Raw genomic sequence first — 67,018 nt, forward strand, 5'->3', positions numbered from 1 at the left:
TGGAGAATTCTAAAGACCCCACATGTACTTGTACACGAGAGGTTTATCACACACATTAACAGGAAAGACTAGCTATCAACAGCTAGTGAATCCAGCTATCAATATGCAAAACCCTGGCCAGATCTGTCAACATCTGGGACCAGATGCATCTCTTAACTGCTGTTTTAAAATTGTATCACAATAACAAATGTAGTGATAATGAAATGCAGAGTCTGGTACCATCCAAAATTCAGCAGCTGTGGTATTTGCCATGGCGCTGATCTCCCAAGTTTAAGCAGCTTGTGCCAGAAAGTGGTTCTTGTAGCTTAGCAAAGAAATTCAGTGCAGAGAAAAAAGGAGATTATCCTTCTGTGCATGACCCTGGCTAAAACTTGTTAACCACCCCTAATTGTATCTCTTCCTCCTGTGCCATCTTGACATCTGTAATACCTTTCACTTGTTTGTTCTGTCCCATAGGTTAAGCCAAGTTGGTGGCTCCCATGGAAGATGGGGACATTGCTGGGGTACAGCCACCTCCTCCTCCAGTCAGTGCAGACCCACCAGTGCTGGTCTTCGTGCTGGTTTTTGCAGTACTCTGGAATGCCAAACTCATTTTCAAACCATGGGTGACCATCTCCCCCAATGGCCCTTCACCACAGAGCTAGGAGAGTACTCTTCTCAAAGACCTGATGTCATCCATTGTTTAATCATCTGAGCTTTCCTCGTCTCTCATCTCATATTGTCTGCAGTTAATTCAATGTAACTTCAGCTGTCCACTGAGGAATTGGGAAGACCTTGACCAAACAACCCTTTGTTTCCTCCCTGCCCACCAGTCTGCATTTTCCTTGCCTCAGGCCAAAGTCAAGTAAAGTGAAAACTTTTCCTTTCACTCACTTTCCTTTCACAATAAAACTCACATCCAGATCACTGCTTAATAAACCACAACTTCCACCAGGGCCAGCCCTGCCTCAGTCTACTTTGCCAGGCCCCATTTGTATATCCAGAGAGGAACCTGCTCCTGACCTGGCTGGGTTCTTGCTTCCTAGTCAGTGGTGACAGCACACACCAGCTGCATCCTGCCAGGGCTCATCTTCTGGAATTCTGGGATTGTGGTGAAAGGAAGATGAAAGAGAAATGCAAGCCCCTTAAGCTGCACAGAGAAGTTTGCTACCTAAAGTCATCTGACTGCCTCAGAAAAAGAGGTAAGTTTAAGGAACCAACAGCCAAGGTGTTATTTTGCTGAGTTTGTAATCTCACTTTTATGCTTATCTCATGCAAAACTGGAAATAACACTGGTCACACTTACAACCTTCTAAGAGGAAAAATAGCAACAGCCAGTGCAAATGAAGGGAAGTTTTCTGCACAAAAAATTCTTCCTCAGAAAGCACCCTTCAGAGAAACAGATAAACACACATACTTGCAGAGCAAAGCCAAACCCCTGCAATCTCCATGAAGGTTTGTGCAGCAACACATCTACAGTTTCCCACCACTTCTTTCCTGTCCCTGGAGAGGGTAATTCCTGTAGGTCACTTGGTGTGAGCTTTCCCTAATCTGTGCCAGGGAAAGCTTCACCAACAGCTGTGAGTCTTCAGTGACAGGTGAAGCTGGACAGGCAGCAGCTTGCTATTTCTCTATAGAGGTTCATACAGCTTTACATATATTATCACTACTTTGAATCCTCCCTGTGATCCTAAAGCAAAGAATTGTGAGGAATAAAGAATATTTTTCTAATATTTGGTATAAAGATCTGAGCATGGCCCCATCTCTGAGGTGACCATATGGAAGAAAAACCCAGAGACCCCATTACTCTATGGAATCAAGTCCGAAATCTTTGATCCAGTCTTGAGTCCATTTGAAAGTGATGCAAGGCCTCCAAGGATGGAGTTGTGGCTCTAAAACTTGAGAAGTGCAATGCTGAATGTGCTATTTTCCCCCCTTCTCCAGCTACAGAAGGGGCAGCTCTTTGCTACAGCTCTTTGCTACAGCCCCAGCCCGCTCCTGGCTGTTTGTGAGCATGCCAGTGGAAATCCCTCCAAACTGCTGCTGCATTCCAAATAAATGGGTCCAATTTGGCAAAGCTACAACAGCAGCTGAAGCAGTGGGGAAGGATCATACCAGCAACTAAGGAAGCAGATCAGAGAAGGAAAAAGCTTCCAATAGGTGATGATGAGCAGGTGGGAAGTAACCAGTTCATCTCTGAGAGAATTGTGAACAGAGCCTTACAGTCCCCCGAGCAACTCCTGGGAGAGGCTGCTCCTGCAGCCCCCAGCCTCATGTTAGCACTTTATTTACACCATTGCCTTCCTGTTCATAATCTTCCCAACTGTAAATTGCAATTTTTCCTTCCCCCAGCATTATGGTGACAGTTTGGAACACGGAGATTTTTGGAAAGGGACAATTCGGCATCAGGAGTCTAAAAAGCAGATACAGATGACATCCTAAATGTATCTTCTATGAGTTTGGAACAATTCCTTTAAATTAAGCTCAGAGTCTGTGACAGCTTCTGGTAGTGTCACCAATAAGGAAATAAAACAAAATAAAACAAAAAATCCCCCCCAAAAAACCCAAAACAAAACTAACAAAAAACCAAAGAAACCAAACAAACCAAAACAAAATCCAGAGTTCTCAAGCAGATGTAGTCTTAGAGACCTGGATACCTTGCTTTCACTCATGCAACTTTGAACTGCTTACCAAGTGCTTCGCAAGGAAAGTGCTTCAATAATTTTCATTTGTCTCTTCGCCACATATGCCCTCGAACCCCAACATACTTCCAAATTCAAGGCTTATAAAAAATTAAATGCTCCAATAATTCTAAATTGTGTTTGTTCAGTGTTACTGGAGCCTGGCCATTCCTTCAGTTTGGGGATTTTTGTTTTGTTTGCAGTGGGTGGAGGAAGAAATGCTTTCTATTAGTGCTTCAAGTTGGAAGCTGGTCAAACAGCATCAGAGCAGAGTGATTCAGCAGCCTCTGAGCTGATTCACAGTGTGTCATAAAAGGGGATTAGGAAAACAACAATGCTTGGAGGAGAAGGAACCTACACAAAGAATCACAGCAGGAGAACAATACCACAAAGAACAGAGGGGAATAATTCTCACTTGGCTTCTGAGAAGCAGGTTGGATGACCTAATAGGTGGCTTTCAATGCCCTTCATTCCCCGTGGAGTTGCAGGGTTCAGCTGCCTGGATCCAGCCACCACAGCTTAATAAATGTCTCTGCATGGACTGAACCACCCCAAGTGTTCCTGTGTGCACATCTGCAGCCTCTTCTCATTTATCTGATGAGACCATGGTCCCCCTCTGGCACAACCCCAGATGCTACTTCACAGCAGGCGGGAGCTTATGCAGAACTAGTGGTGAAAGTCCATGCCCATTTAGGACAGGAAGCAGAGAGAGAAATCTTATGCTGAGTTAGAAACCCAAAAGCTGTGCTTTCTTAGTGTTACTCAAGAAAATACACACACTGGGAGCACATCGAAGGAGCTGAAGTGTCAAACTGAGTGTATTTCCTAGCACTGTCCTGAATAGGAATCAAATTAAACATGTATTTTGTGATCTCCTGCATCCAAGTATCTTCAACCACCTATGGCCAATGCCAAGATGGAAGAGGAAAGCATAATTTAAAATCTATTCTCTGTGTACCTGAAGATCCTATTAACAGCCTTTTTTTAAATTAGGCCATACCTGTTATAACTGTGGCCTTGAAGTGACAGAGGAAGGCAGGGTCTGTCTCAGGAGTTTTACTAGATCAGCAGTAGTTGAATTACTCCTATGCAGAACATGAAATCACAGCTTCACGCAATTGAGAAAAATCAGGCAATTATATCACAATTCCAATAAAATTGCTATATCCAAAGTTTGGTAGAGACAGAAAAACAAGGAGGAAAAGAAAAATCTCATATGCCATGGTCTCCTCTTGTAGACTGAAAAAATGATAAAGTATATCCTTGTAAATAACTCACTGCAGGAGTCCTGGAATTTTATAGAAACTACTGCAACTTGTCTCCCAGTAGGGAATAACTGAGGCATGAGATAAGAAATCAGCCATATCCTAACTTGCAGTGACAGGTGCTGTAAAAGGAAATGCCCAATAAAGGCTTAATGTATAGGAAGATGGCAAATAACTGTCTGGAATTCTGAAATAAGAACGCATAAACCAATTCTCTAATCATGTCTAATCAAAGAAAACCATCAGTTGCTAAAAACTTCTAGGGAAAAAGTGGGTATTGGAGAGGTGGTAGCACGCCTGTCTTCGTCAGCAGTGTTTTGGGAATATTTTAGCCTGCAGAATTTAATTCCGTGTTATTACTTCTGAGCCTGAAGGTGAAAATCATAAATCAGAACCATTCATAACATGCAATAATGGGATGAAATACTCATAAGGAGAGTTACATGATGAAAGCCTTTGGGACTGTGTGTAACCCTTACAGTCCTTGATGATAGCATTAAAATCCCTTCTGTCACTAACAGCTATTCTTCCCTAATTCCTATACCAGTTTTTCCTCTTTCTTCTCTTGTAACATCTCCAGATTTTTGTGTCATATGGCATTCCTTCCACCCTTCCTCCCTGCTGCCCTAAATATATGTTTAAGGCAAAATCATAGGAAATCATTCCATGCTTAAAAAGATGGGCAGGTTGTAAATTACACTGTAATTACTAATAAGGGCTTTTAATACCTGAGGAGCTTTCCCAGGGAGTTTTGCTCTGATTTCAGGACCCCCAATGTTTTTATAGAGGGCTATTTGGTCCCATTTATAAGGTGGCTACATTTTGAGTAACAAAGACTGTAACACTCTAAAATAAAATAGCACTGACCCCACCCTTCTTTTACTTTCTCATAACTGAGTTTAAAAAAAAAAAAAACCAACCCATGATGTGTTAGAGCTTTGTTTTCTGAGTAACAAGACCAATCATGTTTCCTCTGCTTGAGGTCTCTCTCTTCTCTTCCTTTTCTTCTAGGTCCTCTGGATCCACACTGACATAGAAATATCCCATGATGGAGAAAATAATGCACACAGCAAAGAGGAGAACAGTGAACAAGACAAATTCGGCCCACTAGGAAAGAAAAAAGAACAGCATGTCAGGAGACCCCAGACTCACAGTCCAGAGGATATCTCTGCACTTTCAATTGCTTTTTAAAGAGCTGGGTGAAAATTATTTTTTAGTTTCCAAAATGAAAAGATAGAAAATTTCTCATCCTGTTTTCTGGTCAATGCTTGTACACATAATGTAATTACAAATATGTGATACCTCTTGAAACAAAACAGATTGAGTTGGTTCCATTATATCTTTTCTTACAAATCTGACTGGAACATATCTACCTGCGCTTTTTGCCTACAAGATTCTCTTGGGAGAGGCAGATTCATGCTGGCTAGAAATAAGCTCCAGCTCACACCTTCATGGCATCATCCCAGAAGTTTCACAGCCTGAATTAAACTACCTCTGCACCATGACCTCCCCCTGTAAGCCTGGCATCTCAGGGATGCTGAGGCAGCTGGCCTGGCAGGACTCCCCAGACAAGACCCTTGAGGAAGAGCTGAGCAGCCACCAGTCTCATTTCTGGTGAGCAACTCAACGTGTGGCTGCCACTGTCCAGGCTCCAGGTCCAGACACAGCCAGCTTGCCTAGAGCTGAGCTCCAGCAGCGTTACCAGTGCAGGTAAGTTACTTCCTGCCACTGGGAGGGTCAGTGAGGGAGCTCCACTGAGGGCCCCACGGAGCAGGGGCTGGGGGACAGCTCAGAGCAGGCTGCTGTCACCCAGGTGCAAGAGCCTGGGGCTGGCAGAGAAGCTGTGCACCAGGAGCACCAGAAGCCTGTTGTAAAGCTGACCTCTGTTTTAAGAACCAAACCATACCTGTGCCATTGGTGCAGCCTCGGCAACAATGAGCACAAAGGTATTCCCCACAGCCACTGTGAGCAGCCAGCCTGCCTGCAGCACCGACTTCATGCTGGCTGGAGACTGAAAAGAGGAGAAGGGCCTGATCAGTGGGAATCATGATGTGCCCTTCGGCCCTGCTTCACCCTCTAGAGTCCTGGCCAGTGGAGGTGTCACTGGGCTCAGCCTAGGAGGAGATGGTGGAATTTCCTCTGTGTGGAGTGGTTAACCTGTGGTTAATCTCAACAGCTGCATACAAGGAGCTTTCAAAACATGGTCAGGAGAACACACAAAGAAGCGGGAGATGCTGTTGTTGCAGAGCTTGAATCCAGGTCATCCCCAAACCTGCATCATCTGAAATGGTACCTACGACTTCAGGACGTCCAAGGAGCCACACAAACCCTGCAGCTTGGAGTCTGGTGCCATGTGGCTGTACACTTTTGGAAAAGAGACTGGATCTTGATGTTAAATTTCCTGCTGAGGACAAATTTTTCACATTCCATTACAGATCATCCCACTGTATTAATCATGCTCATTAATAAACATCTGCACCTTACTCCAGGGATACATTTGAGTAGCTTCAGTAGCTGTTTGACCATGTAATGTCTCCGTTTTCTCTTCTCATCAACCTCCCCAGATAACAATCAAATCATCCCTTGCACGTTCATTACCCCTTGCTCCCTTGTTACAACCCTGCATGTTTAGACCCCTTCAGTCTCTCAGTTTAAAGCAGGTGCCAAGCCCTCATGCCACCCTGTAGCCCTTGAGAATATCTTTGCCTTTTTATCACTGAAAAATACATAGCAAAAAATACTTCACTAGGAGAAAACCCTGATATTAAAATATTCAGAGTTTTCCTGTTAACTATCCAGTTCTGCTCTGTGTTCTCAGGTTTACCAGAAAAGGGTATTTCCAAGTATCGCGGAGAAATGGTACCTTCAGAATATGAATTAATTTAGCTTAAGGGCACCCAGCAATCTGTGTTACAATCCCACTTTCAGCTGAAGGATAGATAACATTGTTAGTGTCATATCAAAGGAGGTATAACCAATCAATGACAGATGCAGAAATAAATCTTGAAGTCTAATTGTAAGGCCCTTATCTTTAAGTGGAGTACCTGAGAATAAGAGAAGGCCAGACCCGTAATGGAGAACATCACCTCCCCAGCAGATATCAGTAAATATTGTGGTAACTGCCAGGCCATATGGACATTGTTGGCTTTGATGTCTTCTGATTTCCACATCTCAACAGCACCCCCAGAAATCTAGCAGGAAAATAAAGGCACAATGATTAGTTGCTGAAAGGTCAGATCTTTCTTAGCCGGACAACAGCAGCAAATTTACCAAAACAAAGTTTTAAGCAAAGGTGGGAAAAAAGCTCTGCCTTTGGAGCAAACTATGGCTCTCAAGCCTGCCATTTCCAAGCCTGCTGGGAATAGGGTGACTCTGCTGCACAGGGCAGAGAGAGGAGGATGGAAGAATTCCACTCATTCAGGTCCCACAAGAATTTCCTGAATTATTGCAAACCAACAAGTTGTCTTCTGTAGTTGGGCAGGGAAAAGTGAGGTTCCAGTGCAGAGCCTGTGGCCTGCTGCTGTTCCCAAGGTCAAAAAAGAATGAGAGGGTAAGTGCTCATTGCATTCATGTTGTCACTGCTCCCATTTTATCAACACTGTACAACTTCCCTCTGATATCATTGACACCCAAACAAATTCATCTCAGGAATGCCAAGAGTAGCAAAGACTGCTCCATATTAGATCTATTCAGATAGTTATGGTAGCTGTATTCCTAATTATTTTTGGTTTTTTTCCCAGGTGTAATTAATACTGCCTGTGATGCACAGAGGCTCAGAGGCTGAGAGAGATTTGACTAGAAGCCAGGAAAACACAAGATTGAAATGACTTCAGGCAGAAAGGCCTGTGTTTAAGGAGAGTGCTTGGGAAAATACAAGGGATGTTTATGAGATGTTCTTAATCACCAATCATTGCCAGGGAGGCAAATCGAGAGACTGTATTTCAGCAGGCTAAAAGGGGTGAGAGGAGAGCTGTGCATTGCTCCTTAGCCCATAAAGAAATGTCACAATCACCATGCTGTAACTGCACACTAAGGAAGGCTGGGTAGAAGGCAGCATCCCCATGATTTAAGTTTCACAGTTCAGCTACATTAGCAGACTAATATATTGTATTCTTGGTTCTTCTATATAGCACTCTTGGCAGAGGAGCAGGGCTCAGTACAAATCACTGCAATAATTAAAAGTGATCTTGGCCTCAAGCAAACTAACTCTCTACAGAAGGCAGAAACCACAGAGACAGAGATGGAAAAACAGAGGGTGAAAAATAATAAAGTACTAGCATAGGGTTCAGAAGGGCTGAGGCACAGAGCCACCCTGAGCAGCCAGGGCTATAGCAGGGACTTATGCAGATGAGTCCACAACCTGGAATCCTTGGCACAGTGATGTAGGACACATCTACCTCAGCTGTCCCTGTTACCAGAGGCTCTGGGGGCAATTTTCTTAGTGTTGTATTTTTAATGCAACGTCTCTATCTGGTTTCTCATCTGGTGAAAGAGGCTTGCAGCCATGGAAGAGGGGTCTGGCCAACATCACTTCAAGTGTGTGTGTTTTATGTACATAAATCTCTGCACTCACAGATGGCAGCATCTGCTTGTTCCCTCCAGGGCTGTACATCCCACTCCAGCTACTGGAATTGGAAAAAAAAAAAAATGCCAGGTGCTTCACGGCTATATTTTCCCCCTGACATATTTGGACTCTGCAGACATGAACAGCTCCCATTAATTGCCCAACAGGGAGATGCTACTGCCAGGGAGTAGCTGACAACACTTTGCTCTGCTCATCACAACATAGCAGCCAAAGTCTCAGAGGGCAGCTTAGCAGTGTGTCCTGTCAGACCCAGTTTGTCTGTGTGCCGTTGTGGTGGAAAGGTTAAAATGGGAACTAAGCTGATCACGTTCATCTCCATGGCTCCAGCCAGCTGGACCAGCATTGAAGCAGTGTGTCTGAGAGGTTGGCAGTCAGGGAAAGGAATTCACCCTCTCAGCAGCGCTCAGACCCCATCAGGGCTAGGCTGTTCAGAAAACCATGCCTTGACGTTACACTAGGCTCCAAATTATCTGTACAGACAGTGAGAGGAGGAAACAGATGTACAACCTCACCAACCTCCTCCCTCAAGACTTTGTCCCTCTTCCCCCTATGCATAATCTACAAAATCTTGGAAGATCAGCCTTCAGTTCCGTAAGCTAAATGTGAAGATAGAGCAGACTGTTTCTGCAGTTTTGGGTGTGAGGCACCACCAGGTACAGTATTTTCAAGACCACAAGCAGACTCAGCTCTTGGCAGATGGTAATAACTCTTTGCAGTGCTCTGGGTCGATATTAACTGCTCAAGGATGGCATGAGACCAGCACAAACCACAGATATCAAATTATTTTCTATGGAGGATTTCTACCAAGGAAAATATTATACTTCTTTTTAACCCTTGCAATCTGACATGTTCACAGTGCAAGATGGAACAAATACACTCCTGCCTTGCTTATGTAGGTACCAAAACTTCTTACTATCCCTTTCATAATGGATTGCCTTCAGGTGGCTACTGCCCAGGGATCAGAGTGGACAAAGCAAGTAAGAGTCATCAACACAGGAACAAAAACACTACCAGAGAGTAGAACAGGAGTGTGTTACCATCACAGGAACACTTACATTAGTTATCACAACAGTGTATGAGGCACCAAAATCCAGCAGCCCCAGCTCCAGGGGGAACTCTCCTGTTTCAGTTATGCATTTTCCATTATTATATCTAGATAAAAGAATGAAGAACAGTATTTCCCAGTTAGTTCCACAAAGATCACAGAGCAGAGCTATCAAACATGCCCCTGAAATGGAGCAGGGAGGATGCAAGACGTAAAGATGCAGTAACATTTACATCAGACAGTCACTGGAGTTCTTGCTATATTTTCCTTCTAGAAGCATTTCGACACTGACTGGAATTCACCTAATGACCCAGGCCATTGCTAACATTTTTAATGGTTTCTGCCTCTTCTTAGTGCTGATGTAATTTTTCCCCCCCTTAGGTTTATTTTTCTACCTCATTTGGCTGCATTTCTTCAGGCAATGTAGGCCATACGAGCAGTCAACAGGATCTCAGAGATGTGGACACAGAAGCAACTTTGTTTCCTTTCAATAGAGCAAATTAGCCTTCATATTTGTTCTTCTGATTTTGGATGTGTGAGATGGCACAGAGGCTCAGCAGCATTGCCACAATGGCTGCTGCGTCCTACTAAATTGCAGCAATAAATATTTTGGATGGAGCTGATGCAGAGAAAAGCCATGAAGCTTGTTTTGAAACACTGGAAATGCTAGAAATACCCTACAAGAGCCAACTCCAGTGCTGCCAAAGCAAGGCCATATGGAGCCCCTGTCTAACAAGCCCAGCCTGCAAAGCCATGTAGTGCAACTTGATGTTACCAACCCACATACTAACACTCTGTAGCATGGAATATGAACTGGCCTTTCCCTGAGAGCACCCTAAAACCAGGAGCTTGGGCCTGAGAGAATAACAAATTAAGCAGGCACTAAATGGCAGAGGAGACTTTACCATGCCCCACCTTACTCCACTGACAGATGCACAGGAATGGCCAGTCTCTTCTCTCCAGGCCCCACATAATGTGAATAAAAACTTCTGCACACAGACGAGTGGCCTGGAGCACCTGCTCTGCACTGAGCTGATAATTCTGCTTTTTACAAACACCTGCCCGCACAACCCCATGCCAAGACAATAGCAATGCAGGTTTTGCAAGTGGGCTGAGAAAAGCCTCTTTGTACCCAAGGAAATGCTTCAGCAAGGACCTTCAGCTCAGGAAGGGAACTTACATGTCCCTCTCCAGCAGTGAGTACTCAGAAGCACTGTAGTTTTTCTGAACAGCAATGAACCTTTTGCTATCGATGGTGAGGTTGACATCTTGGCTCAAACCATTAATGAATCTGCAAAGAAACCATATTTCATTGACCTGTCAGACAGGGCAGGAGAAGCATAATAACAGACACCTTAGAAGTCTGCATACTCTCCCAAAGCATTCTGTAATTCCATGAGGTTATGAGAATCTCTTCTGCAAGTTACCAAAATATTTGTCTAATTCATTGCCTAGTGTTTCAATACAAGATTAGCTTCCCTGATGCATAATTTTACCCTCTTACTCTCTTTTCTATGAAAAGTAACCCTCACTTTTTGTGGTCTAGAACCTCCAGGCAATCCAATCTCAGAGACCAACAAAGATTGCAGCAAATTCTGAGGAGGCCACGAAGATGATCAGAGGGCTGGGGCACCTCTCCTGTGAAGACAGGGTGAGAGAGCTGGAGCTGTTCAGCCTAGAGAGGAGAAAGCTCCAGGGAGACCTTGGAGCACTTCCCAATACCTGAAGAGGTCCTATAAGACAGCTGGAGAGGGACTTCTTACAAGGATATGGAGTTATAGGACAAGGGGAAATAGCTTTAAACTGAAAGAGGGTAGGGTTAGATTATGTTAAATTTTAGGCAGAATCTCTTCATTATGAAGGTGGTGAGACACTGAAACAGGTTGCCCGGAAAAGCTGTGGATGCCTCATCCCTGGAAATGTTCAAGACCAGGCTGGATCAGGCTTTGAGCAACCTGGTCTCGGGGGAGGTGTCCCTGTCCATGGCAGGGGTGTTGGTACCAGGTGACCTCAGGTCCCTTCCAACCCAGACCATTCTATGACACTGTGGTCCATGGCTGTGTGAGAGGACAGAGTCTCAGCCTACCACAGGAAACTCTGAAGCTGTGTGTCCTGATGAGCAGGCACACCATGCTGGCTTTTTCATATTTTGCTTTTTGTCTGGTCGGGTTTTTGTTTTGGTTTTTTTTTGGTAGGGTTTTTTTGCGTTTTGGTTTTTTTTTTTGTTTTTTTGGTTTTTTTTTTGTTTGGTTTTTTTTTGTTTTGGCAAATTTGCATCTTCTGCCCTTCATCAGACAGCAGAAACCAGCACAGGAGTGTTCATGGACTAAATGGAGTAGCTCAAATTAGGAAGAGTGGACTAAGCATAGCCCAATGACCAAATGAATTGTTTATGAGGATGTAAAATTGTTGCTGTATCCAAATTAGTAGACACTTGTGCATGAGTTTGGGTGAACGCCATGGGTTGGCCAATTTGCAAAGGACACAGCAGCAGCTCCTATCCAGATTGCTGCTTCCCTTTCATCATTGAGATGAACTTGCCACTTTTCCAAGGAAGGAGCTCTTTTATGTTGCCATCTCAGCCCAGACTGTCCTATACAGTGCGCAGCAATAGCTCTCAGCTCTGCATGGCATGTGTGGGAGGTGACACTCTGTCAAGCCTCCACAGCTGACACCCAAGTCTTGCATGAGAAGCGTGGACTAGGTTCCAGCCCGAGAACATCTGGGCTATGTTACATAGAAATGCATTAGACAAAAGCACTTTCCCCCACCCAACCACCACCAAATCCTCAAAAAAAGCCATTCCTACCTAACAGCTGCCAAACCGTTTTCTGGCTTTGCTTCCAAGTCTGTAATCTAAAGAGGGGAAGAAAAAAAACATCAAACACATTTATTAATACTGCCTTACAACGTGTGGCAGACAATTGTGGTGTCTGTAGAGTCACACATGTGCTGCAAAGCCTGTGAAAATCGACTGGACTGTCACATAAGCTTCACATCAGGCCACAGCTGGGGAACCCTGGTACAATGAAGCCAATGGCAAAAGTTCATCTCCACCAAGGGCTTAAGATGAGATCATACATTTTCTCCTCATCTCTTCTGTAACAAAGGCTACCAAGTTTCAGCCAGTCACCCTTCTACTGAGGCATGTACTACCCTCCAAAAAAAGTATTTTTCTTGATCTTGAGATAGTAATAGAGCATTATCCACATTAGCATCTTTCAGTGACTAGTTACAATCAAACTTGAGTGCCTTACTTCTACAAAATCTGCAAATGCCTAACTTTCAGACCCTGATTCTTTTCATATTTATAGACTTCACAGGAGTTTAAAGCTGAGAGGAACTGCTAGGTTACTGTACTGATCATCATGTATCACTCAAGCTTTCCCTGATCCTTGATACTCAAGAGATTAAACTGTTGTAATGTGAAGGCAGAGAGCAGGAGAAATGAAGATGCACTGAGCTTGTTTGTGCTCACAAACAGATCCCTGCAGACACATCCCTGAAATGGCCATCTGGATGGGCACACTGGGGAGTGAGACTCTCTCTCCTGGAGACCACAGCTAGAGCTGCAGCTCGATAGTTAATCAATGTTCATTTGGAGAAATCTATTTTGTGTGCAACACTGAAAAAACACAGCTAAGACAGAGCCCTGCCTTGGAGGTTGCATGCAACAAAAAAAGAATACAAAGCAAAGCTCTTAGCGGGTAGAAATCCAGAACTGTGCCGTGTCCACTGAAGATGGCAGGGAAATTTCAAGTTGCACTGCCCACAGATAGAACCCAGGCAGGCCAAAAGGGACTTTCAGAAACTGGTGCTCTCAAAATTTTCTGGCCCTTTCTCCATACTTTTTTTTCCTGATACAAAACCCTGATTTTCTGAGACCAAGGATCCAGAATTTCAGTATATCTATAAAATGTCTATTGTACTTCAGAGTAATATGCTATCCACAAATAACATATGCCCTAAATAATAAATAGCCACAGTGAATAATAAATGTCAGAGCAATAAATAATAAACGACAACATCTTTTTTTTTTTCCATGGGAGACATGTGGGAATGAATACTCTAGTTTGTTGCAGACAGACCAGCCAAATTATTACTCGTTTTCACTGATGATCCCCAGAGCTTTCAAATTCATTTCCTGCCTACTCAACAGCCCACAAAGGAGAAGAAACCAATTTCAGGTAGTATCCTTCCAGGAAAGCACTCCCACCTGAGTGAGTGGGCCAAACCTAGCAGTGAGGGAGGTTACTCGAGGGTAAGCCCTGCAACACAGCAGTGATGCTGGCATTGCTTTCCTTCCAGCAATGCTGGAAAAGTATCATTTACCACGCTGTCTTTCACATCTCCCTTATCTACAGCTGTGAATGACAGGTCAATAGCATCACCCAACAGAACAGCTGTTTCCCAGCACATGAGAGTCTGCCTGTGCCAGGGTGGGCATTAATTTAAGCACAGTCTAGACAGCTGGGGCAGCATAGATGTACTGGAACTCTGAGACTGCTAAGCTCCAAGCCTGTTGCAGGCTTTTGTTTCTTAAGGACTGTATGAAAATCATGACTATCCATTTCTTTAGGAAATAGCACACAGCTTTCAGGGTGTGTGCTTAACTTAACTTTGTGTGATACTGAGCCACAGACTCCAAACCATAATGTTTGATCATCAGCAAAAAAACCTTGATGCTATGATAAAATAAATTCTTTAAATTAATTTCAAAAAACAGTTGCATGATTTCTGCTATATAATATTGAATGCTTAGTGTGGCTACCCTGCAAGGTAGAAGGCTCAGGAACTGCAAAGAGAATGGATATTTTAGCATAAGGACAGATTCTGATGGCATTTACACACCTGCCACAACGTGCAATAACACCACGAATTTCAAGAGAGCTTCTTAGAATACAGCTACACATTCCATGTGCCCCTCTCTGATTGTTGCAGAAATACACAAAAGTCCAAATACAGTCAGCTCTGCTGCACAGCCTGAAATGAGCTTAATCATTTATTCTGTTCAGTAAAACAAATGGGCCTTCTGTGCTTTTTCACTAAACACTTGCAATAACTAATCCCAGAATCATTCCTCTGATGCTTTTATTCCATGGCCAGCCCTAGAGCCTCTTTAACATCTTTACTTTATAGAACAATCTTTGGGGGAAAATCTCTGGCTCCTTCCCCAGCTTTCTCCAGCTCTGCTGCCTAGCAGGCATGACTCTGCTCTCCCACTGCAGCATTCAGTGGATTAAAGTGTGCCCAGAAACTCTCAGATGCCACAACGCCTCTATTAATCAACCAGCAGAAATGTGCACAGATCCAGTGCCTCTAGCTAAGAAGTGAGGTTTAGAGCATCTGAGAGCAATCAGACAGACATTGCAACTGAGCAAATGAATTAATGAGCCTATTACCCCATTGTAGCATCACAGCCATTGAATTAATACTGTATTTACACTTCACTCCCACACTCACTAAGCGGCTTGATAGGCTTCCTTCTGCCTCAAAAACAATTAAGCTGTATACTGATTTTTCCTTCACGGTGTAGTTAAAAGCAAGAGTCAATCCTTGATGTTGCAGGGTGAAGTGAAGGCTCTGTTGCTCTCCATTCAATATTAATTTTGAGTACTCAGCTGGGTTCTGTGGAAGAAAATAAACTTGGTTACACTTTCTTCAAATAAGAAAGAATCTGTCTTTTCCTACCAAGTGTAACACTATCTCCTCTTTAAGGGAGACTATAATCCTGTTACCCTTTATTCCTAATTACAGGTGAATGTAAGGTGTATCCTTTGCTGGGGAAATTTTTCTCCAAATGTTCAATTTCTGTTTCATATGAGAGAGATATTATGCTTCATTTGTAAAGCTATTCCCATGCACTTCTAAGGCGATGGAGCAGAACAAGCTTTTGCATCTGTGGGCTTTATTAGAAATGCCTGATAAAAAGCCCATCCTTTCTTCAATGACATGCAAGTCAGGCCTTTCAGTCCCAAATATATGCTTACCTGAAAAGACTCCACAGGCTGCTGAAATAGATCCTTGTCTTGGATTGTCACTTGAACAGGGTTCTTTGCCAAATTCAGGACCCGAATTAAACTTTCTTTTGGGACAAGTCGAGGCATATCTGTTTCCTAATTAAAGTAAAAGGCTTTAAGTGCCATCTGTATGCTTTATTAGCACTTTAATATCTCTTCATTTTTAGCCATAATAGTCTTCCTCTCTGTAATGACACTTTTCCATCCCTTCCTCAACAGAAGTTGCACTCAGAGAAAACTGAACATAAATCTTTTTTAGGGAGGTTTCCTCATAGTAGCTCAAAGGCCAACCCGTCATTCCTCCCAAAAATTGCTCTTCACACTACTAAGTGTACAGACTTCACACCTACTGAGGAGGTAGAACAATGTCACAGCTTTCATTATACAGCTCCCTTGTGCCTGGATTTAACCAACTGCCACATCAGAATGGAAAAAATTGTGCTTAGCTTTCAAAAGCAGTGACCAGAATAATTATTTCCCATTGCAGACAGTGACTGGGAAAAGAATCAGACCAGAAGTTAAGTAGTTTTGAAAATCCCAGTTCAGCTTCGTGTCTGTAATCAGTGCTTTTGCATTACTGCACACCTTGCTATCTATACAGCCAACTATATAGATATTATTCCTTGTTTTCTGAGAGAGGTAAGCTGATGCCTCCAGCACTGAGGTATCTCCTTCTGTCAGGAACCATTTCCTAGAAAGAGTACATCAATCAGTGTCAGCCTTGTACTACCTGCAGAGCTAATTTTTTTTTAAACTTCTCCTTTTTCTCGTTTTATTTTCAAGTAGCTGCCAGCAATACTGCAGAGCTATTTATTTTTCTTCTATCTTATCTGATAATTTGGGTAGTGCAAGTAGGGTAATTTGAACCTAACTTGGTGGGGAGACACACTGCCACAGAAGACAGAATGAGCTGATTTCCCTGTATCTATGTGCTGCTCTGGACCAACAGGCCTGCTAATATTATCCAGCAAATTCCATTACTGTAGCTTTTCACTTCTGCTACCCACAGTCAAGAGAAGATGGACCATCTTATCTTCCTCTTTGGTACATCTTAAAATGACCTTTAGGGTAAAATTTTCATGCACAGGCAAGGAGGAACCTCTAACTCACCTTGCCTCTGCCCAGAGAAGTCACCCACAGCCAGAGCAAACTTTGGTGCTTGGCCAGAGATTCTAGTGGTAGCAATGAGAGCATTTCTTTGCTCACATAAAAAGATTGGAAAAAAGACCTGAACCCACACAGTCTTATTTCAGTGGGAGGCTCATTAGGGGATTCACCAGAGGAACCAGCAGATATTAATCCACGGCTGTGAGCCAGCCACTCTAGCAGAACATTATAAGTATACATAGAAGCTTTAAAAATTAATCCTATAGTAACTTTTGTAAGACAAAGGTCAGCCAAGGTCTACACAATGCTGCTCATGAGCCAGAAACAAACAGTACAAATCTGCCAGAGCTAACATGGAATTTATGAGTTGTGCTGCCATCCTCTCTGGGGATGCCTGGCAGACCCTGATGCCTGTGACAGCATTCACCTGCCTATCCAGAAAAACAATTTGGTTTGTATAAAAAAGGAATGCCACCCTAAAGCAGGAAAGTAATTAAATTAAAATTTTTTAAAACAATTAAATAAAAAAAACCAAAACCACCACACACACACGAAAGACCCCAAACAGCAAAGTATAGGCAAGCTACAGCAAGAAATAGGAGTGAGAACAAACTACCTTTTGGAAATTAATCACTAGCATTAACTAGATGTCTGTCAAGCACTTTGACGATGGAAATCTAGAATATAGACCCATACAGATGACCAGCACAGCAAAACTGCAAAGACTAGAAAGAAAGACATAGAAACAAAGACAGGGAGAAGTAGACAAGGTAAGAATTATCATTAGCAACTGGATCAGTATGCTCAATTGTAAAGAAAACATTACAAATTTTGATTAAGCACAATGGCTTAAAGGATTATCTACCAGACATCAATAAAGACACTCCATGGAAAGAAAGTATTTCTGAGGAATGCCTTGTGCTTTACTTACATTTATTTTGACTTCTATAACAGCTGCAAGTCCAAATGCCAGCCCTGCAAGGATCATACCTGTTGCCATTTTCCTAATAGGTCTATGGAGCAAATGAAAGAGGTGCCATTAAAGGAAAAAAAGTAATTTAAACTATAGAATACCATTCCTCAGAGCCAAAGATGTGCCAAAACCATGTAATAAACTGCCCAACAGGTGGCACTCAGGATGACAGGCTGTTTAAATTGCTGATCTCTTAACTTAAAACTATTTTATTATTCTGTATGAGGCCAGCACTGAGGCCAATTAGAACTGATATGCTATGAAAAGAAGTTCTTTCCTTGCAAGTTTCAAATTATCTTTTTCCCAGCTCTTCTAGTGGGAATAACTCATGACATTATGTTAATCCGTGATGTTGGAAGGAGCACCAGAAATGATGTATCTTCAAGTCCCTTTTGGGAAAGGCAAAAGAAAAGAAACATTCTATTTAGCAGTAGGAATAAGGAGCAGAAAAATGTGTAGTTTGTGTCATCAATGTTTCTGACCATCTGGGGCATCATTCTGGGTTATTTCTCATGCCAATACATTTACATTTCTAGAAAATAAAGAGCTTGTTTCTAAACTCAAGGCAAAGCTAGTGCAACTTTACTAGAGTTACATGAGAAAATCTGATATAAATCAGAATAATACATGTCCAGAACAGCAGATTCAAACTGAGTATTGAGCTCTTGAGATTTGAGACAAATCTGGTTCTAGATTCAGTGTTCTCTACTCTTCGTAATGGTCTTTAGTCCTAGCATTCAGTCTTGGTTGGTGCTTGAGTTTGTGCTGTTGGGTGAACTACTCTGTGAGTTGGTCATAAGGCAGGAAGTTTTCTGCTAAGTCCAGGCCACAGGCTCACAATCAGGGATCAGGGAGAAGCCCAGTTTCTGATGTGTATCCTCCAAAAGGGGCACCATTGCAGGGCTGGACAATGTTTTTGATATGTCCTCAGGTGCAACTAATTCAGCATGGTGGGAAAGGACCAGCAGGGTGAGGAGAAGGCTTCCAAGGAACCTGCCACCCCCATTTAATGTGGTTTTGTCTGCCTGCATTTTAGTTTGGATTAGCAACGTGCTTTTTAAGCCAAACCCCACTCATTACCCTTTCCCATGCTATGGTTCACGTGCAGAAGTGGTGTTGGAGAATAGAAACTTGGCTCCTTTTAGTTGAAATTCCACTGACAAAGGCACTCCATGAGTGCACATAATGTACTTCCACTGCTAGAGGGCATCAGTCCACAGAGGTAGAATACTCTGAAGTTAATTTGCACCAAATGCATAAAGTGGATCTCATAAACAACCTAAGGTCTGCTCGTCTTACACTGCACTTCTTGCTAACATAGACTAAGGATAAAATGCTTGGCTCATATGGAAATCCTCTTATGCACTCACTGGTTCAGATCCTAGCCAGCACCAGGACCATGAATTTGGTCCCACAGGGACTTTTCAGGGAGGGAATTATTTAGGCATGACATGGGAAACAAGGTGGAAAACATGTTGATCAAATTCAAAGTGAGACTATTCATATCTTTTGGAAAAATCCGTACAGAGCAGAATTGGACATCACTGAGTTTTACCCTCTGGCATTTCCATGGTCTGTGCAAAAGGGTGGTGCTGCCTCTTGGGACTGAAGTATACTCAAGTATTGAGAAAGGTGAATGGAAATTTGTGTTTCTCTTCCTTAAAAGCTATTATGCACACTTATGGCGAAAGAAAAAGCACAGAGGCATCTACATTGTCCCCAAGTACTTACGTGAAATTCAATTTGCACATGTTTATCAGGGGGTAGAGTCCAAGGTCAAAAATTGGGATGAAGACAAGAATAAGAAGTGGATTTAAGAACTGCAATACAAAAGAATGGGAGTTCAGTGGCTAGAAAGCAAGTTTCAGTAATTAAAACCATAAAGCACTGTCCTCCAGAAATAATTCCATTACAAAAGGGACATGGATAAACACTTAAAATCTCCTTTTAAAATATAATCACAGTTTGCACTTAACAGCTTCTGCTATTTAGTTTTCATAAGCATGAATACATTTTGTTCATATCCTCCCCTCCAAGAGGCAAGCAAGCATCACTAGCCCAGTTTCCCTGGAGAGAGAACTGAAACATGATGTTTTTAAAGAGTACAAACCCCACTGACAATAGAGACAGGTGACCTTTGGTGCTGTGGTGGGACCTTACAACATATCAGCAACAATGGAAACATCTTGGGACTCCAGCAAAATCCCAGAGGAATAGGCACTATTCCGTGAGATTCGCAATTTCTCGCACTTCAACACAACCTAGCAATCCCCCAGGAACAAAATTTCTCCTGGGAGGGGCAGAGCTTGTCTGCCAGCCAGCAGTGGCAGAGCAAGGAAATAGAGAGTGATGAAGAACAAGCAGTGAGAAATGTTGTTTCAGTTCCAAAGGAAGATCTCAGGGAACAGAACAGCTTTGAATTTCTCCAGAGCTGTTCACCATAAGAATTGTAATCAATTGTGACAACAGCACCATCTTGGAGCTTTCATGTTTTCGTCTACCCTGCAGAAAGGGAGGGACCAAAAATATTTCAAGAACATTGTTCATCCCAGGACAGGAGCCTGTTAAAAGGAGATACTGGTTGTATTCTTCACATGCCGGCACTAGCTCGAGAACTATTACGATGGTATGATACCACACACCTCTGCACTGTTCAACAGGAGTCAGCTTGTGGATTAGGACATCCTCAGGGTTCTCTGAACCCCAAACTTGCAAAACAGCTTGTGAACAATAAGGCAGAGGGCACACCACAACAACCAGCAGAAGCACTGCTATTACCTTGAAAAGGAGCAAAGAATGGCCACTGGTCCCATGAGAAAAATATAGATGAAAGAAAAGAAGAAGATACATTCTAAGGGTTATTTCCTACCCTGTAATATCTTTTACCTGCATTTGGTCAGGCTGAAGGACATATATTCCCTGAAACAAAAAGATATTCCAAGTGATTCATAAACACTATAATACATCAGTGCATATGGCAAATAAGTAATCGGTCCCAGAGAGGCCTTTGCAGCCAAGGTGGTTTCCTCAATGCTTTATGTTGGCTTTAGCAGCTGATATTGTGCTCTTGACACTTGCTGTCTAAGGACACAGTGTTTAATAAGAACATTTTGCAGAAGGAAGCTGCACTCAATCCTTGATATTTGGCAGCTGTGACACAGCTCATGACAGGTACTGAGACCCATCTTTCAGGCTGGCTGAGCCGTGAACTAGGTGAGTGGAGAAGAATGGGGGTGTTAGTGTCCAAGCTGGGAGGAGGGCTTAGAGCTTCTTCCCTCCCTGCTTCTATAATGTGAAAAGCCCCAATGCTATAAGTGAGTGTTCCCAAGCTTCAGGACCCCATGAACTCTGTTGGTATTTCTCCCAAGTTCCCAAAAGGATAATAGAAGACCATCCTTGAGCCAGTGGGCTGCACAAACAACTCTTTATTCCCCCATCTGCATCTGACAGGCTTTGGACAACTGCAGCTTCTTGTTTTGAGACGACTCCTCAAGGCTGTAAGAGGTGCCTCACACTTGCATCACTATCCCAGCCCCCCAAAAATGGGCAAGGTCAACAGGAATGGATGGATGGAGGGATCTCAGACCTCAAAAGGAACCATGGATCTGTCTCTAGGGAGGGATTGGTGGTTTTCTGAACTCTGTGAAATGCTTTTCATTTGAAATTAAGATGAAGAAGAGGGGTGGATGGGGAGAGGTCAGGGGGTGGGGAAGTGTGCAGGAGGGAAGAAATTAGGAAGGAAATAATGTATTTCTATGAAAATGCTGTGGGGAGTTGTCTCCTGTCTGCCAGTCCTGTCCTGAGCTGAGTGTAGACTGGTTGCCTGTCTCTTCCCACAGCTGCCTCCTGGGAGAGTGAAAAAACACCAGGCAAATACCCCCTCCTGCTACTTTTCACACACTATAGAAATGTGTCATTAGGAAATGAGCCTGCAAATATTTCATCTGACACTAAATCATTCCCTGTTTGACTCCAGACTCCCTAGCTGAGCCCTTGTGTGCTGAACAGAAAGTCATAGAGTATTATAAACATGAACTCCAACAAGCCTAAGGGTGGGATCACTCCAATGCTGCAGTTAATTTTCACCTTCTTGAGGTGGGGCAACTCATGAGAGGAGAGCAGAAGAGACTGAAACAAAAGCCAAGGAGCTATCCAAGTTGGTGTGACAAAAAAAAAAAGCCTTGAATCTATCTTTCCTCACTTGGGAGAGTCCAGTAGTGACACCTGGTGATACTTAGCTCTCCTGTTAATGGATCACTAAGTGCATGTGAGCGAAACACTAGAAAACAAATGTTTTAGATATACATCACATAGACTGCAAGGACTTTGTTCTGCCTTTCTGAGGTGGATAAATATTACCCAAGGTGTAGTCTTTTTCATGCCTCATTTGAACTAATTAAGCCTAATGAGTATCACATATTGAGAGCCCAATTTTTAACAGTAGTGACATAGAAGGTCTCAAATTTGTGACTTTAAGTCAATTTTAAACTGGAAAATGGACACTTACAGCCCTAGATTTTGATATGAACACCTGCAGACAAGACCTAGATGGCCTGTTAAAACATGTATGTCTGAAAAACAGCCCTGTGTGGCGACATCTTCGGACAGATAGCTGATGTATATTTATCTGCTACTGCAGCCTGCACCATTTGCCATTTACACCTTTGAAGAACTTTATGGAAACTAGCTAATTAATCCCTAACACATCTTAATCCTATACATAAGATTCTTGCTGGTTTTAAGAGGCTTCATTAATGTATCACCAAGTGATCCAGTGCAGAAATATACAGCTACAACAGCTCTAGTCACACCTTATTAGGGCTGACTTGTCTGCCTTCCATGGGGGCAGAAGGCTCAAAATCCTACTTGCTCCAGGTCACAGGGCCACTGGCTGCCAGTAGGTGAGCACCCCTGACCTTGCAGGCTGCTGATGGCTCCCCAGCCCTCACTTCCAGCTGAGATGAGCTGTGATGAACTGAACATGGCTGTATGAACAGAGCCTCTGGTTTCTAATCACCAAAAGTGAAACTCACCCAGATTCACCAAGCAGACGCTCTTAGTACTGCAAGACTCCGGTTAATAAGCAAGAGCAGGGATGTTACTACTAGTCTTACCAGCCCTGGTAACATTAAGTACTTACAAAATCAGCATTCATTTTTGTGGCTTGCAAAGTCCACCTGGATCCCTAAGGAGAAAACAGACAGCTGTGAAGCTTTCAAGATGTTCCATGGGGCTAGAAAATGGGGACAGAGAAGATGGCAGGGAGGACTTATTTCCCATCTACTCCTTCCCTTCCCTGTAACACCCGTCACTAGGCAGGGCACATTCTCCCCTCTGATTCTCCTGTGCCAGACACTTGGCAGGACTCTGAAGGGCTGAATAGCAGAGATGGTAGAAGGCCCTGGACATTTGGTAGGAGTGTGGCCCGGTGTGTCCCCAGGATGCTTTGGTGTTACCCCAAAAGGACAGAGGTGCCAGCCGAGGTTGGTGGGCAGAGCTGTACACACTGTACTGTACCTGCTGATCAAACAGGGCCCAGAACATTGGCAGTGGTATGAAGAGGAAGAGAACACGAGTCACCATTTTAACCTCCCCAATCAGCTGTTTCTAAAAGGGAACAGGCAAAAAGGTAAGGTGGGGGTGTAAAGCCAACAGATGATTCAAGCCACAAAGCTTAATTCCTATTTCTTTCTGCATGGCAGTTCTTCATTGCAGTTACTTGTGACATTGAATATATTTGCATTTCTACATTTCAGTGCAGCACCTAAACCGTCCATTAAGGGTCAGGAGAGTACAGATGTGGGAAGAGACAGGAAAATGCATATGTGGGATGCTGTGGCCAGGCCAGTCTTACTGTCTCCTCTCTCTGTCTGCCCATCTCCCCCTTCCCACTCCAAACCTACCAGGTAGAGCATCACTTACCGAGTATTTTTCTGATGCCCAGTCCAGCCAGTGATCTCTCTTTGGAATCTCACGGGAGCGGTTTTTCAGCCGGTTTTTAATAGCAAACTAGGGAGAAAAAACAGGTGAGTAACTCACTCATACTGTACCTGCCCTTGTCACATCCCCAACTCAAGGCTACCTTCCCCATCTCCAAATGTAAGTAGTGCCAGAATATTGAGGGGGTGGGTTGTCTCAGATTGGATGCTTTATGATGAATTGTCTGCAGGGAAGTTTCTATGACACCGGTCAATTAAAGGTATGATGGGGGAATGAATTATAGAATCATTGAATCTTAGAATATTCTGAGTTGGGAAGGACCCACAAGGGTCACTGAAGTCCAGCTCCTGCCCTGTTTATGCTGTGTGTTCCAGCCTCTGAACACTGAGCCACACTGGCAAAAGAAGTGGCAGACCTGACTTAGAAACCTTGTCTTTAAGATCCCGCCTGTTTCCCAAAGGTAAATTAGGCACTAGGATTGACCTAGATAAAAAGAAAACATCTGCTGTTAGCAACAGCTTCCTGAAATAGAAACATCATTATCCACCTAATAATAAGAGAGTATTTTTTCACGTACTGTATTCAGCTCACACACCATGAAAAACAATTTATAAGGCTCTAATGCAACTTCAGCAAATGTCTCTTCCATTTACATGAACATGCTGAATGTCCATAATATGAATGTATGCTATTACTGTCTGCTGAACTGATAAAGTTCAGAAAAATTATTCAACTGGAAAAAAAATGGAGTCATATATCTGATACTCTCTGAGTTTCTGAATTTTTCTTCCAGTTCAGTTTCCACCAGCATCTGCCACTTGTGGTCTACTGACATCAACTGAACAGTTCATGGAGCTAAGGGAAAACAATTGAAAGGCTGAAAGAATAAACTAGGACTTAAATGTGTTTCTTATTCCTTACAGCTTATCAATAAGACATCTGGTAGCAACATAGAGAAGAACTCCAAAAGTCACCTCCCCTTTTCCTTTGCATCTTTTTGTCCTGCAACCTCAGAGTCATGCATGAAAAAGAAAATTACACACACTTACACCGATGCATTTGCACACTTCCAGCAAGACGTTTCCTTGTGGTGGTGTTTTTCTGTACAGTCCACTTCCAGCAATGAACACAACTGAAAAAATATTATAATCCAAATGGGGGTTCACATGGCTGAAACTCAGTCCTGCACTAGCTTCTGGGAAGGATCCCCCAACCCTGCATTCAACAGAAATGCTCTGCCCTCAGGAAACACAGGATTGTACTTCTAACTAAATAAATATACAGGAGTCCTTTAATGCATACAGATGGAAGAAAATGCAACATCCTACAAGAGGCAGTGTGATCCCCAGAGAGTCACCATTGTCTTAATATCTGCTCTGGCACAACAGGCACCTCTGCATCTGATTCATGCTGGGAACCAAAACTTTGAAAATTCACTTTGTCTGTGCTTTTTGTAGATTAAACTGAAGTACAATCCACATTGAATTGCTGTACCTGATGCTGGAAATCAACCCTCACCCACTGGAAACCTATGAGGACCAATCCAGATACAACACAGGATCTGTGCACTTGCATCTCACACACATTTCAGTGGAAACAGCCCAAAGATCCCTGCCTTACATAGAGGTATAAACAGAAATTACCTCTATTTATAGTTTCCACAAAGGGAAATGCAATTTAAGATAATGTTTTATCTTGGTTTTTCTCCCTCAAAGCACAAAAAATATCAGAATTCTGTCAGAGATGGAGTTATCTTTGTGTATCATTTATCTCGCTCTACGAGAGTCTTCAAGCACATTGGAATTCCAAAGAAATTAGTAAGGAGAAATGTCTTAAAACTGAGCATGAAATCCATATCATAAACTAATCTGAAGTCTTAAAACTAACCCTATTGTCTGGGTCAGTCCACAGGCAGTGAAGAATAGCAGGTACTTCTGTCCTAACACAGGAGGCCTGAGACACTGCAGGGAACTCACCTTTGCTTTTATCTGACCATGAGCACCTTTCAGCATCCAGGTTTGACTTGCAGAACTTGAGAGACCTCTGAAGTCAGTTTAGGTGAGTAGCACTTTGCATTTGTGCAAAGTCAGAGTGGGTAGTTGCACTACCTGACCCTCAACATCTCCCTCTGGAGATGTTGGTGCGTTTAAAAATGCAATCCATTAGTTTTGCTTAAACACCTTCTGGCGATGCCATTGACTCCTTTGGGAGCTGATGTTCCTGCATTAGGTTTAGCTTTGGAATTAAACGGTATCAATCTACCCCATCCTTACAACCATAGCAGCCCAAACAATCTCCCTCTAAATCTGCTTCTAAATCTATCCTTGTTTTCCATCAACACAGGGAGAGGGCCAGTCAGGGCTGAAAGTGTATTTCCTCCAGCTCTGCATGCTGCTCACATAGTCAAATATATCACTTCCCAGAGCATTTTAGCATGTTACAAAAGAACAGAGCTGCTTTGCCAGGCAGGACTTGGAATTTGGCAACAGGACACTAGCTAAAAACACATTGCCACCGATGCCCTCACTGAAACTGCAATATTTACACCTTCTTTTTCCCCTGGGCAACTACTGCTCTGCTAGAAACATTCATCACAGCATGGTGCACAGAGGAGAGAGCCTGTGTGGCCCTAAACTGATAGGAACAGGCCACAGGGGGAAATAGAACCTTCTCAGGACTGTGACCATGCACTTTTTTGAAAAAAATTGCTGCAATATTAGCTGTGGCCTGATGACCTTTCTTTAGTTTCCTGATTCTTTTCCCTGGTGGAAATTTGAGTGGAGACCAGAACATTCACATTCTCTGGGGCAAACTTTTCAAATCCCAGATGCTGTGGTGAAATTACACAACTGCTTGGTCTCTCAGTGAAGGTAACAAGCTGAATGAGAAGTCACCCCATGCTGTGTCAAAAGCTCACACATGCAGTGTAATAAGGGGACTGCTCTTCTCAGCAGTTTGCAGCTGTGAAATTAAAGCTAATAGGGTGTCCTCTCTACTGGCTATCAAGGAGTAACATGCCATGGAGTAAAAATGGGGAGACTGCTGAATGTTTTATAAAGGCTGGAGAAGAAGTCTTGACAAGTACATTAATGGGGCTAAGATGCAAGCATTAAGAAGCATGGGGATTGTGGCTGTCTCCTGAAACTTGGATAATAAGGATTTTTTATTGCAACATAATAATAAGTTGTCACTGTAATTGTGGGAATTACTTCAGCCAAGCAAAGTAAGACAGCTCAGAACAAACTAACATTTCATTTAGCTCCTTCTGCAGCACACAGATTCAGTAGCAGAAGTCTGAGACATTAAAGATGGCCCTGAGCTGCAAGAAGCCCGTGGAAAGGTTAGAAGTGGCATGTTAAGCTTCTCTCTTCTATAAGCTGGGGGGTCTCTGAGGACTGCTCCAATTGCAGTTCAAAGGCCATGCCTGCTCATAGGCAAAGCTGCAAGCCATCAGGAGAATCATTTTGGTGCCTCCCTTTGCATTAGAGCAAAGCAATTATACTGTGAAACATCCATCAGACCACCCCCTTAACAGTATCATGATTGCAATAAAACCATGGTCTGCCCACCATCAATGAACTACTGATATTTATTGCTATTCTGAACTGGGGAATTGTTAGGTGACCTTGAACCCTTTCATTTCCCATCACAATATCCATCCAGAATTAATGAATTTGTGCACTTTCTCATCTATCCATGGACTCAAAAATGGTAACTCCTATTACAGGCATCACTTTTTCCACTTACCAAGCGCCAACACCATCAGTGCTGCTGGGACGCCAAAAGCCAGTGCATAACAATCCTCTCCAAAACATTTCACATCCCCTGAAAAAGAAGTCAGAAATAAAAGCAGCTCATTACATCTAGACTTATGTTACCAGGGCTTTGGATTTGATTCCCTAAATCAGTCACTTCCCCTGCTTTTAAATCTTCTATGCTGGTGCTTGACACTGTGAATTGAATCTCCTTGAAACAGTTGTCCTCCCTTGATGAAGACAATTTGGAAGCAGGGTTAGTGTCTGCCAGCAAAAGCAGCTAATAATGGGATATTGATGCAAATGGTAGAAGGGAGGGGGCAGACAAATAGGTATAATGAAGTACTAGGAACTGTAATTGGGAAAAAAAAAAAAAGTACAACATTTAAAATAACCTGAAGCCATTCTGTATTTGACTAGATCTAAATAACCAGTACTGTGTTTCCACATTCTTTGTGCCAGCTGCATCAGGCTTGAGTGAAAAACCTGAATTTTATTTCATAGCGACCTACAGTGGACAAAGTGGAAGCCAATGCCTGCACCGTGTAAGTGGAGGCCCAGGATAAGCTTTAGAACTCCAGTTCCCTCTCTCACCACCATCATTCTCACTAGGGGCAGCCTGCTCCAAATGTCAGGTCTTGCAGCAAACCATTAGGAAGCTAGGTGTGTTACAGCACGGGCTGCATCAATCTGAGCTCTGGGTCACTGAAACCCTGTGCCTCTTGGACCAGGTCAGTTCTTGCACAGTGCTCCAGCTGCAAACAGCAAACCAGCAGTGGGCTCTGTGTTTGAATGCCAGGGGCAAGACATTACTGCATTCTTACATGGATAATGACAAAATGGCTAAAGTAAGCCAACAGAATTAACAGGAGACCAATCCATGAAGCCCTCAGCTGCTCCTGTTTGCTGTAGCTGGAAAGTCACAGCTGCACAGCATAGCATAGCATTTATTTACTTATTTTCAGCAAATTAGCTGAAATCCAACAAAGCTGAGAGCAACATTATGGGCACGCTAAACTTTTGACATGCTAAATGAGTTGAACTTCTCTACCTAAAAGTATATATTTCATATTTGTACCAAATGTCTACAGCCTGCATTTCCTCCCTTCTAAGAAAAGATTTCACACTTAGAAAAAATATTACTCTTTCCCCATCCTCTCCACTTCAGTTCCATGTTGCAACTAGTTTATACTGGCACGCATTTTGATGCTTCAAGGGACTGGATTTTCATCTGCCCATTGACTACTTTAAGCAAAAGCCACTCTCAACTGAATGCTGACCTGGAGACACCAGAGAATGAACAAGAGATACTGCATTTGTCTTTGTCTCTGTGCATGGTGTAAACATGAAACAAGAGCATGGTAAAATGACACTCCAAACAAACAGAGCTTTCTGGAACTCGGGGAATGGAATGAAAAAAATGGCAACTAAATGTGAAGACTACCTTGTCCCTGTCCCCATCACCTATGGCCCGCTGCTCTGCCACTGTGTGTGTATTTAGAGCGTGCCAATCCCTTTGGCCTCAAAGTGCTGCGATACAATGAAGGAAGTGCAGCAAGGCTCGGGGACTAAAAAGGGTTTTGCAAGCAGGCTGGAATATAAAGTAGGTCTTAAATGGGGCATAGGCCTGTGCTTTGTCTTCAAAGCTAGTTGCTCAGGGCAGCAATCTTGCAAGCAGACCCATGCAGACAAGCCTGAGTGCCAGGACAGAGACCTCCAGAATTCAGCAGCACCCCGTGGGAGAGAGAAGGTAGGACTTTAAAACCAGCCCTGATACTGCACAGGACAGCAGAGCTCCTTTCCCATCCATAGTTTACCTGAAGGCAAGTCCTTTGCTGGCAGTGAGGAGTAGATGACCATACAGGTCCTTCCACCTTTCATGTTTTAATTCTGCAGTTCAGGCTGGCTTTGAAATACAACCAGGAATATAATTTCTGTGAGTTGTCTGCCTGTATTATAAATCTGTTATGCTGCTACAGCAAGATTAACAAGGTGTAAATGCAATACACTGACCACTCCACAGATAATATAATTTCTGCCATTCTGTTGTCATAAGAGTCTAACTATGCACAGCCGAGTATATAGATGACAGCTAATTTATTGTTTTATTCTAAATCCACACTGACCTCTTAATACAGGAGTTACAAACGTGGAGATCAAACTTCCAGCATTAATGGATAAATAGAAGATGGAAAAAAACTTGCTTCTCTCCGAGGTCTAAAACAAGAGAAGACAATGTCAATGTCATGGCTAATGCACAGCATTGGGCTTGCAAATTGAACACTATCAATTCTCTCGTTAGGAAGGCTGGGTAAATATTGACACAAAGTGCATAAAATGTTAAGCAAACAAGCTTGTCTTCTGTTGATGGTAAATGCTCACACAAATCAGCTCACGTTACTTGAGAAGTGCTTTGGGGCTTTTTGGCATTTCAGAGGAAAAGCCGCTGCTTTGAGAGTGTTGTGAGACTGGAAGGAGGGGAAAACATTTACTTATTCAGGACAAGTAGCATGATTCAGATCCTTTGTCACCTAATTCAATCCAATTTAGCATGGTTTGACAAGCTCATAATTTCTTTCCATGTCTGAGCTCTTTTTTTTTTTTCCCCCTCCTCTCCTGTGTAGAAATAGAAAAAGAAACCTGTATATTTTAAGGAACTGCTAATCACAGCATAGATGAAAGAGTGACAGCAATTGACAAGTGTCCATCGAAGAGGATACCACCAAGGTGAGGCCAATCAACCTCAAACTAATAGGGTAAATTAAATCTAGGGGAGCAAATTTAAGAGCCTGGTGGAGGGATGAACTCTAAGAGAAAGAGCTCTGAATTTAACCTAAGCTGGAACATATTGTAGTTTGTAGAGTCAAAGAATTCCTGCTGATCTTCTTTCTTCCCGCATAATTCATAATTTGAAAGGAATCAAGAATTTGATGCCGAGTTTGGTCCCTTGTGCAGGAGTAATGTGTGTGTGCAGTGTCTCCTGGCTTGCAGGAGGGACATGCACGCACAGTCACACGTGTGCTGTGTACAGTGTTAACCTCCTCCCCGAGCCTGGCTGGGCCAGCAGAGAGGGGAAACAAAAGCAGGCTACCTGACCCACCCTGTGCTCATGTGTATCAGCAGCTCTGGGACACCTGAATTGATAGAGGTAGTGGGGAAAATTGCGTCAGACATGGCACGGTGCCTGGAAGAGAGCTTCTTAGGGCACCTTGAGCCTCCTCTCTATGACCTGAGCATTATTTGAATGCAAAGCTTTAACTTAGCTGAAACTCCTCAGGGACTGTTGTTCTGTCTCCTTTCCTTCTAATGTGTCCTGCTTCTGCGAGCTCCCTGAGACAACTATATTCACAAGGCTAGAAAACTGGAGAAAATGTGAAGAATTGCAGGCAGCTAAAAGAGGACAGCTGTAAAGTAATGAATCCTGAGCTCCAGAAACATAACAAAACTTCCTGTAACTGATGGTGCAGCCAACAGGAAATATTGCTATTTCAAATGGCAAGAAGCCTCTTATCACAGGGGATTACTGCAGGGAAGAGGGGGAGGTGGGAGAGTATGGGAGAGCTTCTCTTTATGTCCCCTTGTAAAGTGGGTAGTGAGAAGGTCAGGGTGAGAGCCCCATCACCTCCCACTGCCACCCACCAAGGAGTCTGGGGGTCTGATTACTTGGATTAAGGGCTCTCTGCCTTGACCCAGCAGTTAGGAAGACTTCATCAACTTGAGCTTTTGGCTTTTACACAATTTTATTTCCTAGAGTGCTCAAGAGTGACCCATACATTCCTCATAAATTATTTATCCTGGACTAAAGGATTTGAAAGCCTCATAAAAGTCATCTCAATGGCATGTTCTCATGGTTAACAGAAAACAGCAGTGGGTCTTACTACCTGTTATATTCCATTCCTTGCTGCTGGTTTTGATAACCCAGAACTTTCTACTGCTAAACTAGTAAAATTTTATTTTCTTTTTCATTCTACCTTTGTGACTAGTTATTTGTCATCATAGAGAAAACCAGAGAAATGAGCAGCCTCAGCAATCTTCCCCATTCCTGGATAGCCCTCCCATGACTTGTCATGCAGTAGAGCCCTCACAGTCCTCTTCTAGCCAAGCTGTCATGGCATGTCTCTAACCCTTCATATCTGACCAAATCAGAATTTCAGAGAGCTGTGATAAACTCAAGCAGCTTTTGACAGGATAAGGTCTAGAGCAACAATTACCAAAAAAAAAGTGGTGGTAAGAGAAGAGGGTAGTGATGCATAAAGAATTTGGAGCACTTTATTTCACACATTTTCATATTTTAGTGATGAAAAGAAAAACGGTCAGAGAAAAGCTGAAATAACTACAAAAATAATGACCCAATAGCTTGCAAATTATAATGTTTTGAATAAAGATTTTCCTCCCTATTGTCTTAATCTTTAGAGCAGACATACATTAACAACATGATTTGGATTAGCTAATTTGAGAAAAGGTACTGTACGTGATAATCCTGATCTCCTTGGCAACCAGAAAATAAAGAAACAAAGGAAAGCTATTAGCACCTTAAACACCATACTGCACTGTTGGAAAGCAGCTTTGGTCCCTAATTAATATGCGCAGCAGCTTCACATTCCTATAACATATCGTAAATATAATTTTGTTCAGGCATTTTTAACTTGGATTTCCAATCCCATAGACAAAGGCATTTGGAAATCTCCTGCAGATAAATCTGTTTTCCCTATTTGACCTCCTGCCAAATCAGTCCCTATCACTGTCTGTAGTAGTACCATTCTCAAAGTGGCAGATCCAAGACTATTATGTTCCTGAAGTACTTAAAAGAGGATCAGATTGATGTTGTGCATTTACCTCAAAACATAAACTTGTCTCTAGGAATGGCAGGAGCAATTTAGTTATTTATACACAGAACTACCTCATCCCAAGTTTTCAAACAAAACAACTAAGCCTTGCACTTAAGGACTCAGATTAAGTTTATTGGTGTCCTGAAAATTAAGGGGGAATCAAATGCTCCATTTCATAGGGAATCTAAAAAACTTATTTCAGCCTACCTGGAGTGGAAGAAAATAAAACATAAGGCCCCCCCAAACACCACTCCAGAGGCAAGAGATATTCTGGGTTGGCCTCAAACCTTTCATTCCTTACAAAATCAAAACTTCTCATTCCAATTCTGATGACTTAAACTTCCTATCACATAGCATAAAACATTTGTTTCTTCTGAAAGGCCAAGACATTTCAAAATGGTAAAATAGAAAACTTTCTATTTTGAAAAGAACGTTTGAAAAAGAACAAATAGAGCAGAACACATTGTTCTTATCAGAATGCTTTTTACAGTTTTCTTTCTCTAAATTAGTTTTTCTTGAAGGTAGCACACAGGTGAATGTTTGAGCCTTTGTACTTGATAAATTTGTTGGAAAGATGTAGTCTGAATGCTGGAGAATGGGTACAGGCCCACACAACAACAGGCAGTTCAGGTTTTCTCTCTGTAACACAGCTGTAGTCATAAATTTGGAATAATAATATGTATGTGCCTGAGAGGGGTGCTGAGATTCATTAGCTGAAGTCTACAAAACACTCTGAAGATAAGTGTTACATATTATCATACTGTAATTATGTGGTAATTGAAAGATGCTGGATAAACACTATTAATCATTAATATTCATAGAAGTAGCACTTGTGTAAATGCTGCTGTTGGACCTCTTGGAATTCTTTTGGGACAACTATTGGTGCAGCAAGCCAGGATGCCCACACACTGGGATGCATACAGCTATCCCAGAGCCCGTGTTCTGTGCTGCCAGTCTGCTTTCAGAGTTGTGCCAGGAGGGGAGGCTGGTGACCACCAGAGCATTGCTGATCCCCCCTCTGCAGCATCCCCTAAAGCACCAGGTGCAACTGACAGCACTCACCCACGCCTGCAGGAGGATCTGCTTTGGACAAGTGACCACGGAATGTTCCATGTTTTGTTACTTCCTAGTAATCCTAAGATTCATCACTTCAGCATCACTCAGCTCATGTGCAGGAAGCACTTCCCAAAGTTTTAAATTCAGTCTATATTATTTCATTACATGTTGACTTCATCCTGGGCATTGCAAAAGACAAGGAGAAAACTGCCCTACTGGGCTCTTTGTCCAAGGGCCAACTCTTATCCAGCTTTACCAGTGCTTTTCCTGACACTCTATTAGTCTAATGTCCTTCTCTAATGCTTCCACTGATGGGAATTTCCATCTCCCAAAGGCCCTAGTATTTTCCACTATTTGTCTATATCTATTTCTGGAAAAAAATTTCACACTGTCAGTCCTAAATAACCCTCCTTGAGTTTAAGCCTACTCACCACAGACCCCAACACTTTTCTTTTTTGTAGCAGTGGCCTTCTACATATTTGAGGACTTATGACACACAACTTGCTGATTTGAATATTTATCATTAAGAAAATATAAATCTTTATTTGTGTGTTAGGTCAACATAAATCTATTTAACTTGAAGTCAATTGAAAAATTTAGCATTTTGCCTGAGGATTAGCACTTCCTGACCTGCTTTGCTTCCTTAAGTACTACCTTATCCCTGGTTGAGCCCCTGTGCTGAATAATGGGAGTTTGAGATTAGTGCAGATGAGGGGTAAGCACTCATGACAGAGAATGAGGACACAAAGCACCTGGACAACAATTCACAGGATACACAGCACAAACACAGCTAAACAGAAACATTTTCTCAACTCTTCAGAAATTTCCATTCTGCAATATCCAGAAAACATTCTGGCATTACTTGCAAAAGGCTAGAATTTCCTACGGTTCTTTCTGAACAATATCTGAGACTCAGACTATGACTGATTTGAGGAAAAAAATCCCACAGAAGCATAGGCTGGTGATAGTCTTTTCTTTAATTTGCACTATTCTTTCATTTCACAGTATTTTCTTTCATTTGCAGTATTCCACTGCAGTTCATTATAATCACCCCGTTAAGCTGACTCGTGATATATACAATTCTGTGATATGCAAGACAGGATTTTTCAACTACTCTGATGTCCAATTAACATTTACATGATTAGATGCAATTATGACCTATCCTTTCCAGTATCAATCCTGTTCTGCTGTCATTTTGCCTTCTTGAAGCATCTAGATTCTTTCAAGTCTTATGCAAACCATCCTATCTCATGTGTTACTACATCTTTTCTAGCAAACTGGCCCGTATTCTAAGCACAACAGGATTTTGATCCCATAAACATCCTCACAAAGTAAGCAGACACTGCAGATTTTAGGAAAGAAGTCTTACATGTTCTTCTTCAAACTGGTCCCCACCAAATGCAGAGACACAGGGCTTGATCCCTCCTGTTCCAAGGGCGATCAAAAACAGACCAACCATAGACAGGACCCTTCATGCAAGAACAAAAATATCACCATTGCAAAACATTTCCAGTGCTTATGAGAGCATTTTAGAAACATGATTCCTCTGATAATGTTATCTTTTGCACACAAGTAATGATGATGAGCCAGATAAACAAACAAATTAAATATCCTATTAATTTGAAAAACAAATTAATTATCCGTACCAGTCAATTAACCAAACTGGTTTTGTCAGTTTCTTGTTGTTCTGAGATCCAATGGACATATAGGAGATCAAAGATCTGTGGAATAGTTTTTACTCATATGACAACAAAAGATTTCAGAGATCAGTTAAGAAAAAGAAAAAAACAAAAAAGGGGAGTAGTTTTTGCAGCCTTCTAGCCTGAGTAAAAGCAGACAAACTGTTCGAATTAGGCTCATTCTTGTGTGCTTTCTACTTCCCAGTGGTTTTCAAAATACCATTGTTGGCCTGACAGATTATGTCTCTAGGGAACAAGAGTATCAGCACTGGCCAGGTCTGGGACAAAGAAAACTTTCTGTAAACAACATGTGCTCCTGCCTGCATGGGCATATTTTTTAAGCCATGACCACACAGACAAAACCAGCTTGGTGGTTTCAGAGACACCACCCTGACAAGCCTATCAGTTCAGAATGTAGAGGGCAGTATCCTGTGGAAGAGACAGACTCTTCCCATCATAAGAAAATGTATTTCAGTTTTCTGTGCCCATGCACATGGGGAAACCTTGCTGAGCTGTGCTGATGAAATGAGGGAGGAAGGAGCCTGGTGTAGGCAGTTGGGTGGAGAAGACCAAACCAGCATGGTACAGCAGAGAGGGGTGGTCCCCAGTGCCTGTGTCAAAGGGGCTAGAGTCTGCTGATTTCCAGCTCCATCTGGCATGTTCACACACTAGATCCACCCTTCTGCTCTTACTCAGACATTCCTAACCCTTCCCTGATGAAAGTAATCCATGCACAGCCCCCAAAATGCTGGCCTGATGGAGATGAAACAAATTTCAGACTTGGGTAATCTAACTACCATCACAACCTGCTACAGCACTATGGCTTCAAGGGCTACTTACACATGAACTGCCTGGTTGCCCAGGGATGGAATGGCACCGACTGACTTTATCAGATGGCCAACAACATACACAATGGAGAGGTAGATGATCGTCCTGTGAGGAAAGCAAACAGCAATGACTGAAGATGCTGGATGATGTACAGTCTGAAAACAGTGTGCTCATGTACCCCGATGTGGCAGCTCTACTTGGCAGACACACAAGGAACTGGTTTGTTCTACCAATGGTACAGTGGGCAGCTATAATTCCTTTGTGTCAACACTGAGTGCACTAGAAGGAATAGATATGCAAATGGGTTCAGATTAAGGAGGGATAGCCCCTGCTTTATTTGTAGACATTACTGAGCAGAATAAATGGAAAGTGTTCCAGTCTTGTCATGCATGGAAGACTGCAAAGAGAAAAGCACTGTTTAGGTCCAACTCAGTTTCCAGATTACTAATAACCAGCATTTTGTAGGATGTGCATAAGTGAATCCTTGACCGGAAGGGATGTATAGAGACTGTTGCCCACATTCAACCCATCTAACAAACCTGAATTAGGAGTGTGGTTTCCTCAATGTAAATCTGTTTTGGGTCCCAAGTATCTCTGAAAGACTGAGCTCATCTATCTGCCTTCCATGTGTTGGTGAGGAAGAAGAAAAAATATGAGCAGGATGATCAGACTCTTGAGTGTATTCTAATCCTTCTATTCCTTCTAGATTAAGATAAATCTATGTATTCATGTGCTAAAGACATGTACAGAGGGAATCAAAGGACTTGTAGGGACAGAAACACTAGAAGTCCTATGAGCTTTGAGCATGGAAGAGGTCCTTGATGTATTCAAACGCTGGTTGCAACAGCTAATTTAGCACCAAATCACATCGTTCCTAAAAGCCCCTCTAATCTGTTATATTGGCTAAGGTCCAGCTACTACAGCAAAAACCACTTCCCAATAAATTATAGGGATTACTCCAAGGAAAGTCTCTTGCAAGAGAGTGTCAAGTGCCTGTATAAGGATTTACCTTCTCACAACATTGTGCTGCAAGATAGACATCTGCAAATACCAATGAACATTGCTAGGTAACCTTAGATAATGAATTTAATAAAGCCCCACTGTTATTTTCTTCATTCACAGGGACAAGAAAATTACTAAAACTGAGCACAGAGAAAAAAGAACACTGATAGCACCTTAAGAACTTTCTTCTGGGTCAGCATATGACAACTGTTTATTTCTTATTGAGACTATTCTGCCAGATAGGCTTAGTCCTAGAGAGAAGAGTTCAGCTGCATTTCATCACCCTGACAGCCAAGACTCCTCAGACAATGAAAAAACAGTGGCAAGCAAAGAAAGTCCTATACCCAGCTGCTCATCACCACTCTGGGGCAGATGTTGGCTCCACAACTTCTCATCAGAAGGGAAGACTGCCTAAGGACTCTTACTCAGGAAGAGTTTACCTGGTTATGTGCTGCTGGAGATGATTTGAGAGAACACAGATTTCTTGGGCATAAAAGTGGATGTGCTGACACATTACCTATGCTGTGAGAAGTGTAAGTACATTACAGTTAGTGACATTTCATCTGAATCTGTGAGATCTACATGATGACACTGCTTCCTCGCTCTCTTTGAATCCTTCTCAGAAGCAGACCTGAGCAAACTGAGGTTTAATCACCCTACACCTCAGCTTCCTGAAGTCAGGTAGGAAAGGACAGTGGAGGAAAAGGGTTATTGTAACATTTAATTTGTCCCAACTTTGTTGCCTACTGGCCTTTGGGTGTTAGACAAGCGCAGAACAGCACGCGCAAACAGATCAGCTCTATTAACAGAAAGGAGCTGACCTTCACAAGTGTGTCTTTGCTGCACTCAAGCTAGCTCAAAACTGGGAGCACACACAGCACTGTCCTTGCACAGGCTGCATGGTGTCGATGCATGTCTGAATTAGAGAGATGTCTTCACTCACTTGTACTTCCCCAGCCATGAGTCTGCCATGATGGCTCCGATGACAGGTGTGAAATAACACAACGCAGAAAAGGCATGGTACACAGCAGTGGAGAGATTCTCATCCCAGTGGAAGAAGCTTAAGAAATACAGTGTCAGTACAGCTAAAAGGAAACAAAAAAATTCATATCAGATAATTAATGTGTATATCTGCAGGTAAGCAGGATCATGGTGGCAAGAAAACTACTGATTTGTCTAGCAACTGAGCAGTGCTGTGGAAAGATTTGTGCTTCCAGACCTGTTCCTCATAATCTCTGACACATGAGAAGCTAAACGAGATATATGAGTATCTGACATCCTTTGCTCATAAACATTTATGTTTAACTGAAAAATGTATTTTCTAGCTTATCTTACCCTAACCTGGAGTTCTGTTTATGCACATTTTCTATTTGCAGATTAGGTGCCTGTAAGATTCAATTCCCAAACACATTGATTGCACATCAACTATGAAAGACATCACACAGTAGAAAACCAGGTTTGATATAGAGAATTGTATAATAATTTAGACTGGAAGGTACATTTGGAGTCCTCTAGGCCAAACTTCTTCTCATCATAGATATAGCAACAATGTTAGGGTACATTGTTCATATACGCATTCCAAAATATTAATTAACTTTGAAAGACAGCTATGCACAGCACAGCTCAGAAACCCTAATCCAGTTTGTGTAAAAACCTCAGGATAGGAAAGCCACTCCCCAGACATAGGCCACATACCTCGCATGCCATAGTAAGAGAAGCGCTCGCAGAACTCATTCACCACAATGAAGGCAATGCTCAGGGGGTAGTTGGAGCCACAGAGTTTCTGTGGAAGACAAACAAGAACATATCAACTGTCAAAGCCTTCACCCCAGCAATGTATTCCCACAGCATCTGGGTGGTGGAGAGGAACCCAGTCCAAAAACCAAGCGCCAACAGGTGCTTGACTGGCCTGTGAGTTGGACTCAGAGGAGAGAGTGGACCTCACTCTACTCTGGCTTTGATTAAGGCTCCCATGTGAATCAGCCCGGCTGACATTGGCCCAGTAAGGACTGCCATGGGGATTTGTGGGCTGACAGCAGCCCACCATGCTTGTAGCTCCAGGAACTCCACTGGAAGGGTGCTACCAACTCTCAGCAATGCTAAAACATCACTGAGACCAAAAAAACACCTTTGGATGCCTTTTCTTCTGCACTTCATGTAAAGCTACCACCCTGCTCAAAAGTGCTCCCTCTTCTAGTACCAGGCCTTGCCTCAGAAACTGGGAGACCTCAGGGATCTGCTATCTGCTCCTGTGTGTGAAGCTGCTACCTCTCTCAATCTCTGCTCCTCACTTGTGCTGAGTTGTGCCACCACTCACTGAAGCAGAGCATCAGCCCTCTGTCCGGAACTCCCTCAGGCATGGCATCCATTTCATATTCCAAACTTGCTAGCATAGCTATGAATAATTCAATTTATTAATCAGAACTTTAAAAAGCTCCAGCGATGGGACTGTCAAACCTGGCTAAGTGTGGCCACTCACTGAGCCTGACTTTACCCCAGCTAACATCAGCACTTCCCAAGTGAAATACAAGGCATTCAACAGATGAGTGTTGGCACAACCTTGTGTGGGCCTCTGTCCCTCTTGCTACCCCACAGTGGTCTGAGCTAAGCAGCTTTCAGCTTCCAGCTGCTTAGTAGCTGCACTGCCTCACAACAGGAAAGCAGGTTTTCACAGCACTGCCCAACCTCTGCCAATTAGCAGGAGAGAGGGGCTGGCCATAGATTTGGTGAGGAATCTGGGGGGAGTGTAGTATTAACAGACACTACTATACTTATAGATTTAAACAGCCATGGTATGGGCCAGTGAAGTGAGATGAACTCTTCACATCCATTTCTGTGCCTCATGCAGGAAATAATGAATTCCTGTACTTCTTCCCAGAGTCCCAAATGCAAATACAGTACCAAAATAGATGTGTTATTCAGGTTTATTTCACCACCAAGAGACCTAAGCTTATTTGGATTCCCAAAGTAATGTCATCAAGTTTAGAGGAGTAGCTTAATGACACTGTCTTCCTCAACATTATGAAAGAGCAACAAAACAGAATGATTGTAAAAAATCAAAACTCCACAACTCCCACCTCCTCACTACTTTCCATTATTTAATCCTCCAAAGACAAATATTTTTGTCCATTTTTATATATAATATATATGTATATATTTTTCTCACTATTTATGCGCTGCCTTTTTATAAGAAACCCTTGACCTTTTTGCTTTACAAATAATAAATTTACAGATAAATAGATTACAACAAATATATAATTATCCGTTTCATTTATGATTTACTCTGAAACCATTGTGCTCAGCAATATGGCTTGTAAGAAAGAGTAGGCTCCCTTGGAAACTGCACTGGGGCCTCCTGCTTTTAGACTAACCTAAAAATGGTGGCATATATAAGCTGTAAATGCACAAACACACAACCATATGCACACACAAAATATTTTCTCCAACAAGGTTTTCATAATAAAAGAAGAAAATCCATAAGAGGCAGATTATGTTTTGTGTGGGTGCTGGGAATAATTTTATGAAAATGGAAATAAAATTGTACAATAGGGATTTTTTTCTTCCTCTCCTTCCCAGACCTCACTATACATACTCATGGCATTTAATAACATTTGGTGGAGGTGCAGAGAGTGACTGTCCAAACTAGGTGGGCAGGTCCAGGAGCGCTGCTGCCCGAACTCACCCCTCCACACCCAGGGCACAAGTCCCAGTGGATTTATCTGCACCTGTTTAAGGTGCAGTGACTCATTTCAGCCACTCCTGCTGTGGAATGGGCACCTCCTACAGACAAGCAGGGGCGAGGAAGGAAAAATAACCAGGAGGCAGTGACTTCCCACCTAAACCTTCCCAAGTTCCTGAGCCACGACCCTGAGTTAGTGCTTACAAACACAGAGCAACGACTTACAAGTGAGGGTACTTCCATCTGGCTTTTGTGTCATGAGATGGCATCAGCACATGCAGAAACCCTCATGTATTCTCTCCACTGTATCACTGACCTGCCTGTGGCCTGCCTGGACATCCAAAAGTGGGAAGCTTTCATCCATGAGGAGAGCCAGATGCAGTTTGCTCGCTTTCGCGGGGAGGATCGTGCTCAGCAGAGAGCCCCAGCAAAAGCAAAGAGGTTAAGCCTGGATTCATGAACACACAGATAGTCTGCAGTGCTTAGCTACCACAGCAAGCCTGGGATCTGTGGGATTATGGATCTCTTAAAGATACTGTGGAAGTTGATAGACTGTGTATTTGGAAATAAGAAAGTTCATTTAAAGAACCCACGACAGGAAACATTTGTTTTCAGCTCTCCTTCTTGCTGACTAATGGCAAAATGGGATAAAGATTAATATTTCCCAGGAGTTCTGGATATCCAGTAGTTAATGTCTGCATGGTAATTAAAATTGAGTTAAACAGTTGGTTTGCTAATGACATGACTGTGAGTTTTAAGACCAAGTATTACATATTATCCTGCAAGTCAAAGTAGCTGCAATATAAGCCAAATTCTTCCTGAATCCTATGCAGTGAACAGTTTTTAGGGGTCAAGCACTCAACAAGAATTAGCCTGAAAACCTGCATAAACATCAAAGCTGCAAGGCAGCAACACATCCACCTGAATGAGGCATTAAATCAGAGCCAAATATGTAAATCCAAGGCTCTGGCACTACAGCTGGCCTCTGTAACACTCACCAGCGGCCTGTCCTCAATCCCTGTCTTTCCTTCTGCTTTTCAGCATCTGAGTACCCTTCCCTGGTGGGTTTCATCAAACTAAACAGAGTTCAGCTCCCTCCCTCCTATGCACAACAGCCCCATCCACTTAAGAGACGCAAGTTCCTTCCCACAAGGAAAGTAGTGTTCAGGAAAAAGGCAATAAAAACTCTCACCCTTTTCCTCAAACATTCAGACAGTTTGTGTTTTCCCTTTAAGCTGCACTTTCTTAACTTAATCAGGTTAGTGGGGGGATTTTTGCCTTGAGTTGTTAAGGCTTATTTCAACCCTCTGCAAGAAAGGGTGTTTGTCTCTAGCCAGAGCACAACAGAGGAGAGAACAGAGAGATCTTGCAATGTTTAAAACAAGCTGAGCAGAAAGCAAAGCAAAGGAAACCAGCAGTAACACTTACCGGGGATTTTTTCTGAAGAGGGAAATCTCCTTTGGGGGGATCATCTCCTGCAGAAATAAAAGTGAACAAAGTTTCCTTGGATTCGTTTCTCTGAAAAGCGTTCATCTCCCCTCTCGCCTTGTCTCCCACCATGCTATGTGGCTGTGGTGAGTTGACTGGGAAGATTTCCAGCCTCAGGCACGAAGTTTGATTCAGTTTGAGTTAACCCTAATTGAGCACATTTGTGCAGCCAGGGCAGAAAGGGGAGGGAGATGCTACAAGGAAAGAAAACTCCAGAGTTCAAGAGGAGTCAGGGAACACAGCCTAAATCAGTCACAGGTTGGGGCTGTCAGCACTTCATGGCACAGACCTCCCTGTTGTTTGGCGTGCCCCCAGCTATTGTATGTGCACCAGCCCAGCACGGCGCTGGATGCTGCACAGATGTGAGCTGAATGAAAAATCCCAGGTCCCAGATACACCTACAGCCTGTGGATTTAGGAGCAGAGTGTGCATCTCCCTCCCAGCGTGGTAATGACAGGTTTACTCTGCAGGGATCCCATTTCACTGGACAGCCACAAATTCCAAGACATAACTACTAAAACGTTCATCGCACCAAACCCTTGGACACTGGATGTCACAGATGCCTGCACTGTGTTAAATCATTTCTTTGCTACAGCAGGAATGAAGTGACCCAGGGTTTGTTCCCACACCAATTCCCTAGAATGACCTTGCCTTTTCCCATGGGACAGTTTAATCAAGGGGGCACCCAGAAGCAGCCCAAACCCCTCTCTCTACTTTCTATTATCCAGAAGACCACTTTGGGGCTCCATATGTGACAAATGCAGCCTATCTCTGCTGGGAGTGCCTGAATTCCCCCTGAAGCTACATGGGCTCAGCTCCCTGCAGGTACACTCCTGCAGGGAGTTTTCCCTCCTTCCATGCCCTTCCCATGGCAATAGAGTTCTTCATCAGCACTCTTCCAGTGCCAGTTGCAATTGCAGAGCAAAACTCACAACCTTCCCATAAACTACATTCAGTGTTTGTGGCTGTGCTGTATCCTCCGTGCAGTGCCAAGGTTTTTTCTTCCTCTTAGACTTGGCTTCTTTAAAAGGCAAATAGTCAAAGAATTTTCCCAAATATTTCTCCCTTCTCTTATCAGTAATGCACAGACCACACCCAAAATCCACAGCTGGTAGAAGGAGTCTGTATAAACTCATCCTTAGTGCAAGTATTGAGTTGCTGATGGTGCTTGGTTATCACAAGAACCAGGTTTGCAGCTGATGAACCAGGAAAGAGGCCTTTGGCAGCACCACAGATCCTTAATCTGGCTTTAGTTATTTCTAACAATACATGGAGAACAATGACACAAGGGAATCAGATGTGATGGACTGCACAGAGGAAGTATCATTACTATCCAGAGCACTATTAGTTCTCTGGCATTTGCTTCCTCTGAAAATCCCGAGATTCTATCTCACTCCTGCTAACTGGGCAGCTAAACAGGAGGTCAGCTGGGCATCTGACTTGAAGGCCAGACTTCAGGTGGCACCAGAAAATTCTATCCCTTCCTTGTTCCTTTTCTCTTCTACAGCAGTGGCAAAACAACAGTTTGGTACCTCCTCTGTAGTGCCATAAACCAGCTCCTTGTATTCAGCCCTCCCAGCAATCTGCACATATGCACAGCCTTGCTTTTCACCTTGGTGCAGCCTCCAGGGAGCTCAGGTTTATCAAGCCCTTTTCATGGGCATGACTGCTCAAAAGCAGACCCAGTGTTGGGGGCAGAACAGTTTAATCACATGGGTCCTGTCCCTACACACCAGCCTGGCACATATTCATGTCCTGCAAGTCTGACCCTGTGCTAGAGGCGGCAGAAATATTTCTGAGCCCTCTGCTGGCATCTCATACCGCAGGTATTTCTATACAGCTCCCAGTAGAAACCTCTGTATGCTGCCATACTCAGGCAAGCAGAGCAAACACAGCAGCAGTTATTAAAGGAATAATACAAAAGAAAGACAGGAAAGGTTTCACCATCCACTGCACAGCACTCCCATGCTGCTGCAGTGTGATGCCTTAATATTTTCAGCCTCCTGCTGCTGTATTTCCTCTGTGTGTATACAGCCCCGTGCATCACATAAGCTAAATGATTTTCTTTTTTTAATACTAGCATGAAAAACCCTATCAGTCAGTAGGATTAACATACTACTTATCTAATACACTGCAGAGCTGTTTGGGCCATTAGCTGCCAGAAGGTCTTCTCAGACAGAAAGGAAGAAAAGTAATTCAAATGTCTGGCAATAAATGGTAACTTGTAGCAAACAGCACAAACAGGTTTAGGAGAATAAATTTGCAAGCACCTCAGATACAAATACAGAATAATGCTTGATAAAAGGAGACCTGTGCAACTGGACTGAAAATCAGGAAGGAATTGTATCACAAATGGAAATAAGATGGCATTTCTGAAGACAAGTATAGACAAACAGATCAAACACAGAGCAGTAGAGGTGTGCCCTCAAAGCAAAGGCACAAAATGAACTACAGCTAGCAAGGCCACATAAAAGGCAATAAGAAAAGGTGTTAGAAATGCTGTCAATATTGGAGAAAGAGGAAGGAAAATGAAAAGCTGTTATTTAAACTAGAAAACAAGCAAACAAAAGCTCATCCAGAGAAGCCAGGAAACTTGTGTCCTTTTTGTTATTTTCACTAAAAAAATAAATTGCACCAAGGTATGTAACACCTCTGAAATGAACCAGCAGGAGTACGTGTGAAATGAGACAAAAACTGCTTAAATAATATTTGGATATCTCAAATGTGCTCAGATCATCAGAGCCTGATGAAATTCACCTTCAAGTGCTGAATATCATACTGAGCCACTTTTGTTGTGAAGGGCAAAAGCAGAACAAGCATCACCACTTCCTTTAAAAAAGCAGATTGTTCCTCCAGAAGTGTTCCTCCATAGCAAGAGAGATACTTGATCAGATAATCCCTTCTAAGCACCAAAAGGAGAATAAGGATTACAAAACAGCCATTTCAGATTGGAAAAAATGCTCTCAAACCAGAGTGTTTTATTCTTTGGTAAGTAGAGTAACAGCTAGAGCAGCTCTGTATGTGATATAACCTAATTCTAGTGTCTCTGATCTCTCACAAGGAAATAGGGTCCATATGAAATGCCAGTAATAGTGGACAACTAGGAAATCCCTCTAAGAGTATCAATGATTTTCCATCAGATTATGAAAGCATGAAACATGCAGGTCCTCCAGCTTTTCCATGAGCAAAGAAAACCTCAGCACAGCCAGCATGGTGCTTTTGTTTGTACTCAAAACCTGGGTGAAGAAACTTGGGGGACAACAGGGTATGAATCCAAAATGGTGTTGCAAAATGGGAGAAACCATTTTAGAGCCCTTGAATGAAAATGATGAAATTTGGGAAAGAAGAATACCAAATGCTACTCCTTTCCATTGACAGGAAAAACAGCCACAGAGATGAACTATAATCCATTTTTGCTGAGGATGAGAGAAATAACTGACTTTTCCAGTAAAGAATATTTGGGGCTCCTTTTTCCAATTTCCCTTTCAGTGAGGACAGATGAGCATTGGAACAGAGATGGTGTGGCTCAGTCTGCAGGGTTCAGACAACTCATGATGTCTGTTATATAAGAATGCATTAGGGACTACATAAATATCTGGTCCTGTCCCAGATCAGGCATACGGATGAGGTGCCCTCCTGAGTTTCTGCAAAAATCTTGTGCCAAACAACTTTACCTGGCAAGCATGAAAGCAAGGACTGCTTTCTGGAAGATTTTCTCTTTTCTGAATTATCCTTTATGCAGCTGGGGAGTCGGTAGGATGATTCATACTTAAATGTTATATTCAGCTACCAGATGCCTTGCATAGCCAGAAGTTCCCATGAATACATTTTGCTATAACTTTCAGTTCATAATTTAATTTTTTTCTGGTTCCCAAACCCTCAGAAAGAGAATCTGCATTTTCATGTTGCTTTTACAATCCTCACATTCTCACCATTCCCTGCTGCAGTACTGTGCACCTTCTTCTGTTTATACTCAACTAATCTCTTTGCTTTTGTCTGCATTCATGTCATGGTACAATCCCTTTCTAATTTTCAGCTCAACCACACTTGTCTTTTAATAATGAGTCTTATTTTTAATTCATATACGCTAGCCATACTTTTATAGTCGTTTTACCATATATGTAGTTCTCTCTTCTTTCTCTGTTTCTGAGATAAGGTTTTAAGAAACTAGATGAATATATGGCAGCAACACTTTGGGCTTAATGACCAGACCCTGCAAGGACATGATAACCTCTGGAGGTCTCTTCTGGCTTATTTTCTCCAATTCTTTGAACACAAGAAAGAGCAGGGCTTAACTGATTTATACAGATCAAGAATGGTTTCCATTGCCTGAAGACTTCTCCCAAACCTCAAAGTGATTTAAGAAAATGATGTATCAAATCATTTGAACAACCAGGAAAATGCTCCAGAAGCCTTCAAACCCACATGTCTCCTCTATTCACTAGCCATTACAGACTGAAAATTGTGACGGTATCTAGATTAATACCACTAACAATATCAAGTACCTAATCTGTACTTAAGAGCCTGTCATCTGGTCACAACCAGAGAAATTTCTCGTCCCTCCTGGTGCCTTTTTGCCTTCAGTTTCTCCTACTATCAGCAAGAAGAAATCTTTAAAAACTTCCTCACCTGCTTGGGCTTTCTTTGCAGGCTGTGGTGTGTCGTCCCTCGCTGCCATTCCGGCTGCTTCCTGTGCCTTGGACGACCCCAGCTCTGTTGTGCCTGAAGATGAACCTCGTTGAGCAATCCTGGCTCTCTTTCACCCTGCTGTTAATGTTTCACTTCTCAACAGCAGTCCTTTGGTCTCCAATAAAATAGTTAAACTTCCATTTATTTCTGATCTGAAGTCATCTCCACTCAGCTCTCAAATGTCATAGGGAATCTGCCTTTCTTGAATACAGCCTCTGAGGCTGCATGGCACCTTTCATGGATGTTCACAATCAATCACTCCACACTGCAGCTACACTATCTTTCAATAAAATTACTACTTCTGGTTGAGGATAGGGACTGGCTCTGTGACTAGACAGAATCTAAAGCTGGCCATAAATCAAAATTTTTGACACTGTACACCAGCTACAGAGCTTGTCTTAACTATACATGTCTTTTACTGTCATCGAATCACAGAACAGCTTGGGCTGGAGGGGACCTTCAAAGTCCATCCATTCCAACTCCTCTGCAATGAGCAAGGACATCTTCAACTAGATCAGGTTGCTCAGAGCCCCATCGAACCTGATTGTGAATGTTTCCAGGGATGGGGCACCCAGCATTTAAAGCTGTGAGAAGACGCAGGATTTCAGCAACCTTTGACAGACTGGCTTCAGTTCCCAGTTCTTCACGTATCACACAGGAAAGCATAACATTGAGCAGCTGTTTTCCCAGACTCTTTTTCACCTTCAAGCCATAAGCTGCCTGAACGAGAATCAACAATTTTTCTACTGCATTTCCACTGTTTACTCCTTTCTGCTTTCCCCCAAAGCCTCCTGTAAACTGCTGTGACTTTCTTTCAGAGATGCTTTAGGGAAACTCTTCTGCAGGGGAAAATCCCAAATAGTTTCTGCTGACAGAGAAGTAGTTTAGAGTAAGTTCAGCTGTTGAGTAAAATGGGGTCTCCAACATCATGAAGCCATCTGCATCCTTCACCTTTTTACTGCACTCAAGTCCCACCTGCTTCAAGGCCCCGTATCTATCATCATCATCCCCAAGATAAAGTCAAGGCTACAAACAGGCAATCAGTTCCTGATGAACTTCTTCTATTAGCTGGACAGAGGATGATCCAGTGAAATTAGGACTAGAAAGATCGGTAGGGAAACACCAAGAGACACCTGAATTTAAGAGTGAAAAGAAGCATACAATAGCTACAATGTGCAATAGTGAGAATCCTAAGCTGATCACAATCAAACTCCAAAATTAATTGAGGAATAAATTCCTACATGTGATGATTCATTTGATAGAGCATGATGGGGTTTTGCAAGGGATGCAAAGCCTGAAGTGAAAGACAAAGAACAGCATGAACAACTCATAAAAAGCTGATGCCAAATCGTGAGGGGCTTGTGAAAGAAGGATTGAAGTAAAACTTTAATAATGACTACAAAAGGCTGTGAACAGAAGAGATATTAAAGAAAAGATAGACGGTAAGAAGAATTTAAATCTATAATGTAGGAAGTATGGCAAGGATCCAGGAAGTGTTATTCATATTATAAGATATAGCATAGATTAGTACAAAGCACAGCATGGCAAAGCCAGCAGCATGAGACTCTGGGCAAGCACCGTAAAAAACAAGCAGAAAGGCATATGAGCACTACAGGCCAGACAATACAATAGAGAAGAAAAGCTGGAGGGAGAATAGTTGTTGGGAAAAATAAAAAGCTTCACTTGGTAATGCTTGTGACTTATATTAGAAGACTGGGGCAGGGAGAGAGGGGGAACACACGAGGAAGGGCTTTTATTTCTGAACAATTATTTAAGAGGCCATGGTAGCAAGGAAAAATTGGGATTTTTCTCTTCATTGAAGGGAATGTTCAAGCCAAACACAGGTCATGAGAGAGCTGAGGCAGGAAATGAAGAAAACTCAGCACAAACAAAATACAACCATGAATTTAAATTACTTTCTAGGCTCTCAAGATGACAGTATCACAAAACCACTGAAAAAAAAATGGAAGCTGGTTCCAGAATAAGACTTGTGATCTTTCAAAACAGACCACTGATTAACAGGTGAATACAAAGGAAAGCTGTATATTTCATAGAAAATCAGGAACAATTTAACAATTCAGGCTGTCAGTAAGGAGATTGGCTAAGGGACCTCTTGAATAATTTTCCAGCTATTTTCCCCTCCACTTCTAAGACATACTTGTTGCTACAATATAAGGTACCATGCACTGACTGATAGCATTGGTTTCAATAAGTTCAAGACATAGAGAAAATGTGCATACAGGTGATCCAGGCAATGGGAACATTTCCAGTTCCTGGGATGTTTCTATGTTCTGCCCTTCATGATAGTCCTTTGTTCCCCCTTTATAGAAATTTAAAGCATTTTAGGAATTCTCCCCACTGCTTAGAAACAGTTCCTAGTTGAAATAATAGCTATTCTTAGTGTTCACATAGGTATGTAAAGTCAGTGATTTTTTTAGAGACAGTGCTCTGAAAAAAAAATAAACGCAGAAAAAGAGAGCCAAGATAGGTGTGCGGGTGCACGTAAGCTCAGTTTCTAACTCAGTGCTGTTTGTCTCTCTCGAGTGCAAGTGATCAATTCTGAGTGTCACAAGGTATGCCAGTCCCTCAGGCACCCAGTGCCACACCTGCTGGTACTGAGATACCTGCCTGGTTCAGGCTCAACTCAAACTCTCTGTTCAAAACTTCTGACTATCAGAGAGAGCCTGGAAACAGAAAAATCTAAACATATACCCAGTCCACTTGCCTGGAGCTGAGGCTGGGTCATCCCCTTCCTGGTGTGAGAAGGTGGGAGGTGCTCCCCTGAAGCTGGAAGAAAGATGAGTGTGGTGAGGCAGAACTTTGGAAAAACACCCGAGGACCATTTGGCATCCCAAGAACATATTTTCTCCCTGGTGGTTTCAGAAGCAGGATCTCACGTAGGGCCTTTCAGCAACAGGTCTCAGGGCATCTCACTGAGCAGATATCAGTACCTCCATTTCAAAAAGAAGCAAAAGAAGGAAGAAACATCCTGATAAAGGTAGATTCCGCTGAAACCTCCTGCATGACAGCCAGCAGTCTCTCCGTTAAGCTGCCCCGCCTGCAGTATTATCAGAGCAAGTGAGAAACAGCTACTGATTTATTATGCCACAGGCTCTGAGGGACAGCTCAGCCACTGAAGACATCACAGTCTGCAGCAGCCTGGGTCTGGAGGAATGCTGAAAGACAGTTGCATCCAGTGTCTCAGCCACCCCGTGGATGCCTTGCCCTACTCTCTGTGCTCACTTCCAGCCTCTGGGACAGATACTGCCTTGGGAATTTCTCTTTCTGCACTGATCTCTCAGCTGACCAGTAGCTCTCTTCTGATGGTGTGTCCTGCTCCCTCTCCCACCCTGCTCCTGAGTAAAATGCTGCTTTTACTGGCTTCAGTGAGGCAGTTGGTACTGAGAAAACAGAAATCCTCTAACTAGTCTATTCCTCACAGCCAGCTCACAGGGATGCCTGGAACTGGGGGTGTTCTGTTGGGCAGTGAAGGAGGGGCTACAGAATGTGACAGCAGGACCCTGGGGTTTGGTTCTGACTACATTGCTTGTCAGGCCCTTGAGCACTATTTCAAGTTTCCTAACCTTAAATGCACTGTCCATAAAACAAGTGTCAAACAGCATAATCTCCTGTATATCTGGGGCAAGTGCTTTCATTCATTAATCTGGCTACTGGACTAAGAAAATCTCAGAGAAGGCATGAATTTCAGTTTTTCCAATATTTTTTTCCATACACTCACAGTAAACAGCCTGTTTGCTGCCCTCTGCAAGTTTTCCTGTGTCAGGAGACATAATACACTGCACAATTTCAAATCTTTGCCATCACAGAGAGGGTATTCTCACCATAACCCAGCACACTGCTGATTTTTTGACTATGGTTTAAGTCAGATTGCAATTGTATAATCGGTATTTCATCAAGGCAAGCTGCCAGGGACCAAGAACTTGTAAATCCCCAAAATACCTCTGTTCTGATGAAAAAAACCTTCCAGATCTAATCCACAGAACTCTCAGCTCTCTGACAATGGCCCCTCCCAGATGCAAGCACTGACAGATATGATACAACCTTCTGCATTCTAGGGTCTGTCATTTCCACTGACATGTTAATCAGATCCTCCACACCCAGCTTCCTCTACCACCAACACCAAGGGCCAGGCAGATTAGAGGCTCGTCCAAGATTCATTAACTCTGCTTCCCTGCATTTTCATAACGAGCTTGCAGTGCCATCCATTCTTTTCAGCCTCCCCCCGCAGTGACCATGGGGATCAATTTGCTAACACAGTGAGTGGGAGCAGCTCTCACCAGCTCCAGGAGGAAGCACAGTCATGTGGGTTTTCCCTGCATCAGGTCCCAGAGGAACTGGTACAAAAATAAAGATTTTTTTCTTTTTTTAATGTTGATCTAACTATACAGAGTTTGGGTCTCCAGGGACCCTAACACTTTGTAGCACAATTCTTTTTGTTCTGGCCATCCTGTGCCCAGGGCAGTCTGTTCTCCACTGGCACTCATGACAAATCCCCTCAAAGTTTGGCAGGGATAAGGGTTATACTGTCATAGAAGGAAGACTTGATCTGTTACTCTTCGTCCTTATGCTAACTCCCAAAAAAGGTCCTTCTTTCCAAGGAGATGAGTGGCATCTGATCCACGTGACCAGTGGGACCAGGAGTGCTCAGCCTTCCCTTGATGCCACCCCAGAACACACGTTGTCTTCCTCCTGCTCAACCATCTTTCTTCCAGATCTCCAGTCTCTTTACCTTAACTGAAGCACATCTTCTGGCTGTGATTGAGTACTGAATTAGGCACTTGCTTTAATTCTCCTCCTCTATCCCCAGCCTGTCTCCTTCCTCCTGGGATCTTGCATGGGGTTGTGCCCACCACACACAGTTCTGCATCACATACCTGCAAACTCTCTGTGTGCTTCTCTTGTGCAAACAGCAACCCTGAACAAAGAAATGTTTTTTCCATGAGCACACAAAAGCCCCTCTGGTGTTCTCCAGCTTGTGGCCACCCAGAAACCATAGAGCAGTGTTGAATGTGCTGGGCAGCAGCATGGCACATACCCAATGTGTCAGGCAGTGGTATATATGAATAGATCCACTGCAGTCTCATCTGTGGTGTGTGACAAATGGGGATGGTGTTTCCACCCCAGCTGGTGCATAGTGACGCTGTGGATACACTGGTACAGGCTTTCCACCATTCTTTTCACCTCCTGTGCCCACAGCTGTCTTTGCTGTCGGGCATTCAGTCTTTACATGTCTCCAAGTACTCCTTTGTATATAGAGGAGACCACACTGTCAGAGAAATCCATTAGTGACATTTAATAACTTTGATAAATCCATGCCAAAAAATGCAAACACCTTTTCCATAATCTCCAGCTATGCCTATACTACATGAGAAGATCTAGCCATGTCAGTCCTTTAAGATGCAGATGGCCACTTGACTGAATTGAATACATTCAATTGACTTCAAAGAACCTTTGAGTGCTCAGCAACTTGCAAGAGATTTGTTTATAGAAATAATCACTTTCAGTGACATGGCACTTTTTCCTCTATCTCCCATTCAGTTTTACCTCTGACAATAAATCACAAGAGGCTCAATATGGAATGGCTTGGCATTGTATTCATCTACAAATATTTCTTTCCTGTATAAACTCAGTTTAATATTAATTCTCTCCAAGATAAAGGCAGCTAGAAATAATTTGAGGGCATAAAACCAGTTTTCAGCATTTCTGACACTTCTCATTGTTAACAAACAGATGATCTTATAATGGTAAAGTCAGAGGAATAATTCCTCACTTATACAAGGTCTGATTGACTGGACATGACAGATGGTGTTTTTATTACTTTCTGTTCTAAAAGAAGCTTCATCTAATGCAGTCCAAGCTGTGTTACGAGTCTTAACCCCTCAGATAAGCAAACTCTGTTTCATCAGGTTAATGGATCCTTACTTGATTCAGGAAGGCAATTTTCCTTAAAGTTATTCTAATCAAGTACTCAGAGCCCAAATTGTCCTGCTTGATTGACTGCCAGCAACAGCTAAATCTCTCTACTAAAACCCATATTTATTTTCAAAGAGGGAAAGCAAGTTATTATTATTACCAAACCAATTCCATCCTGTATTCAGGGGCTTCTCCTATACTGGCTTTTACTGAAGTTGCAGAATTAAAGACAAGAATATAGTTAATGGAGCCTTTCTCTCAATAGTTTTGTTAAATAATAGGTAGAGAAGGAAAATTAGAGAGGTGCCCTGCTGTCTACTGACACCCCCTCAATTAACTGCCCCTATGGCAATAACATCTGACTCTAATCAGTACAGAACTCTTCAATCAGACTCACTCCAACCTGTCTTCCTGCACTGGCCCCCAGATTGAGGACTGCCAATCCCAGTAACTTTGCCACTAGGCTGAGAAGCAACAGAGGACTATCCACTTTCTAAAAGAAAAGTTCTGAAGAAAAACCAGTGCCTGAAGGATGCTCCCTGTAAGTCTCATCTCCTGTATGGCATTTGGCTCCACGGTGGTTTGGTGGTACAGCTTCATGAGAGCGCAGTGACGGCACATCGGGAGATGAGGGTCACAGTGCCCTGCTGCCTCAGCTCCTTGCTGACTCCAGTCACTCCAGGCAGAAGCCGTGGGGCTGTCCAGGCTGCTTAAAGAAGCAGATGGAGGCCTGACCTCTCCTACTCTCTTCCATATACTGCAAGACTGGTCTAGCAACCGAGCCCATGTGACAACAAGAAGAGCAAACACCTTAAGGCTGCACAGAAGACACATAGAACACATTGAATTCTTGCATAGAAACACAAACTGAGTCCACAGCTCCTGAAAGATCATTCAGTCAGTGCTTTTACTTCTCAATGCACATATTAGCTTTTCACACAGCCTCACAAGCAGAATTGGTAGCCCTGATGCCCCATCAGACCTCCAGTACTGGATTTCCACCTCAGATAATTTGACACCCAGGAACCTTAGCTGGAGTTTGCATAGCAGGCAAAGTGAGCTTTGTAACAAAAAAAAGTTCCTTTGCAATTTTCAGGGAAGCTGAGCTGTTCTCCTTACACCTCTGCAGAAGTTATTGATGCCTCAAATGAAACAATCATTCTCTGTAATTTTTATTTACCAGCCACCAGAGTTTTAGGGGTTTGTCATGCAGAGAATTGCATTGTTATATCAAGGCAGGCATTTTAAAAACAGTGATTATTCTGCAGGAATGATAAAGCTGTGGATAGCAGGTGAAAATGGTGTGTTTGAATCAGAGACTCCCAAGCCAAAAAGTCAGGAAGTATGGTTTGGCTCAGGCTCCAGGATCAGAAGTTTCCAAGCTTCCTCAAATGTCTCTGTTTCAGGTCCTGTCATGTAGCCTGTCACATTTAAAACACACACAGCACACTTCAGGAGAGGCAGCCTTTTAAAACAGTGCCCTCCTTGAATATCATTGATTGCAAACACCTTTGGACTCAGAGCAAGCACCACTGCTAATTGTTCAGACAGGGGATCAATGGAGAGGCATAACTTAAAAACCTGTTACTTGTGGAGACAGCCTCAGGGGACAGCCCTGGAACTGTCCCCCCAGTTAAACAATCCCAGAAGAAGTAGACATCCATTCCTGTTAATTACTGATGGGAAATAAGGTATCAAAACAGGAGGAGGAAAAGATGAGAACTTGACCCTTACTAGGTCTCATCTGCTACACCAATTTTGTAAATGAGCAGTGTATGGTATAGAGAACTTGTCCCTGGGCCTGATGCAAACTCCCATAAATCAGGTGAATAGACCATAAACAAATTTCCCTCCCATCCAGTTTCTAGGTTTCTAGGAATAGCTGACTCCAGCTGCTTTGGAACCGCAAAGTGGCTCCACAGCTATTGGATAAGCTAGCCCAGTAGGCTTCTTATTGACTTTGTTGAGTGTTGGGTCAGACACCATACACAGAAGTGTCTGTGATCAATGAACCCATGCTTTGCTAGTTCTCTGCACAAGAACTTATTCACAGTTAATCCAAACCAACTTCATTCACGAAGCTGGCTGGAAATCTCATTAGAACAGGCTTTGCAGAGAGATTTCTGACACTTTTGCTTCAAGCACCAGCTGAAAATAGAGCAAAAAGAGACTCCAACTTCCTCTGAATATTTTGTCAGATCTGAAGATGGGTGATTAATTCATAAAAAATAAAGCAGCTTGCTCATTTTCCACCTTTTCCTTTTTTTCCCCCACTATGAACAGGGGTGTTTTTTCCTCAGGCTTATATGTTTTTCAGCACAATTTATAACGTAGTTTCTGCAAACCATTTCAGGTATTTAACAGCATAAGTGATCTGCAATGCAGGCACAACAGGACACATAGGTTACATTGCATGCTTCCCAGATTTCCACCTGGATGAGCATACATCTCAGAAAGAGCTTTGCAGTGCAGATTTGCACTCATTCTGAAGCTCTTGCATGGATATTTTGGACAATTGCCTCAGAACAGCCCGCTCCCACCAACATTCCACACACATCTGTCTGCTTGAGCATGCCTAGCCAGGGAACATGGAAAGAATGGGAACACAATCCAAGCATGTTACTTACGGAAATCTCTGCGGAGAGTCTCAAACAAAGGTGTCGGCAGAGTGTCCCCAGACAGAGGGATTTCCATGGAGAAAGCAGAGAAGTGGTCCAGTGCAAAAGAAGAGCACTATGACCTGTTTAAACTTCAGGATGTGTCTGAGATAAATGCAGGGTATGAGGTTATTTCTTCTTGTACCCACAGCAGCACTTGTATTCCATGGTAACGTACAGAGAACAAATGGCAAAACAAACTCTTGGCCTCACAGGAACATTGTTCTGTTTGCTGTCCCCAGCGACTTTCAATCTTTGTCTGTGGGTTTGGCCAGAGAAATGTACTGGTGAACCTCCCCTCTCTGATTTCACTATGCAAACTTAAAGCTTCTTGAGGATTCATTAACTCTTTACTTCATCATTTCATGTATTTCAGGGTAGTCTTTTGTATTTTCTGTACCACTCAATGACTTTGTAAGAACAGAGTTATTGGTGAGATCCCTTCCCAGCTTGCACCAGAGCAGGGCTCAAGAATAAACAGCTAGTGATACAGGGAGGACAGATAGCTAAAACAGGTACATTGGACCTAACTTGACCACACCTGGTCTCTCTTAGCTCCAGTTTCTTCCTTTGTTCACATTCCCTGTTGGGGAATGGAAAGCAACTCAAAGGATTTGACTGTATCAAGCCAGCTTATCAAAACTGATCAGTAAGCAGAATTGATGTCATATACTTTCCAAGAGTTCATAGCTTAGTGCATAGAATTAGATTTAGGCTTTGGTGACTGACAAGAAAGTTCTCCAAAAATCCAGTCCTCCTATGAGTGCTGAACATTTCTCTGGTACCCCCAGTTTCTACTCATGCAAGAATCACTTTGCCATTCAAGTCCAGGTTGCAGTGAAATAGGAGCAAACCAGGCAGGTAGACCTGTGCTCCTAAGGCAAAGTAACCTTGAGTGTTTTAACTGAGAAAGAAGTTTTCACTTGCTTCAGTCTTGCCTGCATAATCTATTGCAAAGCTGAAATTTACTGCTCCTGAGAACTGGCATGTGGAAGGACACAGGTGGCTAACCTGCCATCCAACCAAACACCCTACACCCTATCTCCACAGCACCCAAACATCTCAAATGCGCCAGCAGTTTCCCCCAGGTTCAGACACAGAGGTCCAGAAAATACAATAATTTCGGTCCAAATTTCAGCTCAGGCTGCTGAACCACCTATGGCATGTTAGTTGTGAAATATGGATGATTGATGAGCAGTGCATGGATCATTTTAGAGGAGATAAACCAGACTTTCAAGATGCTTGTGGCAGAATGCTTCAGAGGAGATGATAAAATGCCATTGCATCACTTGAGATTAAAGGCCTGATTCTCCTCTCACCTAGGCTCTGCATTGCCTGTGAAGCCAAACATGTAGTAAAATGGTTTGATAGGAAGGATCTCCTCCTTGGATGTTGGCAGGATTGCACTGGAGTGAGGATATCTGGGTTGCAGACCTCAGTAGCCTCTGGCTGTCCAGGGAGCCCAGCTCATTCCCACAGTGAGGACCCTGCAAATCCTTGGCATATGGGGGCTTCCAGGCTTCCCACAATAGAGGCAAGGGTCTGGAAGCCCCAAACCAAGCTTGTTTCCATTCCTGCTTCTGGCAAGGAACCCCAGACTTCTGGGGTCTTCTACACCCCTAGATAGGTCCCAGTCTGATCATGCCACATTTACAGCCCTCCAGACCATAGTACAAGCACCCAAGCCTCATATGGCTGGGTCATGGATGCAGGGTCCTCCTCAGAGACAGCAGAGAGAAGAAATGAAGTACATAAAGGCTGGAATTCAGGCACTAATGGCTGTGAGGTCACCAAGGAGAGGAAAGAAGGGAAGCAAAACAACATGAAGGAAGCTCAATTTGCCATAAAAATCATAGACAATAATACAAAATCTCTGTAAAAGATTCCTTCTGCCTCAGAGTTCATGCACAGGAAGTAATCTGTCAAGGCAAACATGCCCCAAGAAACCACCTGGGAAATGTTGAGGCAGTTCTGCCCAGTCCCCTCACCACATTAATATGTCAGGTCAGTCAAAACAGGACTGGACAATGCTTCAGTTTATAAAATGGTCAAGGCTATTTTCAACCAGCTGCACTTGGTATGTGGAGCAGCTCCAGCTCATCACATTTGTCTGCCCCTAATGCTCCATCCCTATGGGATTTTAGAACAGCTGCTTTGACCAGAGTCAATAAAAGCAAATAAATCTGTGTTTTTAAAAAGGGTTGTGTAGGAAACTTGCCATGTCTAAGTCCAGAATAAACAGGAGCCTGTAGAAAAATTGTGTCTGGTAGTTGCCACATAGAAAAAAAAGCTGGAAATTAATCACATGGGACAACCAAGGAAGGGAGAAATTACCATAAAAGAGCCTGAAGACAGTCTCCTCTCTGCAATCTCCCACTGCAGTGGGAATGAGGGTGTGAGGGATCTAACTACAAGCCTGAGCAGTGAGTGTCAGGCCAGGGATGTTACCTCTTGACTTGTGTGGAGGCAGAATCATGATTTTCTCTTGTGCCCCAGTGCTACCCACAGCCAGGGAGACAAGCAGGAACCAGCTCATTCTGCCCATCCCCATGTCAGTGAAAAAACAGGGATTCAGTGCAGAAAATTAACACCTGGGCATAAACACCTTCCTCAAGCCCCTCATAGCACCAGGGTGGAAGATGGATCATTACTAATAAAAACAGAATGTTTTGCTTTCAAAATGATCTCAGGGAGTCAGTGTCTGCTGAAGCAAAAAGCCTATTTAATGAAAATTTAGCAGGGGAATAATTTGATGGAGCTCAGATAAAAAGCAGTCACCTGGAACTCAGATTTAGAAGAAATTGCCTTTTTCTTTTTTTTTTTTTTTTTCTAAATTACTGGTTTGGAGGTTAAATAAGGAATATTCATCTGATTTCACTTTTCTCACACATTTTCCCTGATGGGTGCACTAATGAACTTTAAACTGTATGGCAAAATGCTTTCAGTCCATCCCCACACCTCTCAAGGAGCAAGTTCTTTACTAAAAGCTAATGATTCTCTTTTTCAAAATCAGCATCTGCAAGTTTGGGGGAAACTTCAAGCCTGGTAGAAAAAGAAGCAATTCCTTTTGCAATGATTAGGACTTCCTCCTTCTCACAAAAATCCCAAGGGCCTCTTAACTTGACTGTCTTGATTAAAGAGGGGCTTAGCTTTAATTGGGTAATTGCTGTGGTTTGTTGACTCTTGGTTACAACAGAGATTTCCTCTCCTGTATCTTGGCCAGGCAGGGTTGCTTCCCTTGCACCTCAGTTCAACCCTCCTCAGGGTGAACTGCTGAAACAATTACAGGTGTCACATATCATCAAAATACATATGAATATGTGTAAATCCAGACAGTTTAATGTGCCAGCCCTGGAGGAGGCATCATCCTGCCCAACAGCAGGTCATGCACCACTATGACGCTGTAGTCAAGTAGCTGTAAGACCTAGTATGAGCAGAAACTTAGCTGAGGATAAAGCTCAGTAACATTTTCTTGAAGCCCTTTAGAGGGATTTGGAATCAACTGCCAGTGGATGAGAAGCTAATGTCTTTGCTTGCAGTTAGGACTGTAAAACCTCAGGAGGTTCATCTCTGTTTGCTGCCTCATATTCAAATGATCTCTTAAGTGCTTGGTGAGGCTTCTTACAGTGATTTCCTGAGTCAAACCAAAGACAGAATTACCAGCATTTGAAACTGAACTAGAAGATTGGAAAAACTAGTTCCTGGGTTAACTTTGTATCCAGTGGTAACCTCTTTGACACCATTTATCATACAGGAGATAAATTCCCTGACTTTGCTTCAAAAGCTCTTTCTAATTGAATCAAGCAGATTTACATTACACCAACTGATCTATTTTTTTTTTTTTAAGCAGGAACTAGGCATTCACTTAAACCAGTGAAAAATACAGGCGCCTTTATATACCAAATCAGAGAGAGAATGAAATTTCAGCATTATTCAAATATGTCATTTCAAATATTTTAGTTGTTGTAGATAAAAAATATGCAAACACATCATAAAAGCTCACATGAAACAAAACATGTCAAAAATATTTTGACTGACTCAAGCCACATTTTTCATGTTTTCATTCTTTTCAAAATACAGGCAGTTTGTTCTGCCTCAGGATAAGAAAATCTTCTAAATCTCAGACATTCTGGTGAGGTGGAAATATGCATCTTTAAGTCTCTAAGACTGTTACAGTTCCAGATCTTCCAGAGACAGACAACTGCATTGCCAGTGTACATTCCTTCCACTTCTGCACCTCACTAAAGGAGCACTGGCTCAGACAAACCACATGCAGTGAGGCAGGGCATTGCCAGTGAGTGACAACACCAGTTTACACTGCCTCAGCTGCCTCTTCAGTGAACACAGCTCATTTTCCAGTCAGCCAAGGTCAAGCTCTGGAGTTGTGTTTGCTTTAGGGAAGGGCAGGGCAAAAGAGTGGGTACTTGCCACCTGCATGGGCCAAATCTGTCCCACCTGTCCACCCCATCCAGCCCTGCCTTGCTGGAGCAGACTCTCAGATACCTCAGCTATGTGCTGGCTGTTAGAGCCACTGAATCTAAAGCCACAGGCACCCAAAAAACTGCCTACGTGACAGATATTGTGACTCTGCTGGACACTGTGGATTCAGGTGGTTTTAACTGGGGAAGGAGCCCAACTCATTTGAGCTGAAAGCTCAAAGGGAACCATGCCAGGGCAGAGCCATTGCTCTACTAAATTCTGCTCTATAGTCAGGCTGTCGGAGTGGTTGGTCACTTGCCCTTTACAACAGATCCCAGTGGTGCAGAGATTTGCCAGATGCTGGTCGGCCCCATTCATGCAGAACAGATGACTCTAGCCACGTCAATGAAAGCTGTGGCAGATGCATTGGGTGACTGCCTGAGGCAGTTGGTTTTCATGTGCATGCCAGAGAGGGGAAGCAGGTTTGCCCAAATGGCAGGACGGCCAAACATAGTTTAGATGGCACAGTAAGCAGCTCCACTTCTCCACCTGGGGCTGGATGGATGGCATGGAGAGAGGCAAGTGTCCATCACTTAACACCTTGCTGCAGGTCACAAAAGGCTTTCTTGGGCAAGAGTCATTGAAAGCACCAGGCTCCCTGCCTGCCTTCAGGCTAAGGAAAAACCTTTGGGACCACTGGCTTGGACTGCATAGCTGTATCTGCCACTGAAAACTGTGTGTGCAGCACCTTCTGCTCTACTGTATTTTTGGCCCCTTCCCCATCCTGGCAGGCAGAAAGGATGAAAGTAATTTGACATGGGATGAACCAAGGTAAGCCAGAAACAGGAAGGCAAAAGAAAGCCAAAACCAAGACAAAGGATGGGCTTACACTCACCAGAGCCAAGCACCTGCCCCAAAGGATATGATAGCACCGAGTTCTCCATGAAATAAATATTCTTTGGCTTCAGGGCACACAACAGAAGCTCGATTAACCTTTTTCTCCCATCATGCAGCTGGAGAGTGTTTGTTCTCTGAGTTATTCCACGACCATGGTGATGGGCTATCAGTTGAGAGATGGACTTGCCTCCCTGTTCTTTAGTCTGTGAAAGGCCCCTGATTCACAGATTCTCCTTCCCTGGCCTTCCTTCCTGTCAGCCATGGACGTCTCCATGCTCATTCTAGCCCTGGTGGGTAAGGTAATCAGCCCTGCATTTTCCCACTGGTAACAAAGTACAGTTGCACTGCCTTTCAGCAGCAATCCAGCAGCCCACCTAAAATGAGATACTGATTCCATTTGACTTCCGACAAATAAAACATACAGGTATCAAAGCCATGCCCATCTGTCATTGACTGCAGAAAATACGAGGTAAGAGTGACTAGAGACACAGCTCTCTGGGACAAAGCAAACCATCCTATCATTGCTAGGAGAACCATTTGACCAAGCAACTAAAGAAGGTGAAGGCTTTGCTCAAGGAAGGGGTATTCCTGCAAATTTTATCAGGCCTGAGAAGCCAGATCATAGCTGAATCCATCCCTGTTGGTTGAAAAGGAGTCTGTTTCTACCACAGGATCTGAACTTGCTCTGTTAAGAACTGATCTGTGAGGAATCTTGCATCCTGGCAAACATACGAGGCTTAACATTTAAAATGTTAAAAGAGAAGCCATCACAAAGCCACCTCTTGAAACACTCCCTTCAGGCATGGAGCAGTCAACCTGAGCTGACTAATTGTCATCCTGCTAGTCATAAAAAAAAGAAAGGACCAGAGATAAAAAGGCCAACAATAATGTAATGCACATCCCCACCTTCAGTTAAGGCTGCGCTGAATCTGGCACAACCATTTTTCTCCTTCTGCTTGAAAATTGGAATGATAGGACTTTGCAACCAAATTTCATGAGTTTACAAAACAGCAGTCAGATGGGAGTGTGGCTTGAAAGGATGACTCTTATCTGAGATGGGACATGCTCAGGACCACAGCATATTCTTCTGTGCAGCTATTCACACAGAACAGCTGTCCCTAGCCAGGCATGAGCAACACATTGCATAGAGCATCCAAACTGAGTTAGGAGTGGTCTTGGTTCAGAAGAGGCCAGCAAGGTACTATCCAGATATTAAAGGAGCAGAAAGGATCATAATTAACATGATCATCTAGATATTCAAGTGAACAGATTCTCCTTGGAGCCAACAGAAAATAGTGTCCTGATATAAGGAAAAGGGTGATTCTCAGATCAACCACAAGCATAAATCCATCTAGAGTTTCTACAGAGAGGCTTGATGGGCAGGCATCCTGTGGCTGACCCAGACTTCTTTGCCTGGATTTAGAAAACAGGAAAAATAAAAGGTCCACCTTGGAAGCAATGCAAGTGAAAGCAGCCACAATGTTACTTGTCAGAGCCAGTACAGTTATGGAAACAGTCATGTGGAGCAACAAGCATGTCCTTGACAGGAGCACTCATAAAATTTTAGCCCAGAAATATTTCACTGATTTCTTTCAACTTTTTAAAGCAACACTGTCAAGAGAATGGAAAAATAAAACTGGCTGCCCTACATTTTTGGTACTGCTTGAGAGCATCCAACCCAGAGCAGCGTTTGTGGCAGTATCACACACAAAGGCACAAAGCCACTTCCCTGGGCTTCCTCACTTCTCCTATACCTACAAGGCAGACCAGGGCTGAGGGATGAAGACAAGGCACAGCTGAGGGAGCCTAGGTCTGACACAGGAGTAAGCCCTCAACCTCACACAACACGATTCGTTTTTCAGAAACCATTCACCCACTGGCTGTGCCTCATACTGCAGAAATGTTTTCCCACCATTCTCCCTCCCAAATTCCCTAACACATCCATACAGAAAACATCCCACCAGATTTTGAACACCCCCATATAATTTTTTTTCTTTTTCAGCTGCCTGCCAGCCCCAGCAGAGCAGCGCTGCCCATTTGCAGAAATCAGCACTCTAATCCACTGACCTTTTCAACATTGTACAGGATTGTCTATTTCTTATCACCATAACCTATTTTAAGTAATCTTCTAGATGTTCAGTTCATTCTTCTGCTTGCCTAAGGAAATATAAGAATTTACACCTATTGTAAAAGCATGAATAAAAGCTGATTGAGGAAAGTGGAGACAATAATGTGCCCATAATACTAACAAGCTCACTTGCACTGCATTTCTCTTTGAAGGAAGATTTGTCTGATTATCAACAGGGTGTTGATTTAGACTGCTGCTAAAATTACCACCGTAAAAGTAAACCCATTTTTATTGCATTAGTACAGAGAACAGTTATGTACTGTTTAAACGTTTATGTCTGTTGCTGGGGGTGATCAATCTCTTAATTATCAGGCCATAAAGGGTTCTGTGGCAAAAGATGATATATTTAGTGCACCTGGGATATTTTTTGAAAATATTAAAATTTACAAAATAAAAAGCAACAAACCTTTTTTAGAATAGAAATCAGCAAAGTTGGTAACAGAACCAGGTATAGAATTCATGCCATTCTTAGATCAGGCTGTTTGACATAGCCAAGTGAGGGCAATGCTCTAGAATGTAAGATTCACATTAACTTTCCAGTTCTGAACAGACTTATCATGTGACTGCAGCTATCTTTTGGGTTTGGCGAACGTTTTTTGCACTGATATTGTGCAATTTTTCTAAATGCAGCTGTGAGACTATGAACGACATGCCCCACTAAGAGTCAGTCACCTTCAGTGATAACTATATACATTTTGGTTACTCTTTACACAGCTCTCTGGTGACCTGAAACTCGAGATGTAGTTTTCTTTGGCAGCAATGTCACCCTCCTCACATTCATGCATGACTAATCTCAGTTCTCTAATGAATCCCAAACAGCAAAGAAGGAAGAAGTTTGTGTGCCTTCTACATGGACTTCGCTGTGTACACTATCCTAAGAAATAAACCAGGAAGAAAACACTTCATATGAGCAAGCAGAGAGTTGCTTGAATATCCTGGTGTCCAGGTGCTATCAATTTCTGCTAAGTGGAGACCATTAAAACTGGAAATGTATGTAGAGATATTCTTACTTTGGTTTCAGCATACTCAGTATTGATTCAGTCCCTGCTCAGTGCTTCAACTACTCAACAAGAACATCAAGATCTGCTCTGGCCATTGAGAACAGTGTGCCTTTGCAACTGCTCCCCTTCAACTAAAATCAGAGTGGCTGGACTATGGGCTTTTCAGCCCTACACAGCTCACAATCAGCTCCACTGCAGCTCCTCTCCAGGGCTATACTCAGGTCAGGAAGGACAGGGAGTTGGCAGCAGGACTAGAGGACAACATGAAAAATACCAGTTGGAATCACTTTTGTGGATCATTTACAGAAAACACATTTAAAAATGAAAAGCACATTTAGCTGAAGAACATTTCATCAGTCAGAAAGTCACTTGAATGCACTGATGAGGAGCACTTTGGAGAGCACTCAGGATCCAGTGCTTTTCAGTACAGCTTCATTATGAGATTTGCATAGACTTGCTTTCCAGTTGGGTGATGTTGCTGGGTAGGAGCATTGGTTTGAGTGACTGATAGCCCTGGTAGTGCAGGCTGGGTGGGAAGGCTGAATGCTTGAAATAAGCATCGCAGGGACTGCCTTTCAGATTGCCATTGCAAATCAGATCTTCTCTGAGAGAAACTCATTGGCTAAAACATTTCAAAAAAGTGAGATTATGAAGATTTAATGATTGATCAGAGAGATTTCTAAGATAACTCCCTCACCAAAGTACCAGAACCACCAGCAGACAGACTATATGGAAGAGAGTAAACCCTGTAATCCAGCCTATATCAGTGAGAGGTGGCGCACAAAACAAAAATCAGGTTGTTAAGGTACCTTGGTTTAAATTCTCAGCTTTATCTCATCTTCCTGTCATGGTCTTGGGCAAATGACTTGGCCTTCCATAACTTTAGTGCCTCAGTTTTGGAATGGGGAAGATTCTGCAGCCTTGATTACTTGGATTTTAAGCAACTTGAGTGAGCACTGTTGTAGGGATTTGTACAGTACCTAACGTATGCTCTTTGTGGCTGTTTTGAGGGGAGAAGCTCCATCCTTTATGTACTATTGTAAACACCACTAATTAATAATCACTGGAAGCTTTCTATTGCATTTATATAGCTCAAGAGGGGTGTTCTCATTCCCAAGCCACAGAGATGAGTAGAACAGACTGAATTCCTCATGCCTTCATCAAAGGACTTCAGCTGGGACATTGGCTGTCTGCAGGTTAAAGGTTTTCAGCAATCCTTTGAAGGCACTGGCATTGCCTGTGGAGTCTTCAGCCCAAACAAAAGAGTAAAGACCCTTCAGGTCTTTTGGGACTTAGGGCAAAAGAAATCTTTCTTTGAATTGAAGAAATCTTTAAAGAAGGGACTTCAGACCTATAGTGATAAAGGAAATAAAAAACATCTACACTGACAGCTCCAGTTAGGAGCAAACAGGCACAAAAGACTTTGAAAAACAAGCAGCCTTTCATCTTCAATAGCAAGCTCAACAGCTCTGCACCAGCTGCTCTGTAAACAGTATAGCAAGGGAAAGAAAATCACTGGCAGCAAATGCATTAAACATGGCAATGTCTTCAGATGACATATTTTGTAAATTTCCTCCTTAAAAGTTATGCTGTTTCTTAAATCTAAAGGATTACCTGCTGTATAGTAGCAGAGACAGTCTTCCAGGTAGCTGGGCAGTTTCATTACCCTTATTTCTTGCCAAGCTTCCCACAATGCAAGTAGGCATTTTGGCTAAGGTGGAATGTCAGGCGACTTGGGTCCATCTCCTGAGTCTGCTTTACATTTTCTGAGGGACCTTTAGCAAAGCACTTCATCTGTGGGACCTGTTTTCACCTGGAAAAGAAAAGGAATTATTCTTTTGTCTTAAAGCAGTCAGCACTTTGTAACAATCACGTGCAACCTTTTATTGACTGTGGATCCATAAGAACTTTATCAGAAGACAGGTACACACTGCTTGGGAAACTAAAATCTGTTAATAAAGTGACTTTTCCCAGCTCTGGACCACAGAGGAACAGCCCAGGAGCACCCGTGACTATCACAGGCTGAACTTATTCCAAAGTCTAAGCTCCTAAACATCAAGTAAGGGAAACTTCAGCTTAGAGTTGGCGTGGTTTAATTAAATTAAAGTCATGTTATGTGAAATATAAACCACTCTAAGCAAGGGGTAAAAGAAAACACTGAGAATCACTGTACAGTATTTTGTATGCTGAAAAAGGGAAATATGCTCAGCATCTATGTAGATACATTCTCAGCATCTATGTAGATATACGGGGAGGGATTGCATCCTCTGATCAGCTTGGTTATTAGAATCTATTAACACTGAAGTATCATTTTCCCCAGTTTCAAAATTCCTTTTTATTATGAGAACTATGTTAGAAATAAAGAAGCACAGTTAAGAACATCCAACCATGACTTCTAATGCCTCTGGTAAGGCATGACAACACCTCTACCTTTCCACTTTCTCTTCATTCCAGAATCTCTTGGGATTCTGGTCACTTGAACTTCCTAAGCCTCATTTTGCTAACTGAAGAATAACAATGCCAGACCTTTCCAGAGTGCACCAAGGCTTAAGAGTAGCATGATATACTTAATACATCTGTACTGTTTAAAAATCACTACAGGTTCTTTAAGTAACTGACTGTCTTTGCAGGGAAGCAGCTGAAGATTGCTCCAGCAGCTATGTTCACTCTGCTGATGTTAACTCAGAGTCATAATCAACAGTGAACAAATCCTACTCAGTGCCTGACACCCACTGCAGCTGAGCCCTAAAATGCCCCATTGTGTAGGTCACAGCCCCCTCTCACCTGGCACTTGACAGTTGCATGAAAGGCACCTGACACTGCTTATGGGGAAGTGCTCGGAGCTCCCATCTGTCCCTTGGTCTTTGCCAAGGTGTCATCCAAAGATTTCCACAGCAGGAAGCCTTTGCCAGCTCCTCCACTTCTGGCTAACTGGCTGTTGCTATACCAGATGCTTTCCCTTCCATCAAGCATGGATAGGTGACTCCTCAGGAACTGGCTTGAGAGGAGCGCAGCTGTCTCAGTGTGCTAAAATAGACACTTCAATTTGTTCTCCCCACTTTGACCAGTGAAATAACATACGGGCATCTGCTCTCTTTTATTTGCTGCCAAGCAGCCCCAGGGTTTCAGGAGACAGCATTTGGTGATGGCACTTGTAAGAATCCTGAACACTTGTCCAGCTGGTATCTGCACACTTACTAACCACTCCAGTGTGGGGAACAGAAACACTGCATCCCATGTGTTCTCAGGTCTGCACCACGCGTGTTACAGCAGATAGCACTGGTGGCTCAGCCCTGCACACAGCACTTTAGAGCAATTTTGCTAGCAAAGTCCTTTAGCAGCTGACTTGTTATTCAATACCTGGGAGACAGGAGCAGGCTTT

At 42.9% G+C, this 67,018-nt stretch overlaps 1 protein-coding gene across 3 annotated transcripts; it reads right to left on the minus strand.

Moving 5' to 3' along the window:
• Positions 1-4,848: 4,848 nt before the first annotated feature.
• Positions 4,849-55,383, minus strand: SLC15A2 (solute carrier family 15 member 2). Of its 3 annotated transcripts, XM_058839933.1 has the most exons (24): positions 55,162-55,383; positions 46,541-46,633; positions 41,852-41,898; positions 38,440-38,527; positions 37,688-37,829; positions 35,755-35,847; positions 34,605-34,704; positions 29,477-29,567; positions 27,343-27,420; positions 24,645-24,727; positions 23,578-23,664; positions 23,173-23,262; positions 22,796-22,840; positions 20,542-20,574; positions 19,387-19,475; positions 17,614-17,695; positions 15,546-15,671; positions 15,019-15,183; positions 12,365-12,411; positions 10,736-10,846; positions 9,566-9,662; positions 6,970-7,116; positions 5,832-5,936; positions 4,849-5,032 (listed from the first exon to the last, which is right to left on the minus strand). In XM_058839933.1, the coding sequence occupies exons 1-24, from the start codon at positions 55,226-55,228 to the stop codon at positions 4,856-4,858; spliced, it is 2,283 nt and encodes a 760-aa protein (XP_058695916.1). In that variant the 5' UTR covers positions 55,229-55,383; the 3' UTR covers positions 4,849-4,855. The 3 variants fall into 3 exon arrangements, with proteins under 3 accessions (XP_058695916.1, XP_058695918.1, XP_058695917.1); XM_058839935.1 differs by lacking the exon at positions 46,541-46,633 and having other exon boundaries at positions 55,162-55,382; XM_058839934.1 differs by lacking the exons at positions 46,541-46,633; positions 55,162-55,383 and having other exon boundaries at positions 41,852-42,035.
• Positions 55,384-67,018: the final 11,635 nt, after the last annotated feature.

The sequence above is a fragment of the Poecile atricapillus genome, chromosome 5 (assembly GCF_030490865.1).
Source record: "Poecile atricapillus isolate bPoeAtr1 chromosome 5, bPoeAtr1.hap1, whole genome shotgun sequence".
In the NCBI taxonomy this organism is placed as follows: Eukaryota; Metazoa; Chordata; class Aves; order Passeriformes; family Paridae; genus Poecile; species Poecile atricapillus.

Bases quoted from the DNA above. Each gene is read 5' to 3' on its own strand.
- SLC15A2 (XM_058839933.1), bottom strand. From the start codon at position 55,228: ATGGAAATCCCTCTGTCTGGGGACACTCTGCCGACACCTTTGTTTGAG. The intron at 15,672-17,613 runs GTAAGTAAAGCA...TACTTTAATTAG, and splicing joins TTATAGAAGTCAAAATAAAT to GAAACAGATATGCCTCGACT. The intron at 9,663-10,735 runs GTAAGTTCCCTT...TCTTTTATCTAG, and splicing joins TCACTGCTGGAGAGGGACAT to ATATAATAATGGAAAATGCA.